The sequence below is a fragment of the Nicotiana tomentosiformis genome, chromosome 8 (genome assembly GCF_000390325.3).
Source record: "Nicotiana tomentosiformis chromosome 8, ASM39032v3, whole genome shotgun sequence".
Lineage (NCBI taxonomy): Eukaryota > Viridiplantae > Streptophyta > Magnoliopsida > Solanales > Solanaceae > Nicotiana > Nicotiana tomentosiformis.
The window spans coordinates 82,606,107-82,678,195 of NC_090819.1; the positions used below are offsets into that span (position 1 = coordinate 82,606,107).

General features: G+C 37.7%; 3 protein-coding genes across 5 annotated transcripts; 1 reads left to right on the plus strand and 2 right to left on the minus strand.

Annotated features, from left to right (window-relative positions):
• The first annotated feature begins 29,401 nt into the window (after window positions 1-29,401).
• Window positions 29,402-37,671, plus strand: LOC104099259 (pentatricopeptide repeat-containing protein At5g25630). 2 transcript variants are annotated; one of them, XM_009606193.4, is made up of 4 exons: window positions 29,402-29,614; window positions 30,925-31,037; window positions 34,040-34,933; window positions 36,449-37,671. In XM_009606193.4, the coding sequence occupies exons 1-4, from the start codon at window positions 29,590-29,592 to the stop codon at window positions 37,337-37,339; spliced, it is 1,923 nt and encodes a 640-aa protein (XP_009604488.1). In that variant the 5' UTR covers window positions 29,402-29,589; the 3' UTR covers window positions 37,340-37,671. The 2 variants fall into 2 exon arrangements, with proteins under 2 accessions (XP_009604488.1, XP_009604489.1); XM_009606194.4 differs by lacking the exon at window positions 29,402-29,614 and adding an exon at window positions 29,990-30,021.
• An 819-nt stretch (window positions 37,672-38,490) lies between these two features.
• LOC104099258 (uncharacterized) lies at window positions 38,491-40,883 on the minus strand. 2 transcript variants are annotated; one of them, XM_009606191.4, is made up of 4 exons: window positions 40,698-40,883; window positions 39,287-39,391; window positions 39,065-39,189; window positions 38,491-38,913 (listed from the first exon to the last, which is right to left on the minus strand). In XM_009606191.4, exons 2-4 carry the CDS (start codon window positions 39,369-39,371, stop codon window positions 38,680-38,682), a joined length of 444 nt encoding a protein of 147 aa, XP_009604486.1. In that variant the 5' UTR covers window positions 39,372-39,391; window positions 40,698-40,883; the 3' UTR covers window positions 38,491-38,679. The 2 variants fall into 2 exon arrangements, with proteins under 2 accessions (XP_009604486.1, XP_009604485.1); XM_009606190.4 differs by having other exon boundaries at window positions 40,673-40,831.
• Window positions 40,884-43,371: 2,488 nt separating this feature from the next.
• LOC104099257 (beta-adaptin-like protein A) lies at window positions 43,372-57,817 on the minus strand. Its single transcript, XM_009606189.4, has 11 exons — window positions 57,617-57,817; window positions 56,552-57,068; window positions 53,347-53,471; window positions 50,961-51,159; window positions 47,457-47,685; window positions 46,015-46,181; window positions 45,632-45,841; window positions 44,935-45,045; window positions 44,577-44,753; window positions 44,002-44,445; window positions 43,372-43,906 (listed from the first exon to the last, which is right to left on the minus strand). Exons 1-11 carry the CDS (start codon window positions 57,667-57,669, stop codon window positions 43,616-43,618), a joined length of 2,523 nt encoding a protein of 840 aa, XP_009604484.1. The 5' UTR covers window positions 57,670-57,817; the 3' UTR covers window positions 43,372-43,615.
• Between the last annotated feature and the right edge of the window lie 14,272 nt (window positions 57,818-72,089).

A 72,089-nucleotide genomic window follows, 5' to 3' on the forward strand; every position in this document is an offset into this window, starting at 1 on the left:
ATAAAGCCCCCCTGTGTACGAGGTTGATTTTAAAGAGGCCTCGGATACTCAGCAGTAGTATCGTTTCCGTTATATGGCTGGTATCGATCTCTGGTCGACTTTTGCTTTTTTGTAATGGTCCTAGAAGTCAACTGGTCATCTTCGACTCTTATTTTGGATTGATATCGATTGTGCACATCGGTCCAAGTAATAGCTGGGTACTCGATCAGATTTTGCTTCAGCCACCGTGAAGCCCTCGAGCCCCGCTCATTTAGACCTTGAGTGAAAGCTTGAACAACCCAATCGTCTGTGACTGGTGGCAGATCCATTTGTTCTATTTGAAAACGAGCTACAAACTCTCTTAGCATCTCGTTATCCTTTTGCATTACCTTGAGCAGGTCCGACGTTCTGGTTTCGATCTTTATGGCTACGGCATGAGCTTTTACGAAGCAATCTGCAAGCATAGCAAAAGAATCAATAGAGTTAGATGGTAAATTATGATACTGTATCATTGCCCCTTTTGACATGGTTTCACCGAATTTTTTTAATAATACAGATTCGATCTCATCATCTTCCAAATCATTGCCCTTGATGGCACATGTGTAAGAAGTGATGTACTCGTTGGGGTCGATCGTTCCGTTATATTTGGGTATTTCGGGCATACGAAATTTTTTTGGGGATTGGTTTTGGGGCTACACTCGAGGGAAAAGGCTTTTGAATGAATTTTTTCGAATCTAGCCCTTTTATCATTGGTGGAGCCCCCGGGATCTGGTCGACCCTGGAATTATATGTTTCTATTTTTTTATCGTTGGCTTAGACTCGTTTTGTGAGTTCCTCGAGCAATTTAGTAATTTTGGGAGTAGTCCCCAATTCTTGCTCATTTTGATTCTCTATGGCTGATTCCGTTCTGTGGGTGACTTCTCGAAGCGGATTGGGTTCCGGCCTGCTTTGTATCTGAGTTTGGCTCTGCAACTGAGCTATCGCTATTTGCTGGGCTTGTAACATCTCGAAGATCATCTGTAAGCTGACTTCGATCTCCTCCACGTTATGGGTGTCTCGAGCTACGAATCGAGTACCACCCTGAATGCTCCTTTCCGGTTCGGAACGCTGATTCGCCTCTAGAGCTATTTGTGAATTGACATCCAATGATACTTCGGCTCGAATTTCGGGTGCTTCGATTCGAGCCTCAGCGCCTTCATCGAGTGGCCTTCCGGCCCCGGGTGCCAAGTTGTTGGTTTCATCTTGAAGGCCGGCTTCGTGGTCGATAGGTGAAGCCATTGCTGATTTGAAGTTGCAAACTGGCGTGTACTTTAGGTTTATATCAAACGATCACTATTACCCTTAGCCCCACGGTGGGCGCCAAACTGTTTACCGGAAAAATCGGATAACGTTAGATTTGTGGATGGTTCTAAGGATATGCGATACAATTTGATATAAATCGCGTAGAGAAATGGAAATATGTGTATTGTTGACTGTAAGATCGAAAATAATAAGCAAAAAGAATGAATAAGTAAAACAAGCACAAGGGGATTACTATCAATATCTAGAGGAAGTGATCTTTTTTCTATTTTTTTCTCTCTCTAGCTTACAAGGATTCCCCCTTTTATAGAAGAGGGTCATTACCAAAAAATAATAAAATAAAATATGTAGTGGAAGACCCATAATGACTTGTCTCTTCCTTGATTCCCGCCAAGATTCTCTTTCTTGGTGTGGTTGCAACGGCTCTTGTCTGTGAGCTCGATACTAGTTCGAACTCATTACTGGGTCGGGCCCTTCGGTCTTGGATCGACTTCGACCTTCGAGATGGGCGTCACGTATTTCCGACCTCGAAGAAGTGCCTTGCGGATCGATTCGGTCACGGGCTTGATAGGATTATCGAGCCGCCTCCTCGAGCGACCTTCGGGCTCGAGGTTCGTTAGTACCGATCTCAGAGCTCACTCCCAAAATCTCATTCCGACTTCTTAACACTCGAACTCTATCGAACGTAGGAAGGCCGAAATCTATTTCGACCGTATACAGTTTGAACAATATTTGAGTTGAAATTTAAAATTAAAAAAATACTTGAAGTTGAAGCTTAAAAATATTTGTTGATGTTGAAGTACTATTTTTACATGCCACTGCTAAAAAAACTTAAATATTGAATTTATGAATGAATTAACGAATATCTCACTTGAGATAAACATTTAAATCAATATCTTAATATTTCAATTGAAGTTCAAGTATAAGATTTAGTATCTCACTTGAACTAATGCTTATGACTAAACGGGCATATATATAGCTAAAGAAACAATACATTGCTAGAATACCTAAAAGCTATGTGATTCCCTATTAAGACACATAAAAACAGCACCAAACGATAATTTAAGCAACTACTATATAAAAATTTCGCAAATAAAAATATGTTTATATATTATACATTTTTCTTTTTCTTTTACATCTATATTCGATTTTTAAATAATATATTCTTTTTACAGTTATGGAGCTTCCGCAGTATCCATATATAAACTTCTTATTTGATCACATTCTAACATGATCCTATGACTAAAAGTCTAAAATCATAAACGTTTCTCAAAAACAAAACCAAACCTAAAACAAAATGTGCATAAAAATAACTAGAAAGATCACAGGAGATAAAAGGCAAAATACATCAGCTTCAGTATAAGAACAGTATGCAATTCAAAAGACGATATTGGAAGACTATGTTAACTCTTTCTCGTAAGAAAAATAAATGCGAAATACATAAACGGTCCCTTTAAGTTGTCCTCAACGATCAGACAAACACCCCAACTGACCCCTTTACCATTTAGATAATTCAATATGCGTGAGTTATACTTGCTAATGATGTATTAAATGAACCAATTAAAGAATGACACGTGTAATTTGTGTAATTTGTGTAATTTGTAACAAATATTTGACATGTTTAAATATAATTAACAAAAATATACATTTAAACAAGAAAAAGAAAACTTTTCCAAACCAGCGTGTCACGACCCAGAAACAGTCTAGTCGTGATGGCACCTAACCAAACTCGCTAGGTAAGCCAATTAACCACTAACCAATTTTAATAACAATTAATAAAGCAATTTAAGTAAAAAAATATCTTAATCTTATACATTCCCCAAGAACCGGTAGTAATAATCATGAGCTTCTAAGAATAGAGTATACAAAGCTAGTATGAAGTAAATACATCATCTGTTTGAAAAGTACATAAATAGAGTTATATAAATCTAAGGCTACCATGAACAAGAGGCAGCTACAACCGGAATGCAGGTACATCTTCGGATCCAGCTCCCAGCGAAAATAGCAACATCAGCAGCCAACATCTGTACGCAAGGTGCAGAAGTGTAGTATGAGTACAACCGACCCCATGTACTCAATAAGTAACAAACCTAACCTTAGGTTAAAAGTAGTGACGAGCTGAAATATGATCGGGTCCAACACCAATAGCCAACAACTATTTATAACAATGTAGAGCATATAAATAAGGAAGCAATTCAAAAATAAAATGCTCATCTTTATCACAATTTCCCGAAAATAGTTTCGCTTTTCAAGAATAACTATGAAAACCCAAATCCTTTACCGAAATCTTCGAAAAGTATGAGAAGTTTGAAAAATGTAAATTTTTCCAAAAATCCTTTCCAAAATAAGTAAGATGTTTCATTTCCTTTCCACATAGCAAGTGTGAAATACCTCTCTATGCTCACATATCAATGTGTGTAAAAGTCATGAATGACGTGATACCGTACAGCATGAAGAAAATACGTCTCTATGCATGTATGTCATGTGTGCATGCCAATTCCATGTTTCTCGGAGATGACCAAACCGCTCGTATCTAACCACAATCGCCTCGATAACATCAAATAACGCTAACGGAATCAATTACAATACATAAAGATAGAATTTTTACACTTTTTTCAAAAAGTCAAAAAATGTCAACCACGGGCCCGCTTGGTCAAAACCCGATGTTCAGACCAAAATCCATTTACCCATTCATCCCCGAGCCCGATTGTATAATTAGTTTTGAAATCCAACCCCAAATTGAGGTGTAATCCCGAATTTTGCAAAACAAATCTCAATTCTTCCTAAATCCCTAGTTTTCAACCATGGAAGAACAAATATTAAGGCTAGAAATTAATGGGTGATGTTAGAAATGGAAGAAAATGAGTTAAAGTATACAAACCTATGAATTGGTGATGAGTTTCCCCTTCACAATTGCCTCTAGGCCGAGCTCTAATGGAGAGTTTATGAAAAATCGGTGAAATCCCATTTTTGAAACATTAAATCACTAGGCGTCGGGCATTCTTCGTGTTTGTGAATGGCCTGACGCGATCGCGAAGCACAGCCGCCAGAATGGCCTTCGCGTTCACGAGAAATGCGCGATGGTTCTCTCGTGTTCGTGGCCCAGGTTCTGCGTTCGCCTAGCACTCCAGCCCAGTCTCCCCCCAAGCACTCAATGCTTCGCGTTCGCGGAAGGGCTGTCGTGTTCGCGAAGGGCAAGCCCCCCCTCCACTTCGCATTCGCGACCAGGTCCCCGCGTTCGCGAAGAACAATCCCTTCCCCTATCCCAAACAACCCTTCACGATCGCGAATAAAAAGACACCAGAAACCAGCAAAAACTAAAACCAGCATTTTTCCTTAAGTTCAAAACACTTGTAGCCTATCCGAAACTCACCCGAGCCCTCGGAGTTCCAAACCAAATATGCACACAAGTTCAAAAATATTATACGAACGCGCACGATCAAAATACCAAAATAAAACCTAGAACTACGAATCGGATACCAAAATGAATAAAATTTTTAATAAAACTTAAGAACTTTCATTTTAACAACTGGACGTCCGAATCACGTCAAATCACATCCGTTTTGCACCAAATTTTGCAGACAAGTCATAAATGCAGTAATGGACCTACACCAAGTTTCGAGATCAAAATCTGGACCCGGTATCAACAAAGTCAAACTTCGATCAAACTTATAAAGTCTTTAAACCTTTAAACTTTAAAATTTCAAGAAAATGCGATAACTCAAGTTAGGGACTTCCGAATTTGATTAAGAGCATACGCCCAAGTCCCAAATCACGATACGGACTCATCGGGACCGTCAAAACACAAATCTGGGTCAGTTATCTCAAAATGTTGACCGAAGTCAACTCAAATAAATTTTTAAGGCACTAATTCACATTTTTAGTAATTTTTCACATAAGAGCCTTCCGGAAAAGACACGGACTGCGCATGCAAACCGCGGAAGGCTAAAAGTAGCTATATGAGTTTTTGAAACACAAAATTAAGGGTTAAAACTCTAGATGGCCTTTCGGGTCATCACATTCTCCACCTCTAAAATAATCGTTCGTCCTCAAACGGACATAGAAAAGTACTTGGACTGGTGAAAGGGTGTGGTTATCTACTCCGCATGTCCTACTCGAACTCCCAGGTAGCTGCCACGATCAACTGACCTCTCCACTGCACTCGAACTGAAGGATAACTTTTTGACCTCAACTGTCAAACCTGCCGGCTAGAATAGCCACAGGCTCCTCCTCATAAGTCAAATCCTTGTCCAATTGGACTGAGCTAAAATATAACACATGGGACGAATCACTGTGATACTTCTGGAGCATGGACACATGGAACACCGGATGGACTGCTGATAAGCTAGGTGGGAATGCGAGTTTGTAGGCCACCTCACCCACTCTTTGAAGAATCTTGAAGGGTCTGATATACCTAGGGTTCAATTTGCCCTTCTTCCCAAACCTTATCACACCATTCATGGGTGAAACCTGGAGCAATACCCTCTCTCCGACCATGAATGCAACATCACAAACTCTACGGTCAACATAACTCTTCTGCCTAGACTGAGCTGTGTGAAGTCAAGCCTGAAAAATCTTGACCTTGTCCAAGGCATCCTGTACCAAATCTGTACCCAACAACTGAGCCTCTCCCGGCTCGAACCATCCAACTGGCGAATGGTACCGCCTCCCGTATAATGCCACATTGGGAGCCATTTGAATGCTTGACTGGTACCTGTTGTTGTAGGAAAACTCCACAAGTGGCAATAATTGATCCCAAGAACCCCCAAAATCCATAACACAAGCGCGAAGCATGTCCTCCAATATCTGAATGGTGCGCTCGGACTATCCGTCCGTCTGGGGATGAAATGTTGTGCTCAACTCTATCTGCATGCCCAACTCACGTTGTACTGTCCTCCAGAAGTGCGAGGTGAAATGCGTTCCTCAATTAGAAATGATAGACACGGGCACACCATGAAGGCGGACGATCTCATGGATGTAAATCTCAGCCAACCGCTCTGAAGAATAGGTAACTACCACAGGAATGAAATGTGCTTACTTGGTCAGCATGTCCACAATGACCCATACCGCATCGAACTTCCTCTGAGTCTGTGGGAATCAAACAACAAAATCCATAGTGATACGCTCCCACTTCCACTCAGGAATCTCTAACTTCTGAAGCAAACCACCAGCTCTCTGATGCTCGTACTTAACTTGCTGACAATTGAGACACCGAGCTACATATGCAACTATATCCTTCTTCATCCTTCTCCACCAATAATGCTACCGCAAGTCTTGATACATCTTGGCGGCACCGGATGAATAGAATATTGGGAACTGTGGGCTTCCTCAAGAATCAACTCACGAAGCCCATCCATATTCGACACACAAATACGACCCTGCATCCTCAAAACCTTATCATCTTCAATAATAACCTACTTGGCACCACTATGCTGCACTGTGTCCCTAAGGATAAGTAAATGGGGGTCATCATACTGCCGCTCTCTGATGCACTCAAACAAGGAAGACCGAGTGACTGTACAAGTTAGAACATGAGTGGGATCTGAAATGCCTAACCTTATTAACTGATTGGCCAAAGCATGAACATCTTATGCGAGGGGTATCTCACCAAATGGAATGTACGCAAGGCTGCCCATACTCACTGCCTTCCTACTCAAGGCATCGGCCACCACATTGGCCTTCCCCGGATGATACAAAATGGTGATATCATAATTTTTAAATAGCTCCAACCACCTTCTCAGTCTCAAATTGAGATCTTTTTGCTTGAACAAATACTGTAGACTCCGATGATCCTTGAATACCTCGCACGACACGCCGTAAAGATAATGCCTCTAAATCTTCAGCGCAAGAATAATGGCTACCAACACAAAGTCATGAACAGGGTAGTTCTTCTCATGAACCTTCAACTGCCGCGACGCATATGCGATCACCCTGCCATCCTGCATCAATACTGCTCCGAGCCCAACACGAGATGCATCACAATACACCGTGTAAGATCCTGAACTTGTGAGAAACACCAGCACCAGCATCATAGTCAAAGCAGTCTTGAGCCTATGAAAGCTCAACTCACATTCATCTGACCATCTGAACAGGGCACCCTTCTGGGTTAATTTGGTCAATGGGGCTTCTATAGAGGAGAATCCCTCCACAAACAGGCAGTAATAGCCCGCCAAACCCAGGAAACTCTGGATATCTGTATCTGAAGTAGGTCTAAGCCAGTTCTGAACTGCCTCAATCTTCTTAGAATCTACCTATCTATGTTGATACGACGTTCCCCCAAGAAGGCGACCGAGTCCAACCAAAACTCGCACTTTGAAAACGTGGCATATAACTGGTTGTCTCTCAGAGTCTGAAATACAATCTGAAGATGTTGCTCGTGCTCCTCTCGACTGCGGGAGTAGATCAAGATATCATCAATAAATACAATCATGAAGGAATCCAAGTAGGCTTGAACACTCATTTCATCAAATACATAAATGTTGTTGGGGCATTAGTCAGCCCAAATGACATCACTAGAAACTCATAATGCCTATACCGAGTCCGAAAAGTTATCTTAGGGGCATCGGATGCCCTAATCTTCAATTAATGGTAGTCAGACCTCAAATCAATCTTTGAAAATACCTTGGCACCCTGAAGCTGATCAAAAATGTCATCAATCCTCGGCAATGGATATATGTTCCTGATGGTGACTTTGTTCAACTGACGATAGTCTATGCACTTCCTCATCGATCCATCTTTCTTCTTCACAAACAACACAGGCGCACCCTAGGGCGAGACACTAGGTCTAATGAATCCCTTATCAAGAAAATCTTGCAGTTGCTCCTTCAATTCTTTCATCTCTAGCGGGGCCATACGGTATTGCAAAATAGAAATGGGCTGAGTGCCCGGAGCCAAATCAATACAGAAATCAATATCCCTATCGGGCAGCATCCACGGCAGGTTTGTAGGAAATACCTCTGGAAACTCACGAACAACAGGCACTAAATCCATGGAAGGAACCTGCCATGCCCCAAACTCAGGGAGCGCGACCGGCGCTCAACCAAGTGAACCCGGTCGAGCAAGCTTGTTAGACACTTTCTACCCAACTCACCCATGATCAAGAGAAGGCATGATTTCATTAATTAGATAGTAGGAAGATCATATACATATAATACCAAAACCTTTCTATTAGTTTCTTCATCTTTAATATCACAAAATAAACACCTTTTTATAGTCTAAAGTGGAACAAGAGATCAAAACACAACATAATCTGTTTGACTTTTCTAGAACCATTGTACAACCCACATAGTGTCTACGGAGCCCCTAAGAGATACACAAGAGAATTATGATAGTGACGGCAACAAGGCCTCGGCTATAACTCAAAACGTGATAACAAAATGTACAAAAGATAGATGACCCCGGAATGAGACGGGGTTTACCAAGTCTGCTAGGAGGAAGGTGTACTGCTATCGCTGATCAACATTGCCTACTATGAAACTACCTGCATCCATTTAAAGATGCAGTACCCCGGCAAAAGGGACGTTAGTACTGTCGAATAGTACTAGTATGTATAGCTAAACACCATCTCAATAGAATGAATAATAATACAAGGGAAACAGTCAAGGATTCAATATGAGCTTCAAATAACATTAAAACATCAAGTTAAGGATCACATAGATTTTTAAGCCAACTCCCGCATTATTAGGTTGTGTGATCTTTAGTGCTGATATTCCACAATTCACAATACCTCCGTATTCTTACACAGAGTCTGATCTCGACCCGATCGGCTAGGTCGTCTTATTTGAGACATCAACCATAACCATAATTTAAATTATCATTTTCAACACAGTCACCACAGGTCGTTTCACCCAAGACATTACCCTTTTCAGCCAGTCATCTCACATCATACTTCGTTCATATTCTTTCGATTCATTGGCACTAGTGATCACGATTACAAAGTCATTCTTGGCACTTGGTTGTATTTCATAGTTCCAGTTCCCTTTTCCACATTCAAAAATCATTATCATTATCAACAACAATAGCTCTTCCCATTCAAGTCATTAAATTCACATATGAGCAATTTGGGAAACCTTAGGCACATAGATAAGTCTTAAATATCATAATGAACCTGTACCTAGCTCCGGAATCAAAATACGGACCCGGTACTAACAATGCCGAACATCAATCAATTCTTAAAAATAATTAATTTTCAAACTTTTACTTTTTCCTCAAAAATTAATAACTCGAGCTAGGGACCTCCGAATTCGATTTTGGGCATACGCCAAGGTCCCATAATTTGATACGGACCCACCGGGATCATCAAAATATGGATCCGGGCTCGTTTACCAAATATGTTGACCGAAGTCAACTAAAACTAACTTTTAAGGTAAAAATTCTTATTTTCATAAATTTTTAACACAAAAGTCTTCCGGAAATACGCCCGGACTGTGCACGCAAATCGACGAAGGTAAAGATGAGATTTTTAAGGCTTAAGAGCGTAGGATTGAGTTCAAAAATATAATATGACCTTTTGGGTCATCACAAAAATCCATATTAATCATTTTCCACTTCCACATTGGAATTTCTATGTTCTGTACCAATCTACCAGGCCGTTGATGTTCGGCCTTCACTTGCTGACAATCGGACACCTTGCCACAAAGTCCGCCTCTTTTCTTTTTATGTCATTCCACCAATAGATTTCCTTGAGGTCATGATACAACTTTGTAGAGCCTGGGTGCACGGAATACCTAGAAGTGAGAGGCTCGATCATGATTCTTTCCTGGAGACTATCTACATTTGGAACACATAGCCGCCCTTGGTAGCTTAGTGTACCATCACCCATGCCAAGTAAAAAGGCCATGGCTTTGTTTTTATGAATCCCCTCCTTCAATTGCACCAAAAATGGATCGTTGTATTGCTTCTCTTTGGCTTCCACAACAAGTGATGATTTATCCCTATTTTGCATAATTACCCCTCATTCACTAGAATCCGCAAGATGAACTCCTAAGCTTGCCAATCGATGAACGTCCTTGGCCAATAGGCTTTGATATGCCTCCAAGTGAGCCAAACTACCCATAGATTTCCGGCTAAGAGCATCCGCCATAACATTGGCTTTCCCTGGGTGATATAGAATATCGATGTCATAATCCTTGAGTAACTCAAGCCATCTTCTCTACCTCGGATTCAGCTCCTTTTATTTGAAAATATATTGAAGACTCTTGTGGTCCGTGAATACATCCACATGGACCCCATACAGATAATGACACCAAATCTTTAATACAAAAACCACCGCCGCAAGTTCTAAGTCAAGTGTTGGATAATTCTTTTCATGATTCTTGAGTTACCTGGAGGCATAAATGATCATCTTGCCCCATTGTATCATTAGTGAAATATCTATATCAGATTTCTCTTTCATATGACCTCATAGGAATTGAGTTCTACAAAAATTTCACTGATACGGTTACAATCTTATTAGTAATTGTAACTTGTTTTTCCAAATTTCTCAACAAAAGACATTACTAAGTCAGTCTTCTTATATGACCATCTATTTCAAATGAATAATATCTACTAGCTTGCACGCACACTCTGATAACATCAATCTGCATGGCATTGCCTCAAATGTGAAGTAGCATCATGCTCAGACCTTTCTTAGCCACTCTCTTTCCTCCTTATAAGTCTTATAGGATTTTAAGAAACCACTCTACTTCCCTTGTGAACATTCTCACGATCCCTATTTACTGCTAAACACTTCCCAAAATGCATATCAACACCCTTCATATATATTCAATTCATTGGCCCGAACAGGGCCTTTTCTGAAACTTGAGATCCTCCTAAATTCTTCAACAACGACTTCTTGTTTTCCTTATAAGTGTAGGACTTAGTCCACCTGATTCCATCCTCGATGAATAACTCGCCTTATTCCCAATATTGTAGTCACCAATAGTGTTTCCTGGTATTGCAGCCTAAGAGCTATCATGTTAAACATGTTTGGTTCGTAACAAGTGTTCATCATCTCTCAATCTGTTTCGAACATATGCTAGTACTATATTTCCTTTGTGACTGGAGCATTCATTCCCATCCCATTTTGCCCTTAATTCATAGTTGACATCTTTATTGTACCACACACTTGTCTGCCTCCCATGAACTCGTAGTATCATTATGCCTGGTTTGCTGAGTTTATCACACCACCACTTCATCACTAGTAGTCTCGCTTTCTAATGTAATATGTAGACATGAACTCTCTCTAAATCTTTTAGTTGATATTCAGTGTCACTCAAGTCGGTTGCATTACAGTTGATATTTTATATCTTCTATTAACACTTATGCTCTAGGCGAGTCCACCATTCTGATACGAACTATTTTGCGATAACCATGACCATCTCAATTTATAGATTTTCTTCCAATTCTTCTCGCCTCATTCTTCCTAGTTAGTGAATAGCTATGCACTCTTCCATACGGTACGTGGTCTTTTCCCTTAGTTGGGAATTCATCCTGCTCGCCTCTCGACACTTGTTGGGATATCCGTGGGAAAGCGTGTTCATCCGTGTATCACTTAACACTTCCTTGCTAGTAAGATTCTTAAGAGACTTTCCATCAAGTCCAAATACACTCTTGGGTTATTATAACATCACATTTATCTCTCCCACTCGTTCTGTCTTCCTTAAAGCCTTGGAACTTTAGCTAAATCGCAAATCCGTGATTAACTCATTCTAAGAACTTGCAAGCCTTTCACATTTGATCTGTAGTACTTTCTTGGGTTCCATTGTCCCCGACTCTCTAACAAGTATAAAACCCTTTTGCAAACCTTACTCTTAGTTTCTAGTATCGTTGACCCTGTCATGTATATTTTCACATACGAAGAACATACATTTCTTAACCTTCCACATTATTTTTGTACTAGTGGTTTATCATTTGCATATCCTTTCAGAGAATCACGTTATACCTTACCACTTTTATATAATACACATGTCTTCAACAAAATATCCAAACAGCATAGCTACATGGCCCTACTCTAGTTTTATTATACTTAAGTAGCCTCACCATGGCCTTTCCCTCCCCACTTGGGGTGAATGTTTCACATTTCGACACAAGTCTTGAATTTAGCAATTTAAGGAACACATGTTTCACATCTCTGGTCCTTTTGTATAAGATCGACTATTAGGGAGATTTAAGTCCCCATGGTATTAACCCCATAAGTTCCCTACTCTTATTCAGCCACACGGGCTTGGTATCCAAATCCCTCGTGTCAATATCCTTTTTGGAATGTAACACAACTTCGCACATCCCTGGGATTTTTTTATAACATTCATAGTGCTAGGGTCTTCTCATTGTGGGTTCTATTGACTCTCCTTTCATAACTTCTTGTCTCCCGTGAGAGACCTACACATTTATCATTACTCTCCAAGCCATGCCTTTCATATATCACGTTCCTATGTCTCATATACATAGTTCCCACACTATCCGCATGTACTAGTTAAGCTTATGTCTCATTTACCACGTCAATGCCTCTTTGGAGGTGGGTAATCACTTCCAGCACTCTTCTCACATAAAGTATGCTCATGGTACTATATACTTATCTTATATGTCCATACCATCCATTCAATCATGATACATGTTCCATCTATTTAATATTCAGGCCTTTACCCGTTTGTCATGTCATATGACAACATTACTAGGAATAAACGAAAGAGCGTTTAAACTTACCTTGAACCTCAACGCATGAGTTAGAAGACAATCTCATAGTCAAGATCTATCGCACGATCTGGAGTGTTGAAAAAGGGTAACATTCCTAAAATATCCAAGTAGCATCCAACTTATAGATGTGGTCGACAACACACCGATAAGAAGGACTCTACTAGACACGGCTCTGAGATATCCCAGGACACTTTACAACCTTAGGCTCTGATACTAAGTTTGTCATGCCCCAAACTCGGGGAGCGCGACTGGCGCTCAACCGAGTGAACTCGGTCGAGCAAGTTTGTTAGACACTTTCTACCTAACTCACCCATGATCAAGAGAAGGCATGATTTCATTAATTAGACAGTAGGAAGATCATATACATATAATACTAAAACCTTTCTATTAGTTTCTTCATCTTTAATATCTCAAAATACACACCTTTTTATAGTCTAAAGTGGAACAAGAGATCAAAACACAACATAATCTGTTTGACTTTTCTAGCACCCATGTACAACCCACATAGTGTCTACGGAGCCTCTAAGAGATACACAAGAGAATTATGATAGTGCTGGCAATAAGTCCCTGACTATACCTCAAAACGTGATAACAAAATGTACAAAAGATACATGACCCCGGAATGAGGTGGGGCTCACCAAGTCTGCTAGGAGGAAGGTGTACTGCTATCGCTGATCAACACTGCCTGCTATGGAACCACCTGCATCCATTTAAATATGCATCGCCCCAGGCAAAAGGGACGTTAGTACTATCGAATAGTACTAGTATGTATAGCTAAACACCATCTCAATAGAATGAATAATAATACAAGAGAAATAGTCAAGGATTCAATACGAGGTTCAAATAACATTAAAACATCAAGTTAAGGATCACATAGATTTTTAAGCCAACTCCCGCATTATTAGGTTGGGTGATCTTTAGTGCCGATATTCCATAATTCACAATACCTATATATTCTTACACGGAGTCCGATCTCATCCTGATCGCCTAGGTCGTCCCATTTGAGACATCAACCATAACCATAATTGCAATTATCATTTTCAACACAGTCACCACAGGCCGTTTCACCCAAGACATTACCCTTTTCAGTCAGTCATCTCAAATCATACTTCGTTCATATTATTTCGATTCATTGGCACTAGTGATTACGATTACAAAGTCATTCTTGGCACTTGGTTGTATTTCATAGTTCCAGTTCCCTTTTCCACATTCAAATATCATTATCATTATCAACAACAATAGCTCTTCCTATTCAAGTCATTAAATTCACATATGAGCAATTTGGGAAACCTTAGGCACATAGAGGCTTTTCATATAATTTGGCATAACAATCTTTATTTTGATCTTGACATGAAGCCTTAATATTTCTAACACATATTCCACATTTTGAACACATCCTCAAATGACAAGATGACATGATAAAGCATTTAGAATAAGTATTGAACATACATCCTTCAACACAACCACATTAGGAATAGCCAATTCGATAATGATCAAGGACTTACTCTAATTACATGAACACTGTGGGATTCGATTCTAAGAAGAAGGGGGTTTAGCCAACATACCTCAATTGGGCCTCCTTAAACTCTAAGACATTGCGGAATATTAGCAACTTCAATCTATTTTACCAATATAGCGAAATTGAACCCAAGATTAGGAAAACGATCATAATTCTAGCTCACTTGAGCATTCTATCAAACACTATGTGTGTATTAAGGTTTCATGGCCCTTTTTATGAAAGACTCCACCAACCCACACCCCATTATTTTCTATCTTTAACTCACAACCTCCCCACATACCTTAGGAACACATGCATGCAAGGTAAGCACTCATATCCCCATGAATTACCTTACTAATGGCCCATTCTAGTTACATTTTGAAATTAAGAGTTTAGGTGATAGAATCTTATCTCTTAGGAAGACGACCTAGGTACCTCTCTTGATAATCTTCAAGGTTTTAAGCGAGAATTGAAAAGCAATTTGATGAAGATCACTTTCTCCCTCTAGGACCCTCTTTATCACTCTAAAACTATCAGAAAATAAGTTCAAAACGGTCCAAGGTAAGTGTTTTAACGGAATAGGGTCGGGTTTAAAAATCCCAAAAATGAAGCTCTGGAACAGGTTCTGCAGTCGCATATGCGACCGCATAATGAATATGTGGTCTGCAAAATGACCGCAAAACTGGGATGCCAAAACTGGAAAGGAACTGACCAGGTCTGTGGTCACTATGCGGCCCGCAAACCTGTTCTGCGGTCGCATAATGCACCGCATAACGGTTCTGCGGTCGCATAGTGCACCGCAGAACCTCCCTCCGAAAAATCCCAAAGCGGGAGATATGACAAGAGTGCAGCCCGTGAAATGGTTATGCGGTCGCATAATGGGCAGTAAAAATGACATTAAAAATGGCCCAAAAGACTGCTCCACTTTGCGTCCATTCTACGGTCCGCAGAGTGGTTCTGCGGTCGCAAAACGGACCGCAGAAATGCCTACTTCTACCCAACATTTTCCTTCAACTCTCCAGCGCACTGTTCAATCCAAAAAGTCTGAACCGCGACTCTCTTGAATTTCCACTATTATTAACCTCTACACCTACTTCGGCAGCACGTAATCCAGTTTTTTAGGAAAATGTTTACGGGGCCTTATAGAACACCCGCACTAGAATCACGGACATAGGCCAAATAAGCTAGACACCCCTTCTCTACCATACGTCGAGCCTTTATATAAGAGATAACCCTGCTGGTAGAATGGCCAAGAGTCCCCTTCTACTCTAATCGAGGTAACCCCAGCAAGGCTAAGGTCACCATCTTGGAGTGACAATCCAATATAGCATGATAAAGTGACAGCCAATCCATACCCAAGATGATATCAAAATATACCATATCAAGAAGTATGAGATCTATATGAGTCTCCAGAATCCCAATAGTAACCACACACGAGTGATAGACACAATATACTACAATAAAATCTCCCACAGGTGTGGACACATGCACAAGAGCACTTAAAGAATCACAAGCCACAACTAGCTATGAAGCAAAGTAGGATGACATGTAGGAATAAGTAGAGCCCGGATCAAATAGAACTGAAGCATCTCTATGTCAAAATGGAACAATACTTGTGATAACAGCGTCAGATGACTCAGCCTTAGGCCTAGCTGGGAAAGCATAACATCGGGTCTGGGCCTCACCACTTTGAACCGCGTCCCTGGGATGGCCTCTAACTGGCTAGCCTTCACCTCTAACGACCTGGCCTCCATCTCTAACGGTCTGAACTCTACCTCTGGCTATCTGACCCCTGCCTCTAGCTGGCAGAGCAAGCGGTGAAGCAACCGATATCGGAACCATGGCACGAGAACCCGACTGTTGTGAGTTGCCCGGTGCCCAATGGCAAAATCTAGCAATGTGCCTCGGATCACCACAGTTATAACAAGCCCTCGGCTGATGTGACTGCTAACCCTAGAACTGACCTTGTAGACCTGAGTATCCACCCTGAAAACTCTAGAGCGGAGGTGCACTAATAGGAGCTGGTGGTGCTCTGTAGGCTAGTTGATCGGGATGAGACATATGAGGGCTGCGACCACCTGAAGCACTGTGAGATACCTGGAGCACTGAGTGAAATGTCCTAGGAGGATGGACTCTACCAAAAGTACCCCTGCCTCCAGAAGAGGCACCATTGAACCTACCAAAATGACGAGGCCTCTTAGCAGACCCCTGCCCTCTCTCTTGTGCAAGAACCATCTCAATCCGCCTAGCACCATTAGTAGCCGTCTGAAAGGAAATCTCACCCCCGATATCCTTGGCCATCTGTAGCCTGATAGGGTGAGTGAGTCCATCAATAAACCTCCTCACCCTCTCCCTCTCAGTAGTAATCAAGAATAGAGCATGACGTTGTAGATCCACAAAACGGGTCTCGTACTGAGTAACAGTCATACTGCCCTACTGGAGACACTCAAAACTGCCTGCAGTAATCCTCTTTTACTGTGATAGGGAGGAACTTCTCTAGAAATAGCTGTGAGAACTGATCCCAAGTAAGTGCAGGCGACCCAGATGGTCTGGTCAACATATAATCTCTCCACCACCTCTTGGCGGAACCCGTCATCTAAAACACAGCAAAATCGACCCCATTGGTCTCAACTATACACATGTTTCGCAGCACCTCATGGCAGCGGTCAAGATAATCATGTGGGTCCTCAGAAGGTGCACCACTAAACTGAACTGGAAAGAGATTAGTAAACTTGTCCAATCTCAATAAAGCCTCAGAAGACATGGCGGGTCCATCACCGGCTTGTGTCGCAACCACCACCTAAACTACCCCAGCTGGCAAGGTTGTTAGAGTCTGATATTGGGGAGCCATCTCCTCTGGAGTATGAGTAATGGGAGTCTGTGCTCCTCCCCTAGCCCGAGATACGGCTTGTGCCACCGGGAAGGTACCGATCTGGGCCACACTTTCCATAAGGCCCACCAAATGGACTAGAGCGTCCTGAAGCACTTGAGTGGCTATGCACCCCTCCGGGACCTAAGCTGATCCAATAGGTACAGTCTGAGCTGGAACCTCATCATCCAAATCTACCTGAGGCTCCACTGCTGGTGATGCTGCTCAAGCTCTAGGCTGAGCCCTGCCTCTGCCTCGTCCTCTGGCGGGACCTTGGCCTCGACCTCTGCCCCTAGTAGGAGCTGCCATTAGGGGCTCCAACTGTTGCCCAGCTGAAGATGCAGTACGTGTTATGGCCATCTGCGAGAGAACAAGAATAGAAGAGTTCAATCATTAATGATAGAATAAAATTGCACGACAAAGAAGAATAAAAGTGAAATTGTTCCTAAACTTCATAGCCTCTAGAAGATAAGTATAAACATTTCCGTACCGATCCTCCAGACTCTACTAAGCCTGCTCGTGACTCTTGAGACCTAGGCAACCTAGTGCTCTGATACCAATTTGTCATGACCCGGAATTCCCACCTTCGGGATCGTGATGGCGCCTAACATTTTACTTGCTAAGCCAACGTTAGAGAAATTCTTAAGCCAGTTTTTAAACAACTGAAATAGTTAAACCAATTGAACTTAAATGAAACTAAAACGAAGTGTGAAGTGGCATAATACCCAAAAATATCTAAGTATAACTCGAATATGGAGTCATAAGTGAACGAGCTTCTAGAAGTGCTACAAATAAAGTCTGAAATAAGTACAACTGTCTCGAATGAAATGAACAGTAAATAAGGAAAGAGAAAGGGGACTTCAAGGTCTGCGGACTCCAGCAGATCTACCTCGAGTCTCCAAATATGCCAATCCGAGCTGATGCACCTCACGTACAGCTGAGACCAGTCCCAAAATCTGCATAAGAAGTGGAGAGTGTAGTATGAGTACAACCGACCCAATGTACTCTATAAGTGTAGCCTAACCTCGACGAGTTAGAGACGAGGCTATGACAGGACACTCACATAATTAAACATGTGCAAACGAAAATATACGTACAACATAACAACAATAAAGATTAAACATGTACTATTGGAGGGGGTATGCGAAGGGGAACATGATACGATAGCTATAACAGAAATAACAACATAAAATCGTCAAGTAAATCACCAACAAATGGAAACGGATAACATAATGAATAAAGATTGCATGGAATCACTCATCGTGCTTTTACTCTCAACCTCGCCATGGAACAACAATAATGGCACGGCATCACCCTTCGTGCTTTTAGTCTCAATCTCCCCATAAAGTGATAAATACGGCACGGCATCACCCTTCGTGCTTTTACTCTCAATTTCATCATGAAACGATAAATACGACACGGCATCACTCTTCGTGCTTTAACTCTCTTCCTCACTATGTATTAATCAATAATTGAAACAATAATCGGCACAGCATCACCCGTCGTGCTTTAACACTCTTCCTTACTGTGTGGCAATAAATACATACCATTTGGGGAGATAGAATAAGCAAGAATAAACCCTACATTAACAATTGTTCCACAATACCAAACCTCAACTTCCAAAAATACTCAATTATCACAAATAGTTCATAAATGCGGAAAGAGCGATCAATTAAGTAATAAACTAGTCTAAGCATAGATACCATAATCAAAGAAGGATGTAAATTACAAGAAACAAGTCCCGCCTGCATGCTATAACCCAACAACAACGCATAAGTACTCATCACCTCACATATACGTTGTACCCAAATATTTAAACATATAGCAAATAGGCAAACAAGTCTTAATCCCTCAAGTCAAGGTTAACCACGACACTTACTTCACTCCACAATAAATTTAGAGCTCCACCGAGGCCTTTCCTCTAGAATCCGCCACCAAACCACTTGTATCTAACCACAATCGACTCGATAACATCAAATAATGCTAATGGAATCAATTACAACACATAAAGATAACATTTTTACACTTTTCCCAAAAAGTCAACCCTGAGCTCACTTGGTCAAAATCCGAAGTTCGGATCAAAATTCATTTACTCATTCACCTCCGAGCCCGATTATATAATTAGTTTTGAAATCCGACCCCAAATTGATATGTAATCCCGAATTTTGCACAAAAAAAACCCCAATTCTTCATAAATTCCTAGTTTTCTACCATGGAAGAACAAAGATTAAGGCTAGAAATTAATGGGTGATGTTAGAAATGGAAGAAAATGAGTTAAAGTGTACAAACCTATGAATTGGTGATGAGTTTCCCCTTCAAAATCTCCTCTAGGACGAGCTCTAATGGAGAGTTTATGAAAAATGGATGAAATCCTGTTTTTGAAATATATAAATCACTCTGCGTCAAGCCTTCTTCGCGTTTGCGAAGGGCCTGACGCGATCGCGAAGCAAAGCGGCCATAATGGCCATCGTGTTCGCGAGAAATGCTCTACGGTTACGATGGTTCTTCCCCCCTGACCATCGCGTTCGCGGTCCAGGGTCCGCGTTCGCGTAACACTCCAGCCCAGTCTCCCCCCAAGCCCTCAGTGCTTCGCGTTCGCGGAAGGGTTATCGCGTTTGCGAACGCAAGCACCCCTCCACTTCGCGTTCGCGAAGAACAATCCCTTCCCCTATCCCAAACAACCCTTCGCGATTGCGAAGAAGAAGACACCAGCTAAAACCAGCATTTTTCCTTAAGTTCAAAACACTCGTAGCCTATTCGAAACTCACCCGAGCCCTCGGGGTTCCAAACCAAATATGCACATAAGTCCAAAAATATTATACGAACTCGCACGATCAAAACACCAAAATAACACCTAGAACTACGAATCAGACACCAAAACGAATGAAATTTTCAATAAAACTTAAGAACTTTCATTTTAATAACTGGACGTCCGAATCACGTCAAATCACTTCCGTTTTGCACCAAATATTGCAGACAAGTCGTAAATATAGTAATGGACATATACTAAGTTCCGGGATCAAAATTCGGACCCGGTATCAATAAAGTGAAACTTCGATCAAACTTATAAAGTCTTTAAACTTTTAAACTTCAAATTTTAGACAAAATGTGATAACTCGAGTTAGGGACTTCCGAATTCGATTCAGGGCATACGCCCAAGTCCCAAATTACGATACTGACCCATCGGAACCGTCAAAATATGGATTCGATTACGTTAGCTCAAAATATTGACCGAAGTCAACTCAAATAAATTTTTAAGGTACGAATTCATATTTTAAGCAATTTTCGCATAAGAGCCTTCCAGAAAAGACACAAACTGTGCACGCAAACCGAAGAAGGCTAAAAGGAGATATTTGAGGTTTCGAAACACAAGGGTTAAAATTCTAGATGACCTATCGGGTCATCACATTATGTAATATAATAAGGTGATTAATTAATTAAGATATAATGGTAATATAATTATAATTATGCTAATATACTAAAATTAATTTTACTAATATAATAATAAGTAAATTATTAAGACTAATATTTATTAATTCCTTAAAAACATGCAACGATATCAGAAATGCGATAAATATTTTGAATAATTATTTAAAAATAAGTAAAATATATTTTAGTTAACTATTATTGACTAGAAAGTATAAAGAAATTAATTTATAAAAAGAAGGGCCAAATTGGCCGTCAACATGCTTTTCAAGATGATTAAAACTCTAATTTGTTATTTCCTTTGTTCCAATTGATGTGGCACTTACCCAAAAAGAATCTCATATTTTCTTGTTTAAAAATATTTATCTTTAGAATTTCTACTTTAACCTTAATCAACTGATTAATTTACGGCCGCACAAATATCTATAGTTTATTTTAAATAACCAACTTCAAAAGTGTTTTTTTCTTTTTTAAACTTCGTTTCAATCAAACATCACCACATAAATTGAGACATAGGAAAGTATATTATTCCCGTTAACCTAATGATATCAAATTTTAACCAAATCAATATCCATGCCACACTAAAAACACTTCAAAGAAATGAAAAAAAGTAGGGGACAACGAGACCATCAATGATTGCCAAATAGATCTTTCCTAGCTAGTTCCATAACTATCGAATTAAAGAAAACCAATAAAATCTCGATTTCTACTATCTATAAGAGGGAGTTAGCAGCTGGACAACATGTCTGCCTGGCAATTCTAAGGCATTATGGTCATTTCATGAAAAACAGAGTAATTTCATTGGTCCAAGAGGAATTTTACGGTAGTTGCTAAATTAAATTTTAAGTGTCCCGAATAAAAATGCCCGTCTCACTTTGTTACTCTAAAGTCAAGACAAACACTATTGCTTCTGCTTTCGCTATTTCAATCTGAAAGTGTGGGCCCAGTATTAAGATGAAGGTACTTCCCCTCCTTTTGGGCTTCTTCGTTGATACAGTAGTTGTTTTTTGGTTAATTCTTCTTTCACGTATGCGAAAAATTTGATTTTTTTTATTGATAGATTGTGTTGGTTTCATATGTTAACAAAGCTAATTTTATTATTCAAATGTTACTTTGTTATACTAGAGGTTCAAAATTTTAATTAATTAGTATGCTTATTTACGAGTTAACTTAAATTTAGTATCATCATAAAAATAAACATAACTAATCAATGTCTTACTTAGTTTAGCAAACAATTTGGTTAATAATTACCAATTAAAGTTTTTTTTAACTCAAAAGTTTTAGCATAATACAAATTGGACTAAAAAGATTCCAGTTAAAGTAAGAAAAGGGAGAAAATTGTCATTTCATAACATGCATTTTAAAGGACAAGAAAAGTTTATCGCAACAATAACAATAACAAATATTATACCTCAGTCCCAAATAAGTTGGGGTCGACGATATAAATCCCCATTCCTTTCGTTAAGCTCAACTCATTAATTTATATATATAATAATAAATTATGTTTGTTAAAATTTTCAATATATTTTGTACGATCTTATTTTGAAAGAAAGCTTACAAGCATTTCGATATTAGAATCTGATTTTTAGATTGTCGAGGTTATGTTTACATTTAATTAAGTTCATTACTTATTTATTTATTAATGCAAAAAAACTTGTAGCTTATTATACTTTTGAAGTTTCTTGAATATCGAATATTTTTTGTGAAGAAAGGCATAAGCAAGATTTGATTAGTCTAGAAAGGGAAGTTCAATCAATGTACATTTTAATTTGGATTTGAAGAATTTTTCGGATGATATATTGAAACTCCAATTAAATAAAAGAGCAAAAGAAACTTTCTTCATACATTTTTTTTGTTCAATAAGCTCTATATGGGTTTCAAAATTTATCGTAATATATATTTAGTTAGAAAAGTTTCAGTTAAACGAAGCAAACTGGTAATTTGTAACTTCCATTTTTTCAAAATATTTAAGTGTAAAGTGAAAAAAGTATTTCCCACTATATTTATGTTAAGTTGTTAAATGAGAGGGTCCTAGGAAAAGAAAAGGGAGATGTTAAAAAGAATGGAGAGGAAAAAAAAAAGTAAACTCCAAAAAAAAACAGCAAAACCTAAAAATAAATTAGGGAGGAACAACCAAGGAAAAAAATCTACTTCCATGATTATTCTTATTGCTCTAGGACAAAACTACTGAAATTTAATTTCCTATTAAGTGCATTCAGCATAAACAATTGCTCGAAATTGGAAGAAATAAAACAAGCTCTTTAAAACAAATACAATAGCAAAATGTACTACTATTAGGAATTAAGGAATGCACCAATATCCAACATACAAACGAATTATATCAAAACTAAAATTGTTGGGCCCGTAAAACACGGGCAAAACTTATCTAGTTATAATATAAGCAAGTGATGTTTTCCCACTTAATAGATTCATTCTTTCGTTAAACTTGAATAAGAGTCCGTTTGAATAGGCTTACTTTAAGTGACTTTTAAGCCAAAATAGCTTTTAAGCCATAAATTAAAAAATTTAGCTTTTGGCTTTTGGCTTGTTTTTTTCATTTTAGTTTAAAAGCAAGTGCTTAAAAGCATTTTTTTACTATATCCAAACACTACAAAATTACTTAAAAATTATTTTGACTTAAAAACACTTAAAATAAGCTAATTCTAACGGCTCTAACTAAAAAATCACGATCGCAAATCTTAACTGCAACCTCAAGTGATCGGATTTGAATTCCTGATAAACCTAATTGAAAGATTTTATGAGAGGTGATTGAGTTTCAATTTTATAGAAGGTTGGAGTGAAGTTAAATATGGATATTCGGTAAACTTTTTTAGTTTTATCTGAATGTATCAAGAAAGAGTAAATATGGGTTACGGGGTTGGATTGGGGGTGAGATGGATGGGGTGGGGTGGGAGTGTATTGGTGGGGTTAACGGGGATGGAGACTAGGGTAGAGAAGATTGAAAAAGAGTTTTGGAAAAGGCGAAATAGGTGCACGGTCCCTTAAACTTGATTCCAGTTTCTATTTTGACACCTTAACTTAGTATTTTTCCTATTGAACACTTTAACTTTATTTTGGTCTATACCATTTAAACACAACGCATGACCGTGCTATAAAAACTTAAGCGCGTATTTTTAAACACTTCCCACGTGGAATAACATACCAATAATAGTCTGACACGTGTTTATTTATCCAGGTCGGATAAAAAACCCTTTTTTTACCTTACTCACATTTTATCTCGCCTCAGTTAATCGATCTTCCACCTAAAATCCCTTTTCTTTAGCCTAATAAACCCTAATGAACTACATTGAGACCGATTCTCGGTGGAATCTTTATCGATTTTGAGTTAGATTCAGCTGTCCGTTAACATCTTGGTCGGTTATATTACTAATACGGGTAATCGTTTGCTTCTTTCGACCGTGGTGGTGAGTGGAGTTGGTCGTAACTGGAGCTAGTCGTGACTGGAGTTGGTCGTGACTGAAGTTTCGTTGTTTATGCTATTTCAATCGAAGTTTTCCTTTGTGGTAAGCTTTTATTTACTGAAAAGATAGTTGTTTTTGGTTGTTGTAATTTAGTTTGATTGGAGTTTGTGAAAATTAGGGTTTTTTATAATTTTGGGTTGGGGAATCTACTAACATCCTCTGTTTCGCTTTTTGGTTTTTCAATACAGTGGTAAATCTAGACATGTCTGCAGACAAATATATTATTGTCGATTTTTACCATGGTGGACATATTGTCAAGGATCCTGACCTGAGATATGTAGGAGAGAGGGGTAATGATGGTCACATGATAGACAAGGACCACTTTTCTCTTTTTGAGCTTCTGTTCTACAGAAAGGATGTCATGACCCAAAATTCCCCCCTTCGGACCGTGATGGCGCCTAACATTTTACTTGCTAGGCAAGCCAACGTTAGAATAATATTATCCATTTTTAAAATAATTTTTAAATTTGTTTATCCATTGGTGTCACAAGTGCACGAGCTTCTAGAATAATACAAATAAGGGTCTGAATAAGATAAAGCTGTCTGAAAATAAACACACAGCTAAAGTAAAGTAGATGGGGACTTCAGAAACTGCGGACGCCGTGCAGTTATACCTCAAGTCTCCTCTAGTAGCTGAAATCCGAGCAAGTCTATGGTACGCTGCTGGGACCAACTCCGAAATCTATACAAGAAGTGAAGAGTGTAGTATCAGTACAACCGACCCCATGTACTGGTAAGTGCTGAGCCTAACCTCGACGAAGTAGTGACGAGGCTAAGACTGATCACTTACATTACCTGTACGCAATATTAGTAACAACAACAATAATAGAAATAAATCAGGTAACTCATTTATAATAATTGGAGCCAACTCAGCAGTCATAACTAATTATCATTTCCATCAATTCTGTTGCAGCGTGCAACCCGCTCTCACAATATATTCACATTCAATTCTGTTACAGCGTGCAACCCGCTCTCACAATATATTCACATTCAGTTCTATTGCGGTGTGCAACGCGCTCCTCCAATATATTCATTTTAATCAAGTCTGTTATATATTTATTTCAATCAAGTATATATAGACTTTTAAATAAATCTATTGCGGCGTGCAACCCGATCCCCCAATATTGACTTTTAAATAAGTCTGTTGCGGCGTGCAACCCAATCCTCTAATATATTTATTATAATTAATTTTGTTGCGGCGTGCAACCTGATCCTCCAATATATTTATTATAATCAATTCTGTTGCGGCGTGCAACCCGCTCCTTCAACATATTCATTTACCAATTCTTATAGAAGAAATTTCTCCAATAAATGCAATAATTAATATAAAATTATAAGACAATAAGCATACAATAATTATGATTTAATTATGAAACAAACAAAGGCAAATAGCAAATTATTATGAAAATCAGAGAGAAAATATGCAGTTTAATATTTAATATGTTAGATGTCAAATAACAATTAAGGCACATAATTCAAATAACATGTAACAATTAATGCAGGAATTCAAGAATTAATATTTGACAAAGAATAGGAGAGAAACAATTATTATAATAATTAAATCATGAATTTTTAAGTAAGCAGGCAAATAATTAATTTGACGACGTATAGACACTCGTCACCTCGCCTATACATTGTTCACATGTATTTCACATAACAAATAATTTAAGGGTTCTATTTCCTCAAGTCAAGGTTAACCACGACACTTACCTCACTTTGTAAATTCCAATCAATTACTCAACCACAACTTTTCCTTTTAAATTTGTCTCCAAAAGCTTCAAATCTATTCACAAACAATTCGATATTCAATACTAATCATAGGAATTAATTCCATATGAATTTACTAATTTTCCAGATAAAAATCCGATATTCATGGACGGCTCGCTTCTGCGACCTTACACCTGCGGTCAAAAATCCGCAGGTGCGATTACACCAGAAGGCCGAATTTCAGATTGTTGCTTAAGTCCAATTCTTATTTCGATTTCGATTCGAATCACACTCGGGGTATTCGGGACCCCGTCCAAATATACAAACAAGTCCAGAAATATAATACGGACTTACTCGGAGTTTCAATTCACGCCAAACAACATCAAAATTACAATCCACAGCTCGATTCGAACTTTTAAGTTTTAAACTTTTTAATTTGCAAATCTTGTGCCAAAACATATTAAATAAATCCGGAATGACTTCAAATTTGGCACACAAGTCATAAATGACATAACAAAACTATTCAAATTTCCAGAATTAGATTCCGACTCCGATATAAAAAAGTCAACCCCGTGGTCAAACTTGGAAGTTTTTAGCCTTTAAATTGCTAGTTCCGTTAAATGGTCATAACTTGAGTTTGGGACCTCCAAATTAAATTTCAGGTATACGCCCAAGTCCCAAATCACGATACGAAGTTACAGGAATTGTCAAAATACTAATCCGGGTCTGTTTGCTAAAAATATTGACCAAAGTCAACTCAATTGAGTTTTAAAGCTCTATTTCACATTTTAATCCATTTTTCACATGAAAACTTTCCGAAAAATTTTACGGATTATGCACGCAAATCGAGAAATGATAAATAGTACTTTTTGAGGTCTTAGAACACATAATTACTTATTAAATTTAAAAATAATATTTTGGGTCATCACAAAGGATATGGGTATGCTAAGGTAGAGGGTTTCTATTTAATTAATCCGAAATCTAATGACTTTGTCTTGATTGATAATATAGTTTGTCACCTTAATCATCTTGATCATTTAGATTTGTTTATTAAGCATGTAGTTAACGAGCCTTTGTTGGTTGATGAGACTGTCGCATGTGGCCTTTTATGTGGGCCAGAAGTTGTTGAACCAAGTGAAAATACATTAAATAAAGAGGCTGGGGGTAACATCTAATGTTCCAGAGGATATAAATGTCCAAGAAAGTACTGCAGATAACACATTTGTGGCTGAAGAAACAACAAACATAGATGTTGGTTTGGCAGTTTTGTGGGATGAAATTATTCTGTTTTAACTAATTCATTGTATTTTACAGGTTGGTATATCATCTGAGAGAGTCATATCAGCTGGGACATTCAAGGATACATTTGTAACTAACATAGACATTGGATTTAAGCCTCCTGGATTGAAGTTTAAAGCAAGAAATGCAGTGACAAGGTCACAACTTCAGCAGATGAGTGCAGCAAGGAAAAAAGGCCCTTCAAGTCAAACAAGTTCAGTTGCATCTACACTGTGAAGCAAACCAGCTTTTGTTTATATTATCTAAGATGTCACTGCTAGTTTTTTGTTTGGGCAGTTATGCTCTATTTGATACATTATGCTTTGTTATAGGTTACTAGTTTGGACAGTTATTTGTTTGGAAAACAATGCTATGTTTTTGTAATTTGTAGACCAAAATAATGCTCTATTTTTTAGCTTCGGTGTAATGCTAGTTCATCACATTATGCGATTGAATGTTTGGGCAGTTATGTTTTTAATTCATGAATATGTTTGGGCAGTTATGTTTTCAGTTCATGAATATGAATTCGCATTTCATTCATAACACAATATGGGAGTGCAGCTGAACTTCAATTTGCATAAAAAATTGGTCATTGCCATTTCATTCATAACAAGATAGTGTACATTAACAAAAGGCTAAATTCCTAGTACCCACTTCCAACATACTATATTGTTCTTGAACTAATAGCAACAACTACAATACCATTATCACCAACATATCATAAAAATACTACATTGTTCTTCAAACCACCAGCATCAGCAAAGCCAAATCCATAGAAACAGCACTACCACCACAATAAATAACCACTCCAACCGCGCAACTGTTTTCTCAATTCTTTCGACTCTCTTCAACAGAGCCCGTATAACCCTCTTAGCTTGGTCGGGCATTTCATCATCATGCCATCTGAAGTATTTGCATCCACCTCGACCTTACAAAATTAAAAAAGAAATGTGGCCAAAAATATTAAAAACGGATTTCTTTTTTAAGAAATTCAAGGGTCTAAGCAATACAATCGACTTACCAATTTACAACCATAAAATCGACGACATGGGTTTGCAGGTGACCATGATATAGTCAGTGGCGCATTCAATCCACATTGGCAAATATCCATTCCATTGCGTGAAGTTGTTGATTTTTGTGACATGGAACTGATAAACGAGAAAGATGAAGAAATCAGATAAAGATTTAAGCTTGGGCACCTAAGCTTCAGTTGAAGGGAAAAATGGCGACTTTGAAAGGGGAAGAAGACGAAAGAGGAATTAGGGCTTTTTGAGAGAAATAATGGGAAAATCGGGTGTTTTGAAGTGGGTCTAACGGGTGAGTTTTTTTTACCGTTAGAATATCCACCTAAGCAAATATTAATAACATTCACGTGCTTACCATGTGTGGACATAACGCTCCTTTGACCGATCATGTGTTGTGTTTAAATGGTATAGACTAAAATAGAGTTAAAGTGTTCAATAGGAAAGGTACTAAGTTAAGGTGTCAAAATAGAAACTGGAACCAAATTTAAGGGGCCGTCTATATATTTGTCTTGCTTCTTTTGATAGTAAAAATATTTTTCTCTAATTGAATTCTGGAAAAAATGTTTATCAGAACGTTTAACTCAACCCATGAGAAAATTAAAATACATTTTCCGAAAAATATTTTCTTTCCTACAAAACACACCCGAAATTAGTTAGCATCAAGGATTAAGATTTCGTCCATCCTATTATCAAATAACCCTTGTTTTCAACATTTAGGATGGCGTTGTGCCATCTGGTTAGATTACAGCTTCCAAAGCAGTAAGTACACTATCTTTAACTTTCCACCGATAATTGGCCACATTCATAATTCTTTCACTTTCAATTTTCAAATATACATAATACACTTTATAATAATTTATTTTCTTTCTAAAAAAAGATTATAACAATAGACTACATACTACATTCCTGAAGATAGTTAGTCATCTCAATAAGCCTGCTATTAGGTTTACTATAATTCTGTTTAATCTTTTTGACTTAATAAATATCGCTTTTTAGCAAATTGATTAAATGAACAAATAAATAACCTACTATTGAGAAAAGATATTTATATTTCAAAAAATGTTATACACACACAAGCAAGTTTTTTTTTTCTTTTGTCTTTTTTCGCAAGGAAAAGAAAAAAGGCCAATGTAGAGAAAAGAAGAAAGAGGATTTCATCCAAATTGTCTCTTTCATATTTTCCAACCTTTCTTCTCTTCTCTCCATTCCTTATCCTTTGGAACTTGGAAGGACTATATTTTCCTATGCAATCCAAAATTATATATCTGTGGATAAGATTTTCAATATAACAAATTGTCTCAACTCATTTATTCTCTGATAGTATAAGAAACCAACAAGTTGCAGTAGTACCGCATGCAAATAAATCTCTCGGATAAAGGTACTCCATTTTCCTTTATTTTTCTTCAAGAAGTCAGTCAAGCTAAATTTGGTTTTTTGCTTAGTGATTCTTGAATATTTTTTATTGGGTTGATAGTTAATGTTTCTGCTGGGATGATTTTGTTACCTTTTGCCTTGTTTTCCCAGTTCTTTGTGTTGTGTTTCTTGGTCTGACTTTTTCTTTTTGGGGAGAAATGGTTTTTTTTTGTAGAGTGAGTAATGCTTGTTTGGTTGATTGCAGAAATGGGTTTATTTGGATTTCAAAAATCTCTTGTCTAAACTCTTTGCTGTGTCTTCTTTAACTTTGGGTGGGTTGGGGGGGGGGGGGGGGTCATTTTTTCTTTCTAGAGTCCTTTTCTTGTGTAACACTAGTATTGACTGATTGATCTTCAAATTAATTGATTTTGGGTAATTTCCGTAAACTTTGATTATCCTATTGTTGTTGATTAAATGTGTAGAATTCTACTATGTCTAGCAAATCAGTACTTCCTTCCTGAAACCTGCTTCCAGAATTTTCACTATTTTGAGTTGATATTTTTTAATTAACTCTATAGCTGCTTTGGGCAGACTTACTTTCTATTAATTGCATCAGCCATAAAGGTAGTGTCAGCTTCAGTTTCTAGAACTAGCCAACACTTGGAAAGGTGATGTTTATCTCATGTAGAATTGGTCTACAAAGAGCAGCTCGTTCAAGTAGTAATGATAAAATATCCAACAAAGAAGTCATGCTCCCTCTGCCTTGATATATTGAGTTTGTGAATCACGCTTAACACGAAAGCTACTAGAAAGGAAATTGTTAAGATCATCATAGTCCTACTCATCTGATTTATTTTGGTCAGTGGACGTGATTCTTTGTAAGAATCTGTTTGTCTTTGTTTTTGGCGTGAAAGAGGAATATGCATGAATCCCCAAATTTAGGTGGAAATTTGGTTACTTGCTTCACAGTTGAAATTTTCTTTTTTGCAGTCGTTATCTACTTCAATTCTTAATTGCTTGTATGCTTGCTGAGTGTAAATCTTTTGTCACTAGTAGGCCCTGCTCTAGGTCAGCTTCAGTGAATTACCCAGTGAAAAAACGTCTATAATGATATTGTGTTTAAATTCCTGTACTGATGCCCTCAAATATACTTTCTCGTGAAATTTCCTGCAGTCTGTTAGCTTCACATTTTTGTTACTGTTGTCCCTTCAGGGTCATCTGATAATGTTTCTAGTTAATTTGTTTGTGGAGCTTCCAAAGTAAGCATGTTTACATATTTTCTAAAGCCAATTGAGGACACCAATACTCACTTGGCAAACATTTTCACATTTTCAGGAAATTACATGGATGATTTTGGAAAAGAAAAGCGAAACTGTGAAACATATCACAAGAAGTCGGGCATGAGGACCCTTATCAGAAAAGAGTGGCTGCATACATCACCAATCAAGGTACATTTAATGTGATAACATGTTACTCAACCTCTTCCAATTTATATGACACCCTTCCAATTTTGGAACATTCCAAAATGTTTGAAATCATACTATTTTTATGCGACTCTCACAACTTTCAAGAATTCAAATCCATTAATTTGACCTTAAATGTTGATCTGATGTTTTCCCTATCGATCTAATAGTTCATTTACCTTCATTATCACTAATATAACATACAAATTAACATCTTAAACTTTGTGCCCAATCAAATGCCGACATACAAGGTAAAATGAAACATTGGAGAATCATATTATGCTGTAGATTCTCTACTTTTTGGCATACTGCTTGTATATGGGAGAGTTTTCCATTCTTAATAAAATTATTTTACATTTAAAAAGATCTAAAAGCTTCAGTCTACCAGAGGGCTACCTGTTCGTTTGCGGAAGTTTTTCTTTCTTTTTATAGTTTACGATTGTGGTAGGGCATCTCTGTCTGTGTCTGTCCTACGCATGCGGCATGCCGCACACTATCTAATCTCTAGGTTTCTATCATCAGTCCACATTAACTGACTAGTTAACACTCTACCATTTTTTAGTCCTCAATCTACGCCACCTAACATGTCAAAGTTAGCAGTCTATGTCAGTTGACTTGTCAAATCAACAGGCGATATTCAGCTCACCAGTAGTCCGTGTCAGTTGACATCAAGGTATTGACCCACTTTTAGCTGGCGAGAGCCATTCCATTGCAGTCTGAGCCACATCATTGAAAATCATCACCTAGTCAATAGTTTGGAACCAGCTTGCAGCATACTTGTTTTTTTCAGCAATTTGATCAAGCTGGCAGCATAAATGCCTTTGACTTCTGTTATGTTATACTGGTTCACAATAGCGCTGTGGCCAAGTCAGTCTCATGATAGTGCCAAAATCAATTTTATTTTCAGCAACACTTTCCGGTTTGAGTTGCAAATACAAGTTGCTTTACGTTTAAGGGTAGGGGTGTCAATGGTTCGGTTCGGACGGTTATTTTCTAAAATTTGTACCATACCAATTTTTCGGTTATTCTATTATGCATAACCAAAATTAGACTTTTCGAAACAGTCTCAATCATGTCGGTTTCTCTTCGGTATCGGTACGGTTCGGTTAATTTTCGGTATCTTTTTAAAATGTCATGTAAAAGTCACTAGTAGAGGTAGAATGCAATAACATACATACTTTTATAGGACTTAGCAAACTCTCTAGATATTTTTACTCTTTAAATGGTGATGAACTAAGAAAATATTAAAGATGGCCAGAGTATAGATCCATCAACTATTCTACAGCAGCGTAAAAGAAACTAAACAAAGATATTAACCGAGTAAAAGATATTAACCAAGCTGGAACTCAAGAATAAAGTCTATAGAAGATTAAATATTCAAAAAATTAAATCTAAATCATATGAAAGGAAACATATTCAATACATTGTAGTTTGCTACTAATCGCTAGAATAGCTTGTGTCTTGCTAGTGAATATATTGGAAATAATTTAGTTTCAATAGGAGTAGCATTATAGGTTTGGAATTAAGATTTTGAGTTTAATTACTTGTTTGCTTGTAACAGTTTTCACAATTCCAAGGCCCAAGGAAAATTTTAATACATTATTATTCTTAAACTTAATATATAAATATATTTTTCACATGTAAATTTATTCGGTACAGTTTAGTATTTTTTCGGTTTATTTTTATAAAATAAAAAACCTACCCTAATTATCGGTACGGTTATAGATTTATAATAAAACCTACGGTTTTATTAAAAGAAACATAGAAATCGGTTCGGTACGGTTTAGTCGGTTTTTAAATATCCATTGACACTCCTAGTTAAGGGGGCATCTTAAAAATCAAGAAAATCTTTTAGAGTATTTTGTAGAATATTCTTAATGATTATGTCATTATTGAAAATCAAGAGAATCATTAAGAACTTTGTGAAAATAATTCCTAATGATTATGTCATAATAATCAGAAATCCCAAGAATTAGGTTACTTCCCTCTATCATGTAACTCAACTCCTATAAAAGGAGCCCTCTTATATCTTATTAACCACCAATTTCAACATAATAGTTTTTTCTCCTTTTCTCCCCCACATTGTGCATATATATAGTGGGATGCGTTAGTCACTTAGTACACGGTCTACCCATTTTGGGTAAACATATGAAGGGGATTATTGCAGAATGTTTTGAGTTGGGAGAAGACGGACACTTCCACCGGCATATGTTGGTATCTTTCTAGCCTATCTCCTGTTAAAAGTCCTTGGATTTGCTAAGAAGAAGGCATCATTTGGTTCTATTCAAACAAAATTTGAGGTCCACGTCGAGACGAGGACATATAACTGTGCCTTCTATGCCACTAGCAAGCCTTTTAGAATGTAGAATAGTTTTTCCATTTTTTTTAGTTTTGTTCTTTTCCTTCAAGTCTTCCTTTGGTAATTTATTTCTGTACATTCTTTCCCTTGTCCCGAAAAGAATGATGGTTTTCATTATATAGAAAACTGACTCCAAAAGAAATTGTCTTTAGTGTAAATATAATGATATGTTTGTATGATTGCCTGCAGTGTTAATAAGGTTGAAGGATGTTTTTTTTTTTGGGAGAAGCACTACAGAAATAAATGAAATCGCTAAATTATATTGCTTTGAACAACAAATTTTTTGTCATGGGTATTGAATTAGGGAGTAATAAAATGTAGGACTGGGGCTTAACCAGATAGTAAGTCCTAACACAGGGTTGATGTTTCTTTCATTGATTCTAAATGTGGGGTTCCTTTTTCATTTTTCTCTTATAGTCCTCTTACATAGAGTATTAGTTTCAGTACCACATGAAGTTGAAACATTAAAATCTGAAGCTAATTTATTAGATTTCATTCTTTACAGGTAACTTTTACGGTTATCTTTGATTTAAAAACAATTTTTTTTTTTTTAAAAGGATAACTGCTCTGCTGTTGTGGTTCAAGATCAGTGGTTGTTGCTAAAATTTAAAAGCCTTTATGACTGCAGGAAAAAGATCTAGACGATAAGATGCCACTGCGACCAACACCTGAATCTGTCCTCTGCACCTTTTGTGTGAATGGTAATAGCTGTAGAACTGTTCGCTCAAGAACAAAACTGATGAACACTGTTTTAGAAAGAGGGAGGCCCAAAGAAGCCGAGCTGATCTTTGATAGTTTGATTAAAGGAGGGCATAAACCATCTCTAATTACATACACTACCCTCTTAGCGGCCTTGACAGCCCAGAAGCGTTTCAATCACATCCATTCCATTATATCTGAAGTGCAAGAAAATGGTATGAATCCAGATCCAGTTTTCTTCAATGCTGTTGTTAATGCTTTTTCTGAATCTGGAAACATGGAGGAAGCAATGAAAGCCTTCTTACAGATGATGGAGAGTGGGATAAAGCCTGCAATCAGCACTTTTAACACTTTGATCAAAGGGTATGGAATTGCTGGAAAGCCTGAAGAATCTATAAAGATAATGGAGTTAATGTCGCAGGAAGTTAATGTGAAACCAAATCTGAGGACATACAATGTACTTGTTAAAGCATGGTGTAACAAAAAGAATTTTGCTGATGCATGGAATACGGTGGATAAGATGATAGCTTGTGGTTTACGACCGGATGTTATCACTTACAATACGATAGCTGCAGCTTATAGTCAAAATCATCAAACTGAAAAGGCGGAAAGAGTGATTTTAGAAATGCAAAGGAACAATGTGCACCCTAACGAAAGGACTTGTGGCATCATTATATCTGGATACTGTAAAGAAGGTAAAATAAAGGACGCCTTGAGGTTTGTGTACAAGATGAAGGATCTTGGAATACATCCTAACCTTGTCATTTTCAATTCACTGATCAAAGGCTTCCTTGACATGTCAGACGGAGACAGCGTTGATGAGGTTCGTATTGGTATATCTTTTGATTAATAACTATTAACCTTCTATTGTATTTTAAAAAAAATCTAATGATTGGTGGCAGATTAGATGCCACTGTTCTTCGCTTTGCAATAAAAGAATAAGCAGGGGGGACCAAAGTAATTTCCTCTTTCTTTGATGTTTAACATTGCATTTTAACTCATAAGAGTGAAAGATTGATATTATGACTTTGAGGGAAAAAAAGGTAGAGAAATTGTATGCGTAAAAGTTGGAAATGTCAAAGTGAATGTATAGAAACCCAAATATGAGGCACTTTCAACTCCTTCCCTTTTTTTTTTGGAGTGAAGCAGTGAACACAAAAACAAAACTACAATTTCGGACTGCAAATCAGATGAAATTATATCAAACTAACCTAATGAGAAGACACCCGGTTTAATGAACAAGGTGAATACAACAAGCTTACCTAGCGTTTGGAGATTAGAGCCACTGACCTCAATGATCCTTGCACCTCAGCCTTATCACTTTAGCAGGGCCTCAGTGGCAAATTCTGTACCCCTATATTGGGACTCATATAAGGCCCCATTTTAACAAGTCATGTTTAAACAGAATACCGGAAAATCAGGTTATGAATTGTTCCTTCTTGAATGATAATAACTTTTAGACTAGCCAGAATGAAAAGCCAACTTCAAATTGAAACCATGGGGTAGGGGTTTCAGAAGAGGTATTTTTCTTTTTCTGTCTTCTCATTTCACATTGTAATAGAAAGTGAAAACGCCCTCTGCATCGACTGACTGACAAGGAACTGAAAGAAGGGGAAAAGGGAGTGAAACCATTCGACGGAGTTGGAAAGGACAGCTAGTAAACTAGAAAAAAGAAAAGAAAAAAAGAGTGGAAAAGCATACTGAAAGGGAAATCAAAGATTCAATAGAGTTTGAATGACTAAAGCATTGTAAGCCATGAAGAGAAATAAAAAGCTGAGAGAATAGAAAGTCAAAGGTTCAAGCTGAGTTTGAACAACTGAAGCCCTCTCCCTATGCAGTCTGAAACATCAAGTAACATCTTTAACTAACTGAAAAATGCTATAAAATGATTCAAATGATGCAAACACAAGTATTATTCTTGTTGTACAAGGCTGTCAATTTTCATTCCCCAAATGATATCTGTATTGATTTACTTAAAAATGCTGTTTGAAGTCTTATATATATATATATATATATATGTGTGTGTGTGTGTGTGTGTGTGTGTGTGTTAAGAACCACTTCACAAGTACATTTTCCACTTGAAATGTTAAGCATAGATCAATACAGTGTAGGAGACAGGACACTAGTTAGAGCCACGTGCATGTAAACATGATTTCGAATTTGCCTGCGTCATTCATTAGCCAATTCATTCATAGAATGCTTGCATTGAATGGTTGAATTTTACAGTGATATGCTTCTTTAGGAATGTAGAACTTCTGCATCTTTTTCTGTTACTCTTCACATGCTTGCCAAATTCAAAAAAATTATGTCCACTAAAAGGCTCCATCAATTTGATCAGGTTCTTACATTAATGGAAGAGTTCTGCGTCAAACCTGATGTCATTACTTTCAGCACCATCATGAATGCCTGGGGTGCTGCAGGATATATGGCTAAGTGCAGGGAGGTCTTCGATGACATGGTCGAAGCTGGCATTCAGCCTGATGTCCACGCGTATAGCATTTTGGCCAAGGGTTACGTTCGTGCAATGGAACCAGAAAAAGCAGAAGAAGTCCTGAATACCATGGTTAAATCTGGGAACCTTCCAAATGTTGTGATTTTCACTACTGTAATTAGTGGATGGTGCACTGCTGGTAGAATGGATTGTGCAATGAGGATCTTCGAGAGGATGTGTGAGTGTGGGATATCTCCTAATCTGAAAGCTTTTGAAACTCTGATATGGGGTTATGCAGAAAATAAAAAGCCTCGGGAAGCGCAAGAGGTAATCCAAATCATGGAAAAATTCAACATTCAACCAGAGGAAAGCACTTATATGCTTGTTGCAGAAGCCTGTCGTGGTGTCGGATTAGCTGAGGCAGCAAATGGAGTGGCTAACTCAGTTGAAAAGCAAAACTTGACTAGTAAATTTGATATGGAAGGCGAGACAGAAGTGGAGAACTTGGAAAAAGTCTACCAGAAGGATGCTCTCCATCACTTTTATCCCAAATTGTTGCAGATTCCCAATGAACTAATTAATGAACCAAAGGGATCAGTAAGTGCAGCCAAAAGAAGTCGTATGGTGCTAAGGGAAGCTGAATTTTCATCTGATACTTTGTCTGCTGCGACAAGATCATTGCATATTAGCTGTAAACTTGGAATGCGGGCTCCTGTTGTTTGCCAGAGACAATTTCAAGTGCAGCTTTGTGCATCTGGTCAGGTTGGACACTCATCTACAGTTGTTTTCTTGAACTGAAGAGAAAAAAGTGGTTGTGATTAGTGCACCTGAATGCAGCTGGATGTGAAAGTAATGTGATTAGAGTCTTGTACATATAAAGAGTGACTTCAAATTGCTGCTCTCTCCAACTACATCTGTATCCGCAGGTTGTGTAAAGCTTTACTGATCATTTAAATCAAATTTCTCCTTCATTGTATCTGCATACTGTGCAGCTTCAGTTGGGTATATGCAAAGCCCACTTTGTAAATGCACTGGTCTGATCCTCAGTACTTTTACCTCTATGAATGATTCAATGTAACTGGCAACTTTATGTAGTTTGAAGCTTTGCTGAAAAATATGGCTTTAATTTTCGTTCTTGGTTTTGATGAGAGAGGAGGTAGCAATACTATACACAATCCATTGCAGCATACAGAGACCAGTGGCATTTTCCTTTTGACTTGAGTTTTTGGATAGAAATTCTCTTATTTGTAAAATTTAAAGAGTAGATCATTTTTCAGATTTCACTTCGTAAAAACATAATCGAAGTCTGCTCTTATTGCAAGACCGCATAAAGAATGATAGTTAAAATAAAATAAATTGTTATCTCTTCGTTTTATAATGCTCTTTGGTCACAAGTGAATATGACACACACACACACACATCAAAAAAGTTTATGAGATACACAGACAGCAAAAAAGAAAAGAAAAAATAACAGCATGTCGTTTTGGGGGTCCTAAATGATACAACCAGCAAAATTGTCAAGTTAATCAGCAGATATCACCAGCTTAAGGTTCACATAATTGGCAAATATCAACAGCCCAAGGTGTGAGTATCCCTGCAGCCTAATATCTAACTAGCAGCTCTACAAAGCAAAATAAAAGCCTAATTGTAGATTGTAGTGTCAGAAAATAACCTCCTTTCAAAAGGCTTATTGGCAATATTATAATTTACCCCAAACGCCATATTCACGTTGGCAGCTTCACTCCCACCTTGATATTTTCTTAGCTTCATAAAACTGCCTTGACCAAACAATGAGCTCTTACCTGCTTACCTTTATCAAAGATATTTTCAGGTAGAGGCATCGACAATGTGTTTGTGGTCTCATCACTTGAATCCATGTCAATGTTTCAGCAAGTTTATGATGCTCAGAATGGAAAACCCAAAAGCTATTAAGCGCATCCATACAAAGCTTCCACCAACACAATATATTTTATCAAAAAATTGAGCCAGAACATCATTTCACGGACTACGCTTCAAATTATTTGCTTTAAATCTAGAGACCTAAAGAAGATACAAAACTAGACAGCCTTTTTAGTGGCTTATCATTTGTTAGATCTATAATCCATGAATCACTCAAACAGTTGACAAATAAGAGAAATTTAAGTAGCTGTCTTCAGCTCAGCAGTGGTAGTGCTTGAGTAAACCGGGTGAAGCACATGACCATCCTTAGGCTCAACATGCACCCATTTGCGCCCACTCAGCTTGTGGTGCTCAAACTTAACACACCCTTCTTTCAAAGCATAAAGTGTGTGATCCTTCCCAATTCCAACATAGTTTCCAGGATGAAATCGGGTTCCCCTTTGACGAACAATAATATTTCCAGGTATCACTCTCTGCATGTAAAAAACTGTGTTACAAAAAGAATACTGATGTTGGTAAGAATTGGTCTGAAAGTATGCTCTATATGCAACATTGGAACAGAAAAGTTTCTCCTAAACTGATTAATGCTTCATCCCATTTTTCCACAAGCAGAGATTTTTTTACCTCTCCACCAAATTTCTTCACGCCTAGATTCTTCGGTTTTGAATCACGGCCATTCTTTGTAGACCCTGCTGTCTTTTTGGTAGCCCACCTCCTAAACATCAAGCTCAATCCATCTCCGGAAATATCTTAAATTTGCACAAAGGAAACATATGTCAGAGTTTCTAAACATTTCATCTATTTCCAAAGCATATGCTTTAGCAAAGAGTGCAACAAGATACGCACCACTAACGGTATTGTAAGCAGGTGTTCCTGTTACCAGCTCTCTGATATTTAACCTCCTAAACAATGATGCTGCAGCATTCATCATGTAATTCACCAAAACCAAATCTGGGGTTGAAGAAACGGATTAGAAGTTACGTTAACTACAACATTACTTCATCAATGCAATGGCATGAGCATTTGCAACTAATCAACTATTTGATTAAGCCCATATAGAACAAAAATTTCTGAACAGATCCACCGTATCATGTACAGTTTAAAACTAGGAGGGAAAGGAAAGCTGAGTCAAATTGACACCTCGCCCTCCAGAGTCCTGCCATTGATTCTGGGGATCTGGAAAGTGAAAGTTCCAATTATTTGGATTTTCCTGTGGTTTTGCTTTCTGCACCTTCTCTCAAACCCCATTGGGAATTTCTGATCTCTACTTAATACTTACTTTAAAACCATCCACCCACCATTTATTTCCCTAATACTCCACTCCGTAATCTATCCAGCCACAGAGCAGCAGAGACAGAAAGCATTTTTTATTGATTCCACTTTCTACTAACTAGTAGTTCGGGGCAAGTTGATTTGTCTCTCTACTAACCAATAATCACATTCTAAATTGTTAGAGAATTTAACTATCAATTCTCAACCATATTAACCTAGCTCAGAGATTGGTTTAGATGAACTACTTTAATTGTATGGAAATTTAAAATTAATTCAGGGCTCATTTGGATGGAGGAATCCCTAATCCTTTGACCCTGTCATAATATACCTAAGAAAATTTGGATTTGAAGCACAAAGTCTAATCGAAATTTTTGGGTTTGTAATACAAACTCAATCCCAGTTATTTCAGCCTGTTTTTGATTTTTTTTTTTTTTTTTTCAAATGACAATTGGATAACATTTGATCTTTTATTTTTTAAATCTAGATATTTGCATCCAAACGGATCTATGTCAAATACTACCATTTGGGATTGTTAGACAGCAGGAATTGTGTTGGCTGAATAATAAGAAAGATTTGGTAAATGACTTTACATTTTTAACTTGCACCCCAACTGGTAAACGCTCAATATAACGTTAACATCTAAGTTTTAAAATGATCAAATTACTAATACTCACAAAAGCAGATTAGTAAAGCAACAACTTTGGAACTATTTAGTGCAAAATATCTCATGCTCCAAAGCGAGCCTCAACGTGTCAGTGTAGGTATTCATTATACAGCAGAATTCATACTCTATAATACAAGTCATCAGACAACTGATTAATAATGCTTAAAAGGAGTGATTAGTACTAACAACCTCATTACTGATAGAAACAATTATCATATAGGAAGCAAACAAGAATTCTGTGCACATAATAATTTGTAGAAATCGCCTTTAAAAAGATAATGGGCAAAGGGGCTTACGAGATAGAGAGAGAAGAGAGCTTACAAGTCGGATATCGCAGGAGAAGGGAAGAAGAGCTAATTTGCAGCAAAGGGGAAATTGGTGTGGACTCCGACTTGGCCGGAGAAGATTGCCGTAATTGAAATTGGGCCCCAAAGAATTGGGCCCAGTTGAGTTTGACTTAACCCAAACTAACCTGACAGTTGTGTGACTTCACAAAAAGACCAGTATAAAGATCTGTAGAAATGACACTAGGTAGCCACTCTAAAAGGCTGCTATTTAGGAATTAGCCAGTGCCTCCTGAATTTCAGTTTTTTGGTTCAATTTTTAAGGACAAAAGTGTCTTGAATTATCCTGAAGTTAAGATTTTTAGTTTAAAATTTTAGGACAAAATAAATACTGGCTAATCTCTAAATAATATTCCTGAGTGGCTATTTGCGCACTTGCCCCCGGAGATCTTCAAACAAAATGGGGATGTATGATTTGTTTTAGGAATTTTACATTGTATTGTTCCTTTTTTAAGAATTACAACAACAACAACAACGACGCAATAAAATTTTACAAGTGGGGTCTGGGGAGTGTTGTGTGTACGCAGACCTTACCTCTACCCTGAGGGGGTAGAGTGGTTATTTCCGATAGACCCTCGGCTCAGGAAGACGAAAAGAGACAATATATCAGTACCAGCAAAAAAAATCATAGAAATAATAACATCACAAGAACTAGTAAATAGATGGAAAGCAAAGATAATAACCAGTAAATAAGGCACGGCGCTATAAAAACGGAAGAGTAGTGTGAACACAACATTGACCACTAGCAGTCTAAGATAAAATTCTATCAGTCTAGTCTCACACTAGTACGACTGAGAAATATGCTCAACTACCTCCTAACCTACAACCTTAATGTTCGACCTCCACAGCTTCCTATCGAGGGCCATGTCCTCAGAGATCTGAAACATCTCTATATCCTGCCTGATCACCTCTCCCCATACTTCTTAGGCCTCCCTCTTCCTCTCCTCGTACCCACCAACGCCAACCGCTCGTACCTTCTTACCGGGGCATATGGGCTTCTCCTCTGTACGTGCCCGAACCATCTGAGCCTCGCTTCCCGCATCTTGTCATCCATGGAAGCTACGCCCACCTTCTCTCGAATATATTTATTCCTAATCTTATCCATCCTAGTGTGCCCGCACATCTACCTCAACATCCTCATACTTTCATCTTCTGGATATGTGAGTTCTTAACTGGCCAACACTCAGCCCCATAAAATGGACGGTCTAACCACCGCTCTATAAAACTTACTTTTGAGTAGCGGTGGCATTTTCTTATCACACAAGACTCCAGATGCTAACCTCCATTTCATCCACCCCACCCCTATACGGCGTGTGACATCCCCGTCGATCTCCCCATCCCTGGATAATCGACCCAAGGTATTTGACTGCCTCTCTTGGGAATGACCTGCGATCCTGTTGACAAGAGTGGGTTGCTCTAGTGGTAAGCACCCTCCACTTCCAACCAAGAGGTTGTGAGTTCGAGTCACCCCAAGAGCAAGGTGGGGAGTTCTTGGAGGGAGGGAGCCGACGGTCTATCGGAAACAGCCTCTCTACCCTAGGGTAGGGGTAAGGTCTGCGTACACACTACCCTCCCCAGACCCCACTAGTGAGATTATACTGGGTTGTTGTTGTTGTTGTTGTTACTCAATTAAAATAACTTTCGAAATATTTCAAAAGTAGGATTTTAAATGCTACTATAATATTTATAGCATGTAAGATTGAAAATGGGTATAATTATTTTCTCCGGCATGACCAGTATGGTGCGTTTACCTCTGATTTTAATAATGACTCCATTTCCCAGTCTCACCTTGGAAATGATGATATAAACACTATTCCCTCCGTTTTATTTAATGTGTCTTTAGTTTAGTTGGATTCGCGGTTTAGAAAGTAGGAAGACTTTCAAATTTGGTCTTAAACTAAAGATGTGTATAATATGTCATAATGTTCTTGAATCCTGTGACTTTAAATATGCTATGTGAAAAATTGAAGTTAAATAATTACTAAATATAAAAAAAAATATTCTTTTTTAAACAGACTAAAAAGTAAGTAAGACACATAAATTAAAATGGGGTATACGTTGCCACAGATTACTCTTCTTTTGAGTATCGGATTAGCAAGCTTAGAAACGTTCCCTTCTTTTTCTTCCTTGTTTCCAAAGATAGTTTATTTCTTCAGTTATGTCATGAACATAGTAATTATTTTTTCCTACAGCACTAATCAAAATTTTCCAACAGCTTGTTGCTCAAAATTCTCATCGCCATAATTTCGAAATCTCATTTCACCACCCTGCGCCTAGCAAGGAAAGAAGGAATGCCTAATTAACCGGAACACATTTGGTCTTGAAAAATACCAGCCAGTTGATTATGTTATAGGGACACAGGAATCTATTCATAGAAAGGATCACAACAGTATTTTGTGGTTTAAAGTGCGGACAAACAATAAATAGAGACATGATCTAAAACCATCTAAGAATTTTACAAACACTACAGTCATACATGTGAAGTTATGAAAAAATTGTAGTTAATTACCATTACTATTTAGGAAATTGTTACTAGCTGATATTTGGATTGACTCCTTTTGATATCTTCTGATGAAAACATTTCCCACTGGTTGTATGCAGTTTTTGACCACACAAAATAGGAAAGTTTGATGGGGTAATCGAACCAAAACTGGAAAAAGAAACCTCCTATAATTGGCCACAGAAAAATGTTACAGTCCACAAAAAGTAGTTTTTGCCTCAGGATCACAGGGCATGAAACACTCATCTTAGCTCATGTTGTACAGAATAAAGTAAAGTCACGTTTCATGGTTTGTTTTCTGACTCTTATTAAACTAGTACAAAATAAAATTACAAAGAAATGTGAATCCACTAATACATCTAAGGAGCATTACAACAAGAGGGACATCCGAATGACTATGAAAAACCGAATTTGGACAAGGCTGACTGGAACAAGTCTGAGAAGGCCTGAGATGTACTCTGATCATCAGCTTTGATCTTTAACTGTACTTTACACGATGATGAATTAACTATACATTCTACAAGATAGGTATACGGTTCCTCTGCTTTTTGTGCATAGAAGAAGAACTTGAAGTTTGGAGCTTGACCACCGGAAGCTATGCAGTGGATTGAATGGCCTTGCATGTGACGGATAAGCGCTTGAGGAGTTGTCATTGCTGCCACGCCTTGTGGACTAATAGAGGTTTCCTGATAAAGAAGAAAAGGCAAAGTATTATGAAAATGTAGGAGAATTAACTGACAATGAGGGATGTCGTAATAGTAATGTTTCGATATATGTGCACCTGTGATATTGATATTGGCAGTTGACGCCATTTCTGCTGGAAAGTGTTGGGATCTAAAACAGCTTTAGTATTGAGCTTCAAAACAGGAGGCGGAGGAGGAGAGCTAGCTGCAGCAGGCAAACCAAGACCAAGTAAATCATCGATTGCCGAAGTAGTTGATGCCGCACTTGGAGTAGATTTGTAATCCAAGGAAACAAGATCAGTTTGAGATGGTGCAGCCAAAGAACCATCATATCCAGGAGCACTATATGCAGAACCATTGTGACTAGAACCTTTACTTTCTTCTTTATCTGAAGTACTCAAAAGTAAATCCTTGTCATTTGCCTCGATTCTCTGCGCTGGGACTACATTATCAGTCGGTTCTGCCCCAATAGATAAATTTCCAATTTCCTCAGAGAAGGCAAACGGCCCTCTATGTTCCTTATCGGTGAACATGTAAGAAGGCTGCAAAAATAATTAAGCATGAGAAACATGTTTTATCTTTTCACTAATGTGCAGTAGCATTGAAATTACACTTCTGACAAAGATCCCCAAATTATTATACAATTGATATGAGCGAAGAACATCTTGCATACCTTTTGATAAACAACAGAGAGGCTGTTAAACTCATCAAAGATGCGATCTTTAATTTCATTACTTTGTGTATCAGCAAAGACAGAAACAGCTTGCTTTGGAGGATTCACCACACGCTCTGCTACGGAGACATTGTACTGTAGAAGTCTATAGTATAATAATGCCCTGTCATGGACATCCTGCAACAATACTTGCACATCATTAGAGGCACACAAAACACTTCATACTAATATTTGCCAATCAACCACGCCTCATTCACAATTAAGTTCATTCTGTTCTATTCGGGCCTACTTCATTCCAAACTAAATATATTGTCTTTTTATATCAGTAATTTTTCAAAATACAAAAAAGAAGTGATACCTGATGAAAATCATTAACACCAGCAGCTAATGCAGCTCCCAAGGCTTTCTGAGTCTCTGGTGGTCTTCTGAAAAAGCACTTCACTACTGCTGTAAGAAGATGTAAACGAACCTGCATAATGCATAGAAAGCTAAGTCTAATAAGCTTATGCATCTATCTTTGTTTTATGTATATATTTTTAACTCTATGAGAACTACATTTACAAATGCCTTTCAATCCATCCGAACCTTCCTACTGTTAAGAGGAGCCCACACAAGAAATTCACAATTTTAGTTCATTCATTATCAATCCCACAAGAAAGCTTTGTTTTTTCCATCACTCGAAAGAGGAAAACTGATGAACAGGGGGGCCGCCTTTTGCAATTTTGACATCATCACCTTTGTACTAAGCAAGTAATGTATTGACTTGCATTAACAAACCACAAGGTAACTGACAAAAGTTAGCGAAGAAATGTTTACTCCAAAGCACAAATCATTTTTAAGATTCAGAGCCTTACAAAATGAGACAACTGATTACATTCAGGTATTATGACACTCTTGGCCATGCTCAATAATTAGAAAGATCTTCTAAAGAATAGCATAAAAGAGCACACAAAAACCATTCAATAAAAAAGGAATTTTAAAAAGAGACACAAAAACTTGCATAGGAAAAGAAAAAACAAACACTAAAAAAGAAAAGAAAAATGCAGCTTGATTACCTCTGCAGAATGCTCCTCTTCCCAATTCTCAACAAGACTCTCCAATACGTATGGAGCATCTTGCATGTCTTGAGCATATTCCCCTAACATCCAAATAAGAGCTGCCTTGGCTTTGGGTTCCTGGACATTTTTGCTACTAATATTCCCTACTACTGCTATACAATCATGACTCCATTGAGGATATTTCCTAAGGAGATCTTTCACAAGTACCTATATGAGCAAATTTCATGGTAAGACCAAACAAAAATAGCAAGACATGAGGTCTCAGATACTTTTAAAAATTTAAGGCACTATTCCTCCAAAAAATAAAAAAATAAAAAAATAAAAAAAACTCAGAAAAGGAAAGATCCAAAAAGGAAAACGGAAAACCAATGACAATATACCAGAGTTTCTGCAGTCACATGGTCTTTCTCCATTTCCAAAAACTGGAGCAGCCTATCTACAATAGCATTAACATCATACTGTTGTAATGCTATTTTGCCAACAGCCCTGATCGACTCTCTCGCCATGGGAATGTCAACATTAGCAGCATATTCACATAGCTCCGTCACTGAAGTCAATCCACAAAGATATCAACCAGATTGGCTAATCTAAAGATGGACAATAGAAGTCCTTAATAATACTCAGGTAACCTACACATCACCACACCAAAAAAGGGTTTATGGGTTTGGTATAAAAGAAAATAGGCTCCTTATGAAACTCTACATTTATTATTCAGGGATTTGGTTGCATTTTGCTTTCGCCTAGATAATACCTGCATAGCCTATGTGTAATCTCTGGCATTTGGGACGTAGCTGTTTGCTTTAATGATAGATATGATAATAATACCAATACAAGATTGGATACAATTTTAACATAGGTGAAGGGCACTACTGAAATAAATCTTAATCTAATTTATACACACATGTTTTACATTATATATTGTATATCCAGATTTAATACGACAAACTACACAATCAATAAGTCTAGTAATGCAATGATTTTTAATCACTGTATATTCTAATCCCTACATGATAATTCATAACTTGCCCATATTATCCGTCAATTAACCCTAATTCTAGAAAGCAAATGGAATCAACACATCCTTAAGTCCAATTAAAAATGATAAAATAACAAGTGAAATTTGAACTTCTTATCACAACTAAAACAAAAGCATCTTTTAAAATGAAGAAAATGACTATTACAAAAAAGAAAACAAAGAAAAGGAGGAGAGAGATAGATGAGTTAACTTTTTATTGGAGGATCGATGGAGAAAGAAAAGACAGGAATGGGTGCCATTTCACCTAAACCCCTTGATAACAATTTTACTTTGTTCATAAGCCTAAGGTCCTTTTGGCATTATGAGAAAACACTTAGGTCATCTAATCCCATTTGACTAAGTCTACGTTACCCGGTACTAGAGCTGGTTGGAGGAAGCATATATTGGTGTTAGATAAGGGAAATGAGAACCTGCATCTATTTTTGGTAACAAAGTGTAATTTAAAAGTTTGATTTGAGAATTATGAGTCGGAAGTGTATGGAACTTACAAGATATTTAGCACTTCAGTTTATATTTACTAATCATTCTAAACATCCAAAACCAACAGAACGTGCTTTCCATAGCTTTATTAACAGTTTAACTGATTACTGCGCAAATTCACTCTTTCTTACCTCTTCTCAGAAAGAAATACTCTTTCTTACCTTTATGCCCTTAATTATTATTCTATTTTTTGGCTGGTGCAACACCAATAATCCCTTTGACCATGATCCAACATCAGGAAATGAGGTACACACAAAGACGTTTAGGTTGAAAACTTCAAATTAGTTGACTGATACAGATACTCACCAATTTCATATGTATTGCTCTCATTTGCCACAGCAGTCAGCATCTCAAGTTTTAGCTTTTTGACATAAAACGGCTCATTGTATTGGCAGTAGAAGTGCTTGTAGTCTGCTGAAAAAATATATGGTGCACGCATCACCAGCAAATGTAGATGGCTTAACACAGCATAGGATTGCTCTGGACCTCCTGAGCTAACTAATGTAAGGAGAGGTGCTTTTATACGCTCATACACCTAAACAGAAGAATGAGTAAACGAAAATTAGAACTCAGTGTTGGTTAAGTATAGGATGTTTCAATGATGGAAATTCTGCACAGATTAAATTCAAAAACGGTAACATCATTTTGCATTTTTATGCAACCATTAGGTAACAAAGCTGTCAGAGCAACATAATGATTAACTTGAGGCGGTTAGATAGCTAAGTGTGAGTACTTATACTTGATGTAATATAGTATTAATGGCCCCCGTCGAGTAAATATAGCTATGAACATTGTAATGTGTGCCTATAAAAGGAATCAGATGTGAAACATTAGTTTTCATGCATTCTCTCAATATCTCCTCCTTGCTTATCTTAAAGCTCACAGAGAGTTAATCTGATGAAACATTTGGACGAATAGAATACGGGGATCCCATTTGTCTAAAAAATATACACTTGTACCAAAGGTTTGTTCCGAGAGTGGCATTGTCACCAGCATGATCTCCAAGACTAAACATTTTTTGTTATCTTTGTTTTAGGTTATATACTTGGCTTCATCTGTACGTGTGAAAAGCTAAATCTCAAACTGTATTGACTTTTCAAGCTTCTTTTTATATGCACTGAAAGATTATTGACTTTTTAAGGTATATAATTTTATTGATATTGAAAAAATCCCTGTATGCAAGCTGTATACCAGTAAGTATAGAGCCCAATCATCTATACAAACCGAGATTGGGTGCACCATAATGGAACTATAGACCAGGTTATTCCTCAAATATAAAAAGTCATACCCAAACACCCTTTTATTTCATCTTTTTCATATAACCCACATGAGGGCTAAGAGTGACATCTCATGCCATGGATCTTCTCTTCTTCTAAAAGCCCAACTGAACAGTGCCCTCCCTTTAATGTACTCAGCATCAGCAACTGTATTTCGAATCAATTCAAGACCACACACGGCAGGCCCGCTGCAATTTAACCTTGCAACCGGAAGCGGTTCCACATCTTCTCCTGAGCATCTATACATATAGCACCTGCTTATATGTATGATCCTCCTCTTCCTCAAAATTTCGGCTGTTAGTATGTCACCTGCTGTTAACGACGCAAAGGAGCACATGTTACTAGGCGCCCTTGGAAACCAAAAGATGCGAGAAATCACCTCATCCTTCACCATCAGTATTTTACAGAGAACATGACGTCTCTCCTCTTTCCCTAACTCCCCAAGTCCTGCATGGTATCTAATACGCTCTATTTGTAAAGTAACTCAACAAAATTTTGGAATTCGCCAATCTCCCAATCTAATAGGTTTTTCTTAAACCTAAAGTCCAAATGAACTCCTCCATCTTGTTCTTTTCGCAACTGTTGCACAGTCACGTCTGTTTGGCTCGAGACTTGTACATGTTAGTAAAGGCTATCCTCAACACGTTCTCTCCAGCCCGAGGTACATATGGCCGGCTCTTTGAGTGGTAATACAAACAAAAAAAAAAGACAATGGTTTTTAACATTCCCTTGATGCTAAACCTGCTCTCATCACTTGCACTAAAAGTAATGTGACCACTAAAGTCTTCCGTCCCTTCATAATGCTCCTCCACAATCCATACCAAGATGGCAATGTAATAATCCTAGTCCTTCATCTCCCATCAATGGTACCAATATTTTTCTGCTATGACCTCCCTCCAGAAAGCCTGCACCTCAATCCCAAATCTCTATAGCCACTTTCTAAGCAGGGCGTCATTAAAAATTCTCACATCTTTTACTCCTAAGTCCTTCCCATTTTCTTGGAACCATGATGGTCTCCCAACTCACTATTTGGTAGTTCCTGATTACATCTACGGCATCCGAAAGGAAATTTCTCTGTAGTCTTTTCAACGTTTTTTGTCACTCTAACCAATGTCTGCATTGATGAGATGTATGTGAAACTACTTGACAACATGCTCATGATTAGTACAATACTTCCTTCCCTCTTTCGATAAAGACTTCTCTTGCCACCCTACTAACCTCTCCTCAACTCTCTCAATGACCGGATTCCACACTTTTAGGTCCTTGTTCAAACCGCCCAACGGCAAGCCAAGGTAAGTAGTAAGGAGAGCTCCAACCTTACAGCTAAATACTTGTGCTAGATGTTCAATGTTGTTCACCTCGCCCATTGATAAGATCTGACATTTTCTGGAGTTGATTCTGAGACCTGCCACAACCTAAAATCATATAAGTACCTATTGCAGGTATGTCGACTGAGGCACTCTACATTATTAAGAAAAACCAAAAGTATCATTCGCAAATAAAAGATGTGTGACTCTTACGTTGCACTGTCCATTTCTTGATCAATACAATAAAGCCCCTCAGGAGACCTCTCGATATAGCACAAGTCATCATCTAACTCGCCGTTTTTATTACCAAAATGAATAACATGGGAGATAACAAATCCCCCTGCCTCGAACCCATGAGCTGTCGAAGAATCCACACGGACTCCCATTCAGTCATTCACTAGGACAAAAAATTGACCGAGTCTATGCAGAATCTATTCTGTACTCCTCCACTTGTCCTTGACTCTCATCCTCATCATGATGAAGTCCAAGAAGTTCCAATTTACGTGGTCATAGGCTTTCTAGAGGTCCAGACATATCTCCCTTTTTCTTCTAGCATCAACCACTTTATTTACCACCACATCTGAAATTTCACTTCCTTTCCACAAACACATTCATCTTTAGTCTATTGAAAAGCACCTTAAAAATTATCGTATAGATGCTTTCCACCAGACTAATAAGCATGTAGCCCTTAATGCTTGTCACCCCCTCCTTTTTTCGAATACCCCTGAAAGATGCTGATAAGAAATGGAGGGACCTAATCCAATCCTAAAAGCTAGCACATGAGATAAGGATTTCCCAAGACCATATAAAGAGACAACAACCCATTTCAGCCACCAATATGGGACACTTAACCCCCCACCCTCCCCGGGCATGCTTAGAGTTGGACAACTGGAGTGTGGACAACATAACAAGGAGGGCCAACATTGGGTACACCAAGAATAGGAATGAACCTTAAACAACGGTTATCATAAACGTACTTGATTTTATATCATCTCCTAAACAAGGCAATTTGGACCAAAAAGATATAAAGATAAGTAAAAAATTAAAAAGAAAAGAGCTACCCAGAGCATAGTCAAAAGAATAGTAGAAAAATAAAGACAGCAAACTTAGTCGACTATTTGGTGAGTAGAAACTTTAGCTGATGACAAGTAAAAAGAGATGGCCGAGTAACCATATACATCATCATCTACTAGGGAAACATTTTAGCTGAATACTAGGATGGGAACCTGTTGATGAATGTCAGCCATAGAGAGTGTCAGTTGTAAAAATAACTTGATTGTTGCCAAGACAACAGCACCATTAGCATGTTGAAGCCTATCTTCAAGAAGATTCATCATGTCAAATATCTCATTATTGTCAGCAGGCACATACTTTGAAACCAAATCAAGAACAGCACATTGAGCCCATTCACTGAATTCCTTGAACCTGCAGAATCATGTCTGAAAGATAAGGCAATCTCTCGCTAGAAAGTCCAAACAATGCAACGACAGGGAAAGGGAAGCATTAATTCTACTTTTTTCATGGGATTTGATGAAAAAGATACTAAACATGCCACACTGAAATTTTATTATCCGTGTAGTATAACTGTCTCCGCAGATTAAAGAATTAACAGGCTCCCAGGAGTCTTACATTATTGCATGATCTTAAGCAGCTAGAGAAAATATTAAACACGGCAACAACAAACCCAGTGTATTCCCACAAGTGCGGTAAGGGTAGTGTGTACGCACCCCTTACCTCTACCTAGTGAAGGTAGAGAAGCTATATTAAACACGGCAACAAAATGATCAAATATAGAAAGGAGAGCGGGAAGTATAACTACTCTCTCAAGTGTCAGCAAAAGATATTTATCCAAAAAGTTTCAGCAAAGAGATATCTTCACCAAGCAGTTTGAGCTAGTTTAGGGCCTGCCTCCTGCCCAAGTCCAAGTACATTAGGCTTTTAGACAATAAACCTTTGTTTCTTTGAGAGAATTGCAGTCTATCTTTCTGCGAAAGAATCAGGACTTTAAAGAGCATTGAAACATTACATTCCCTCCAAAAACACGTACTCCCTTTGTCCCAATTTATGTGAGCTAGACCTACCCATGTTGTTTTGTTTCTCTATGTTGCTCGAATTTGGATGTGAGCAACCGATATGGGTGCGGATCTAGAAGTTGGATTTGTCATCACCTTAATCTAAGGATTTGGGGATACATATAGAAGTAAGGGTACGGGTGTTAAGATATAGCTAATAATTGTATATTACAACATATATATAAGTATATCTTTTGACAATTAATTGAAGTTATCAAATTAAAGCTAGATTAATTAAATTCTTTGTAAACAATTAATACTTTATTGATATGGTATCTCGTATAATAGCTAAGCGTTCTATTACTTAATCTTTCTCTCTCTCTCTCTCTCTCTCTCTCTCTCTCTCTCTCTCTCTCTCTCTCTCTCTCTCTCTCTCTCTCTCTCTCTCTTTATATATATATATATATATAAAACATCAAACTAAATAGCCAATCAACCTATATTTCTTGGCATAGTTGTAGCCAAAGCACCAATTTTAGGTTGATGAAATCCACTGTGGATCCACACACACACCCCAATTGGATCGAGATCCACGTCCACACCCTGTCCAATCAAGACGAGTGCGGCAAGCATTTTGAAGGGTTGAGCAAGATAGGTGTCTCCCAATTGTTGGACTATCAATGTTATAGTATTCACAATCTAGTTGTCCAGATCTAGGATGCGAGAGGGTATTAGAATGTCCCACGTTGGTTGAAGGAAGAGGTTGTCTTCTTATATGGTTTTGGACAATCCTCACATCATAAGATAGCATATCAAAACTAGAAATGATGCAAAAAAGCTAGATGCAACATTCTGTTTTGGAACATTGTAGTATCGTGATCCGTGTCCAAATACACCACACAACTGCAAGCACAGTACTTTCACAAAGATTACCTTTTGCGATGACCCAAAAATCAAATATGAAGGCACTCACACAGACTTTAAGTAGTCACACATCCTTCTCGTATGACTGCAAATAATATACTATGTAGTCCCTCCAGGAAAGACGAGGCATAAACAAGTGCATATAACATTACTTTTTGCAATCAACAAGATTCTTTATTTATATCTTTATCCAAAAAATTCTACATAATAATAGAGTCCCTGAAGAGGACAAAGATTTTCATGCTAATGCTCATTCTAACCTGAACAAAACAAAATATCAAAATATCCACAACATATCAGTAAATCTTTTTCTTTATAAGTAATCACGACATATCAGTAAATTAAAAGCATTTTAGCCTTTACGAATGCAGATTTACTCGCAACACTTCTGTTCTATAGCATTCAAACAAGACCTGCCTAATGATGAACACCAATAAAAATACTGTAAGACAAGAACCAGTATTGCATCGAGTAATATGTAAGTTATATATTAACTTAATTCAGACATAACTGCAGAAAAGTACACCATAAACTGTTTTTTTCCTTTTTGATGAATACACAGAGTTTATTATTCCATACACAGACATGATTGCCAAAAGTACAAAATATAGTGGAGATTATTCAATCACATGGTTTTGATAAGGTATTCAATCACATGGTTATGACAGCAATTTACCTATTCAAAAGGTAATAAATAAGTGGCTTGCTTAATAGTGTTTCTCTTTCTGTTGAAGCTTCCTCAGATTTTGTTGCTTCCAAACCCCAGATTTCCTGTAGGGAACACAAGCAGTTGGCTACAACCTGAAGACAGAAAAAAGATAAATATGAGTAAATGATAGGGCTAGAGATCATGAAACGACTGCTTCTTTTACACATGAAATTAGAGTTGTTAAATGCTTTCTGGTGATAAATAAAGAGCTTTGAGATTTGTTGAAAACTGAAAAGCATTCCATGTTGATGCACGTATATGGAAATAAACCATGAGCGGAAAAGCTTAAATGTATTGGAGACTGGCGCAATACATTATGGTTGTCTGGTGCAAATGATGGAAGACTAAAAGGAAAGAAATGTCAATCTAGTGGTAATCAATATACACATACATTGTTAAATGAGACTCAATTCTCAATGCTATAACATCGAAAGTAGCATATGCTATAGGATGGCCAAAACAAGAACTTCAGCGCCATTTAAATTCAATTGAACAAAAGAATCACAGAGAAACATCAATCACAACCTGAATTTAGTGGTGACGCACCTAGGGGAACACAGAAATATACTTAACCTTTTGAAAAACATGTCCCTGTGGACATCAATAAACAGAAAAAGGGTTCTCTTTTCCATTGAAAGTAAAGATTAGCTTCCAAAATTTGCAAAACAAAATGAAACTTTTCAAAATATTAAGACTTTTATCTGGTACCAATAGACCCCAAAGGTTGTAAGGGACTCAAACCTAGCAAAACACCCACGGATCATGGATCTCATGGATTCCTTGCATGCCTGAACTCCACTTACTTTAATAAGAGATTAGTACCAACTTGGAGGTATTTTAATTAAAAGTACTTTTTTCTCAAAGAAAAAGAAAACATCCACGGATTGTGGCCTTAAAAAACTTAGAAAGAGTTTGGGAATTCCCCCTAAAGTAAGAGGATCAAAACAAGAAAAAAGAAAGAGCGAATTGCAGCTTTTAACCTTTGACAAAGCAAAGTTGGTGTACTTTATTTTTTATAAGTTGGTTTAGATGACTAAAAAACTATCACTGCCTGAGGTGTGCCTAGCAGTCGAATAGTGGGAGTGACCCAGGTTCGGTTCCAAGGCGACACTATGTGAATTCTTTTATCTGCCCAAGTCTTGATGATTAGAGTTATCAGGTGAAGAGGTGACTCTGCCAGTGTTATCAAAGGCGAAAAGCGCAAAAAAGCTCTAACATCCATTGGGCTTTAAGCGCAAAGCACAAATAAAGCGTAGGGCTTTAACGAAGAAAGGTGCAAATGGAGAAAGAATACAAATATATGTGTGTAGTCTAAGACTAATAATTATAAGCATGAATAACAAAAATATGAAAAAAGAAATTTTAAAAAATTATGGTAAAGTGAAATATCAATTGTTTAGTGTCGCCTCTTGTGGATTACGCTCATTGTCAAAGAAAAGTATGCCTTAGAGCTTTGATGACGACACTGAAGCGCCTGCCAAGCGAGGCAAAGCGCTCAACATGTTTTGAGCCTTGCTTCAAGGCTTAAGCATGCTTTAAGCGCCTCTGTTAGTGGGAGGTAGCAAGTACCAACATATCTGTCCAGGTAGGTGCAAGCAGACCTAAATGCTACCCTTATCCAAAGAAAACAAAAAACAAAAACAAAAAGAAAGATGAATAAAAAATTGTTTGGAGCACGTTGTTCTTCCTGTTCAACAAAAATGTGCAACTTACATCTCTATCCTAATGGGTTAATTCTAGCTAAAAACTAGCTATACAATACAGCTATACGGCTATTCCCCAAGCACGTGACTTAGCCGGTGATTAACCCAATTTTAACTTAAGTCTAGTCATTTGAGAATTATTGTTTCTCTTGGTTCTCTAGTGACTAGGTCCCACCATCTTAAGTGTCCATCTTTTGTTAAAAATATAACAATTACAGATCAAGTGCTAAAAGGCTCGCACCCAGAAGATAATCTCGAAGGAAGACGAATGTACACAACTTTACCTCCTCATGGGAGAGGATGATTTCAAGATTTGAACCATGGTCACCCATATTAACACAACACTCTCCGTTGATCCAAAGCCCGCTTTCTAATAGCATAATTACTAATCCAAAAAATCAAGATAAGCATACTCAATTATCTCATCACTATTCAATTCTTAAAAAATGAAATTCCTAGAAAACTTCACCTCATGGTAAAGAAACACTATCACCTTCCGTTATGTCTTCCTCACAAATAAACCTTTATTTTTTTCATTCCTTCCTTTTTAGCATATCATTTTTGTTCTCAGTTCATTTACTTAAATTCACACTATAATACATTTCTTTTATAAAGTAATAATTTTATTAAAAAAAGTTTGGGCACAAGAACGCCAGTATACAAGAAGTATACCAAAAATAAAAAACCTAAAAAAGATATGGTTTCCTACGAACGACATGCAAAGAACTTAACATCTATCCTAATCAGACCTCCAATCCCCAAAGCGAAAAAGATTTGTCTAATATCACCCAATTTTCCAATGTTGTAACCTTTTCCTAATCCCATCCACAACATCCCAACATATGAACTCCTTCCACCACCATACTATGTTCTTAAATGGACATACATCTAATTAACATTGATACTACAAATGAGATATGAATTTTGGCAATAGAAATCACATGTACAACTCAAATACCAAGTTGATTTATCTCCAACCGAGTTAAATCAAATAAACAGCAGCAAAAGCCTGGCAAAAACATAAGAAAGATCCATTTGTTAAGCAAACTAGTCATGTCTATTTCCCATTGCAGTAGTCTACGTTCTACATGACTTTTGCCATGAGCCGCAAGGAACTAATTATAGTTTCTAGAATATTGATTTATTTCTCTCAACTTTATCAAAAAAATAACATTATGAAATTATGCCAAAGTATGCTGCAAATTGTTGAAACAATTATCCAATATGGGTGGAATCCACACCATCTATGCTGAAATGCTATCCGATGTCATGGGGGGGGGGGGTGAAACCATGAAAAATGGAAAATCTATGGTTATATCAAAAAGTGTCTGCAACAGTGCAACTACTTTGTTGTTAATGTAAATCACATAGCAACCAAACAGTAGGTAATAATTGCTTCGAAAAACTCAAGCATAAGAAGTAGCCAAAAAAAAAAGAGAATAGATATCATGTCAATCAAATTGCCAAACCTGAGCATCTCGATCATTAAGCATCAAATGCTTAAGCGTGACAGGAAAATCCGCATCCATGCAAGTTGATGCTGAGATATGGTACAACTTCAAAACACCAATGGCTGCAACTGTCCTGACATAGCTATTTGAATCCTTCAACCCTAAACCCAAGGGGCCGACCAAATACTCGACCAAATTTGTGACCCGCAGAGAACACAAGCTCCTTAGAGCCAAACCGCGAATCATGGGATCCTCATCTTTGCAGTCCTTCTGAAGAAAGTTAATGGTCAAAAGCGCGAGTTCTGGGTTGTTTTTAGCATAGTTCCCAACATAAAGGTAGCACATCTTTTTTAGAACAATATCTGAGGTTGCTGAGCACATAACCATTTCGCTGAAAACTGAAGAAACGTCAATCCCAATTGTCATACACGAGATCACCTTCTTGAACAGCTCCCTCTTTGCATCATCAGTCCCGGGAGCTCGGCTACCTGCCAGCTGCCTAAGCTGCATCTTCAAATCTGAAACTTCCCCTTTTCTGCACCAATGAAAACTAACATCAGCAATTGTATATCCTTTAAACTGTACATAAAATTTCAATTTTTGCCATTCCAAAAGCCCTAATCTTTATTTACCGTAATTCCATAGAAGCAAGCAAAGCTCATTTTTTAAAAAGGACATTGCCTTATGCAATTATAATAAAATAGAATGTATCATACAGCCATTAAATATAAACCATCGAGTTATTAATACAGTATAATTATGCAAAAAAAAGTAGTGATTCGAATTGGTGAACTTTTAGGTCAATGTGGGAAATAGCAACATCATGATCGAAGCTAAAAATCCAATCTTGATCGTTTATTGAGTAGTTAAGTACAAGTATTTTCGACTTCGGAATTTCAGAATTCAACTATAAACAACTCAATTCATCACTTTTTTCAACAGGATCAGAAAAAAAAATAAGTAAAAGACAATGAAAAATAGGAAAAGTTCGTAATTGGTGTGGATTTTTTAATTCTCCGTTCAAAAGGGTATGTGAAAAAAACTTGCAAAAAAAAAAAAAAAAGAAGAAGAAGATTTGTTTACCCGGAAGGTTGAGAAGGTGAAGGAGATCGATGAGTTTGAGCTGGAGGAGCCATTGATTGATGCACAATGGATCTTGATTCGCTTGTCGCTAAAAGGAATGGATCTCTGTTTTTGGTAATGTAATGAGTACAGCGCGGGGAGTTGAAGAGTTTTTGCTGGTGCTCTGAGGCTTTCTCTGCTACTGTGATGTGGCAGGGGTGTGGAAATACCAATATCTACTTTTGTAGCCCTCCAATTTGGTGAATTAACCCATTGCAATCTCTATTAACAGCAAGTTTAATAAAGGGAAAATACATAAAGATGCACCATGTAAGTAGTCATGAAAAAATGAGCTTCCTGTTCAACCTTTAGCCATATTTCAATACTACCCTATACTTGTTATGATTGATTTTTTCTGCACTCTTTTAAGCTATCTCCCATTAATTATATATTGTGTAGCATAAATGTGCCTTCCGGTAATGTCACGTAGTTAAATGAAGACTTAAGAGAGAATTATTATTGTTAATATAATTAATCACGTTAATCAATTTTAACCAAGTTTTACTTTTAAAAACGACATCGTTTTTAACCAAATATTTACCCAACCTATTTTCCTTTTCAGTTTATTTCACCCACCCCATAAAAAATTCTCAATTCGACGAAAAAGCCATAATCCCAAATCGTCTAAAATTCATGCTTCCCGACTAAAATTGAAAGGACAAGATGAATGTTTCTTTGATTAAACCTCGTTAGAAGCGCAATTTGTCGTTGTATTTAGGGTTTTGACGAATTGTTGGATTTGTTCGAGTTGCAAGGAAAGGGGTTCAGTCGTTGTTACCATTCGTCGATGCTACTATCTTTCTTCGATTTGGATTTTGGACGAAAATATACTTTTTAAAGGTTAGCGTGTTCGTCGTCTTTATGTTGTTTCAAGCTCTAGGTTATTTTTTTTCATTGGTGCTACAGTAATAATACTGAATATATTGTTGCATGTGCTTTGATTTGGTAGATATTGGTCTGATATAGTCATATATCTGCTTTGCGTTAGTTTTAAATCTTTTGAACTAGTCACAGTAAGATTCTTCCTTAAAGGAAAAATTTTCCATGAATAAGCTAAACTCATTTACAGATGAGGATTATATAGGTGAAGTTATTACTTATACACTTGATGTTGATGTAGATAAGTTCTCCTACTTTGAGTTTTTAGGTTATGTTAAAGAGTTTGGCTACAATCCTTCTTCTACTCGTATTTATATAAGATCGCCTAACTGTCCTGATTTGGTAGAAGTTAAAGTGAATAGGGACATTATGGGTATTTGTCAAGTATTAAAAAATGGAGATATTTTGGATGTATTTGTGGAGCACATAATTGATGAACTAGTAGTGGTCCCCCTCTCTCTCTTAGAATTTGGTCAAAACTTAGGGGGTGTGTGAGGGTTTAAGTACATATGAAGAGGCATCTAATGCACTATCCCCTAGTGCCCATGTTGCACCAAGTGCTCCTTTTGATACTACTGCCCCTTGATCCTACTGCCCCCTCCTCCGAATCTACTGCCCCCTCCTGAACATGTTGCCCCCTCTGAACATGTTGCCTCTGCTGAATCTAAAGATGGCTTCAGCACTAACAATAGTTCTGATTCAGATCATGTAGAGTTATTTGAAGAAGGAGAAGAGGATTATGGTAGTGAAATACATATGGACTATATGTCCTATAGGGAGGAAAGAAGAACCGAGTAGAGAAAAAAAAGTTAGAGTTCCTGCAATTGAGGGTATTAAGTTGGGTAAAAAAATAGTAGATGTGGGGTATGATGAGTATGAAGCTAGAAAAGAGTCGGGCCAAAAAATCCTTTGGAGGGTAAAATAGGAGGTGATGAGCCATATTATTCTTTTGATGAGGCTGCTAGCTTTGAAACTGATAATGATAATGATGATGATGATGTTGTTGAAAAATATGTTAATCAACCAATAAAGGTGAGGTGTAAGTGCAAGGATGGTTGTCCCTGATGTCTGTTTTCTAGCTATGACTCTAGGACTACAAATTTTGTAGTGAAGAAGTACATTCCAATACACACATGTGAACCTACTAACAAGAACAAACAATGAACACACCAAATACTTGGCTGAGAAATTCAAAGACAAAATAAGATAGCAACCTAACATCCGAATTTTCAAATTCCAAGAGCTTGTGAGAAAAGAATTAGGTTTGTATGTTGGGAGGTCAATTTGTAGGAAATCAAGGGACATGGTTTTGAATGGCATAATAGGTGACCATGTGCCGGAGTTTAGTAAAATTTTGGACTATAGAGATGAAATACTTAGGTCTAATCCCGGTATTACATATGTTGTTAAACTAAGTGAAGAGACTTTTGAAGGTGGCAAGAAAATGTTTGTTTGCTTCTAAATCTATTTTGATGCATTGAACAAGGCCTTCAAGGCTGCGCGTAGGCCTTGTATTCGATTGGATGGCCGGTTCTTAAAGGGTGTTTGCAAGAGACAGTTGCTTGTTTCTATGTGTAAGGATGATAACAACCATATGTTGCCACTTGTATAACGACTCAACTGGTTGTTTTACCTTCTAGAATCCCGTTCCCCTAAATAAGACTCATCATATGTGATTTTACTATTTTATGACTTGTGGGGATGGTTAGTTCGGAATTTGAAAGGGTTCGAGTTGAAATCGGAACACTTGGTTCCTTAGTTTGGCTTTAAAAGGCCAAGTTTGACTTCGATCAATATTTTGAGTAAATGACCTCGTAATCAGGATTTGGCGGTTCCAATAGGCTCGTATGATAATTTTGGACTTGGACGTATGTTCGGATCGGGTTTTGAGCAAACCGGGAGCATTTCGGCGCTTAATAGTGAAAGTTGACTATTTGAAGGTTTTAAAGTTATTTAAATTTAGTTTGGAGTATGTTTTGGAGTAATCAAGGTCCGTTTGAAATTTCGAGTCTGGAAATAGTTCCGTATGGTGATTTAAGACTTGCACGCAAAATTTGGTATCATTCCGAGTAGTCTAGGTATGATTCGACGCATTCAGAGAAATTTGGAAACTTGAAGTTCATATTCTGATTCAATTCGGTTTTTGGGTGCGATTCTTGATTTCATTGTTGATTTACGTATTTCGAGAGTTTGAGCAAGTCCGTATTATGTTTACATACTTGTTGGGGGTATTTAGACGGAGTCCCAAGTGGCTCGGGTGAGTTTCGAACCACCCGGAGCTAAGTTGGAAAACCCATATTTTTCAGTTCTGGTTTCCTTCTTCGCGAACGCGGAAGGACTCTCGCATTCGCGATGAAGGATTTGGGGGAGATGAAAAATGTTCTTCACGTTCGCAGGTAAGGAGTCGCGTTCGCGAAGCATGGGATCCTAGGCCTACGCGTTCGCGAAGAAGGACGGGCCTGGGAGGGGGTCAGTACACTTTACCCTTCACGTTCGCGAGAGATGCACGCGTTCGCGATGGGAAGGCCAAGTAAGACCCATGTCGCGTTCGCGAAGGGCATTTTTAAGGCCTGTGGAAATTTGCCTTCGCGAACGCGAGGTACCTATCGCATTGGCGAAGAAGGGGTCAGTAGAGCTGGGCAGAATGCCTTAAAAATGGGGCTCAGCCATTTTTGAGCCTATTTCTTCCATTCTTGGGCGATTTTGGAGCTTCTTGAGAGGGGTATTCAACTAGCAACTTGAAGGTAAGTTAATTCTACCCATTGTGAGCTAAATACATAGATTATGAGTATATTATAACATGTAAATTGTGGAAATCAAATGTTTAGATGAAAAATCTAGATTTTGACAAAAATAAAATGATATTTTAACCACGAAAATGGTTATGGAATGAGATGAAAATTGTATATTTGAGTTCTTGAGATTATGAGAAACTATTTCCTCTAAAAAAATTCGGAATTCGGCCACGTGGGCCCAGGGTGAATTTTAGGAATTTTACCAATTTGGTTGGGAACTTAATCTAATAATCTAATTTCGAATTGTTGAGCATGTATTAAGTAAATTATATAACAGTTGGCTAGTTTCGGATTTTCCGGCACCAAATTGAGGCTTTAGCGCGAAGTTGTGATCAGGAAATAAACTTTGAGACGAGGTAAGTCTCTTGTCTAACCTTGTGAGAGGGAATTTACCCCATAGGTATTTCAAATAAATAATTATCTCTAATTATGGGAGCTACGTACGTACAAGGTGACAAGAGTCTGTGCGTAGATACTATTATTCTATTGTCCGGGTAGTGTTTAGGACCCAATTCATGAGTTATTTGGAATTATTGCATCATACTTGTTAATTTAAAAATGTCTAAATCATATTAGTAATTGTTGGAAAATTTGTGAAAGTTTGCTTATGAAATTAGTATTATTGTTGTATAAAAACCTCTATAATATCCAAGTCAAATGCTTATAAAGCATTCTTCTCTTCTTGTGGAGCGGGCCGAATGCCTCGGCAGTAGATAGATGCATCTATGGCTCTTGCCGCTTGACCCTCGGCAGTATACACATTATTCTGGATCGGGTCGTACGACCTCGGCAGAAATCATGCTTAATAATAAAAATTATTCGATGCTTTGATATTTATTTTATTACAGCTTGTGAAGGTAAATGATTATTTGGAAATTTGTCAAATTGTAAAGAATTATTTGTTTTTGCCTGATAAGGAGAATTTATTATTGATCACATAAATTGTGTTTATTCAAATATTTCTATCGTAATACTATTGACTCATAGTGAGTGTCAAAGTCGACCTCTCGTCACTACTTTTTCGAGATTAGACTTGATACTTACTCGGTGCACGTTGTTTACGTACTCATGCTACGCTTGCTGTACTTTTTGTGCATGATCTGAGACAGGTACATAAGGCGGTCCCATCGATGTGCATCCCCATTATCCCAAGGCCTAGTAGTGAGCTGCTTTTTCCTGAGCCGTTCCGCAGCACCTAGTGTCTCCCTTTGTATTTGTATTCTGTCTATTTTATGTTCAGACAATATTTTGAATTTTGTATAATCTACTAGATACTCATACACTTGTGACACCAGATCTTGGCACGCACTTTAATAGAATTATGGGTGGAAAATTATTATTTTGATTTTATTTAGACTTTCTGTTTTTCTTAAATCTTGCAATTAAGGAAAAATTTATTACTTGGAAATTTATTAAAAGAGAAAATAGATGTTTAATCCACTAGTTGGCTTATCTAACGGTGATTTTAAGCGTCATCACGACCTATTGGTGAAATTGGGTCATGACAACATGATATCGGAGCACTAGGTTCATGTAGGTCTCATAAGTTATGAGCATGGGCTAATAGAGTCTTGCAGATTGGTACAGAGACGTATGTACTTATTTTTGAGAGGCTATAGGGTGTTAGGAAACTACCTTTCTTCATTTTCTATCGTGCAATTGATGTAATACTAGGTATTTTCCCCTTACTCTCTCACAGATAGTGAGAACGCTCTCTACGGAGGATCCAGACCAGGGAAGAGCTGCTCCCCCTGTTGTTAGAGGCCGAGGGAAGGCTCCAGCCCGTGGTAGGGGACGAGGACGACCCAGAGTTGTTCCAGTTATGCCATTAGTGGATCCAGTAGAGGATCCTATCATCGAGGAGCAGGGCGAGGTGCCTGCAGCAGAGCCAGCTCTGGTGGATTTCACGTTTGTACCAAGATTCCAGGAGGTCATGGACCGTATGCAGCGGTTCATGGATACTATGACTCTAGCCGGTTTATTTCCGGCAGACCCAGCCACATCTTAGGTGGAAGGGGGAGCACAGACCCCTACCGCGCATGCTCATGGGCAGGCAGCTGTTGTATACCAGACCCAGGTTGCATTACCCGTGGGCGGAGCTCAGCCAGTTACAGAAGCTACATCGGAGTCCATACCAGATGTGGTAGGTTATCCGCACACGCTATTGGACAGATGGATTAGGCTTCATCTTCCTGCTTTCGGAGGTGAGCGACATGAGGACCCCCAGAATTTTATTGATCGGTGCAGAGACAGACTTCACAACATGAGAATACTAGAGTCCCATGGAGTGGACTTCACTACTTTTCAGCTGGAGGGCAGGGCCCGTAGGTGGTGGCAGTCACATCTTCCCGACAGACCAACAGGTTCACCTTCCATGACTTGGTGTTACACCCCGTGCGTTCCAAGGTGACATAATGAATATGAGACTTGTTAATCATAATTTAAATGATTTTAAAGTCATAATATGTCTATATATGATGTTTGTATAGAAAATATAAAGTTTGGAAAAAAATGGATTAAAGTTGCGGAAACACCGACTAAGGATTTGCCCTGTAATAGAGCTTTTTGAGAAATATATTTCGTGGGCTATATGAGGTATTTTGGGACATATAATATACCAAATTGAAGGTCTTATAATGTAGTTTCCAATGCTATTAACCGTTTGTTTATACGATATCCGAATAAAAAGATATAAGCGACAGAAGATGGGCAAATCAAAGGGTGCCAAGCTAGCACCTTTTGACTTTTCAAAAATTGATATATATTTTTTTAACTCGTCTCTCTCTCTCTCTCTCTCTCTCTCTCTCTCTCTCTCTCTCTCTCTCTCTCTCTTTATTTTTACATAGAATTTGACCATAGAACTCCATAAAAACGGTGATTGATCTCTCTAATAGTGCTTCAAACAAGACTATCATTTCGGACACGAAATCAAGAAGTGATAATATTAAAACGATCCCTACAACGTAAGTATCGCTATATCGCCTCTTTTTTTTTTTTTTTGTAGTTTGAGTTTTGGAATGTATTTAATAGTTAATAAAAATTCCTAATTTCTATATTTAAGCTTTAAAATATCAAGAAAAGTTCATAAATTCATTTCCTATTGTTAGAACTCACGGGACGGTGATCGAAAGCCGTGAGTTCGAGTTATTTGACTTGTAGTGGACTGTTTTATGGGTTGTTTTGTGTTTCCTTTGGGTTGTCTATTTTTCTACTATTTAATGGAGTTTTGGAGGACAAATAGTGTGGAGAAACACCATATAATGATAGAATGGTGGGCTGGTCGTTCGTCGTTATATTGTTTTAAGTTGTTTGACACTACTTTGGTTGTCGTTTATGTATGAAGTGATTATGGTGTGTGGGCTATTTTATGGTATATTGTGATGGAGATAAGGTTGGAAAATGATTCTTACATGTTGTTATTGTTATGTTCTTGTTGTTGTTGGTATATGATATTGGAGGAGGAGGGCCTAGTTACAGGGGAAATGCTGCCCAAATTTACGTAAACGAGCTGCTAGTTTAAGTTGAGGACTTAGCCTTTACTCAACACTCATTTTGAATCTCCTTATGATGTGGTAGATTGGATTGAGTTATTTGAAGAATTTCTTGGAAGGTATTAAGGACTCAACGGAGTTAAGGTATGTTAAGGCTATCCCTCTTTTTCTTTTGGCATGATCCGTACGATACAAACGAAACGAGCAAATACGCAACTTTCATAAATGACTCTATTCATAGAAATACTAGGGATGTCTATATTCTTGATTCCCCATGTGAATTATTATTATATCATCTGTTCATGGGTCTAAAAAAAATACGTATTTGATAAAGTTTGTCCGAAAGGCATATTAATTTTATGATATTCGAGAAATCTTATTAACGCATTTCTTATGCATTTCATGCATTTATACATGTATATTAACCCATGACCAGAAGGTATTATATACGTGTATATTATATGTATATGGGATATGGGAAGAGGTTATGGCGTTATATACGCATCACCACCTGATCAGCTAGTATACGTTGATGATTTTGCCCACAGTGGTTGAGATGATATGATAGGATGCCCTCAGAGGCTTGATGATGTTATGTACACATATACCTATGCATGGTATGGTATTTATACGCATATGCATGACATTATAAATTTTCATGATTCACAGAGCTATTCAGAATTTCAGGTTGAGTTCTTTACTCCATGTTTCTTTCATGTCTTTTATATACTAATGTCATGCCTTACATACTCGGTACTTATATTTGTACTAACATCCCTTTTGCCTGGGGACGTTGCGTTTTATGCCCGCAGGTCCCGATAGACAGGTGGAGAGTCCTCCAAATAGGCTATCAGCTCAGCGGAAGGTGTTGGTGCGCTTCATTTGCTTCGAAGTTGCTTGTTTGGTCAGTATGATTTAGACGTGTATTGTTTGGTATGGCGGGGCTCTGTCCCGACCTTTATGATATTTATATACTCTTAGAGGCTTGTAGACATATGTCATATATACGGATACTGGTATGGCCTTATAGGCCAGTACGTTATATGTATAAGTTGGTATTTCACGCTGTATTTTACTTATCTCACGACAACCTCTCCGACTCAGTTATCTATGATAGTATGATATGAAAAGATACATCATGTTGGTACTCGGTTGAGTAAGGTACCGGGTGCCCATCGCAGCCCATCGGTTTGGGTCGTGATAGAAGTGGTATCAGAGCAGTTCTATCCTAGGGAATCTACAATATGTGTCTAGTAGAGTCTTGTTTATGGGTGTGTTGTGCACCACACTTATAAGTAGGAGGTTACAGGGCATTTAGGACTGTCACTCTTTCTTCTTACTCTATATCGTGTGGTAGAACTCAGTTGTAAGAAATTCAAATTCCTAAATTCTATTTTATTCGTTTTACAACATCTACATCCAGAAAGACAGTTGGTAAGATATTGAATATGGCTGTGAAAGAGTTGAGTCAGAGAAACTCGATTTTGCGTCATGCTTATGATGAGTAAATGTAAGGCATTCAATAGATATGTGTGTACTACGACATGTGAGCCTCTTGATAAGGAGCCATAAGGCATGAATATCTATCTTCCTTTATAGTAAATAGCAACGAGAGAATCAGAAGGTAGATACAAGTTTCAACAAGTAAAAGAAGCTAGGTGAAGAAGGATACGAGGTACCCAGTTAGTGAAGATTATCTGTATTTACAATTTAGGCACAGAAATGTAAGCCTTCTGGGTTACTTTCAACAATAACAAAGATATATTCACTTGACAACACCCATTTCAGTTATGCCCGTGGGAGCTAACAAATATAATTTAAGAGAAGGATGGGATATCAACATCCAGCTAGGGTTAGAGTAACCCAAAATTATGGACAGATTATTATTATTAGCTCACATTTCCGAGGGTATTGCAAACGTGGTAATGGTTCTCCTTGTGAGACAACCATATGCTGCACTCTAGAATAGTACAATCAGATATGAATACTAGAATGTTCAGAAATTTCAGAAGATTGGCATTGGAATCCTAGAAGGGATAAATATTTACCTTTGTATGGCTCTCGTCCCTAGTAAAGAGAAAGTGTTAGGCGACCCGAAGAGCCGATGAGTTGAATCAAGGGGGGCTAAAAGTGAAAGAATGTTTTGAAGAAGTTTTCATAATAAGGTGATAGACAGAAATATTAGCATGAGAATAAGAAGAGAGTAAATGAAGCATCACGAGTAAGATGTGATATATGGGTGATAACGGTAAATCAAAATATGACAGGACTACAGATTCTATAGTCGAGTGAAGGAAAAGACAAGAAGTTACAAGCCTTGAGATAATAAAAGAGTATAAGCCATAAAGTCATGTCCCAATTTCGAGAAATGAGTTAGTGACTCATACATGATTACCAGAAGGAAAAGTTAGATCCTGGAGTAATAGAAATTAGTATGGGCTAGTGAATACGATAAACTGAACATGAATTATCGAAGGATTTGATAATAGTTGACATCGTGAGAATTTCAGAGGTCGCATTGCGACGATAATTGAATGGACAATAGAAGAATAACCTTTAAAGGGCATTCAGGAAGACGCTTCCCTAAAACAAGTGCTGTGAGCAGAGTTAAGCTAAGGGACTAAGTGTGACAGTTACACTAGGTGTCACCTTTGTGTGTAAGAAATTAAATTATCCCTGATACAGAAGGATTACCGCAAGGCAAGTAAGAGTCTGTGAAGATGTGAAAAGATGCCAAATATGAAGAGCTGAAACATTTTTAGGTAAATCTTCATAGAAATAAATGTTAGTACTCCCCTAAAGGGGGGAAATGGTATGATATGGTATTAAGTCAGAGTTATGTGGTTAAGGTAACTATGGAATAGTAAAGAAATAAGGTGGTAGAAAGGCGAAAGGAATGAGATTGCATTTATTCAGATCCTATGGATATGATATGACTCCAGAACATTATGCAAGCATGACGACAGAGAGAGACAGTAAGGATTTCATCACTAGATTTTATTGATAAATAAGTGCAAATGAACACTGGATACATAAGGAGACAGTGTGTGGGATAAGTTAAGAAAAAATATATAACCCACGAGAGATTACACAGAATATAGATATGATAATGGACTAACGTGTAGTTAGTAGTTGATTCAGGAAGAGCCTAGCCATGGCTAAACAAGAGGATACAGACAAATCAGCAGGTTATGCAAGATAAACATAGCGAAACCCAACATAGGGAATTAAGTCTCGCAAATATAATGACATCGTAATCATTGAGAAATATTCAGATAGGATTTGGGATTGTTAAAGGTACCGTATAAGTGTTACGAAAAAAAATTCGGTGCCACTGAGAAGACAGTCAAAAAAATTTCAGTTCAGAATCAACCTTACGAGCACAAGGGCGTGTAGGTAAGTAATTAAGGATAATTATAGGTGAGTAAGAACGTCAAAAATTCTTTCGGGTATACGATGTAATAAGATTGCAGCTTTACAGGAGTCAAAGGGTTCCCCCTAAGTCTACAAAGAAAGACTAGCTGGGGAAATAAGGAATAAGGCTTCAACTTAAGCATAGTGACATAAAGAAGAAATGATCTTGTAACAACAGTCTCACAACAACATTGTATGCATTCCATAAGAAAATGACACCTATCGTGGCTAATGAACGAAATTTTTTTATCAAAAGATGATATTTGAGATCATATGAGTTACAGGAAATTCCAGTAATTATGGCAATGAGATAAGCCATGTATTCATGCAACAAGTGGCAGAACGACCATGAAAAGTAATCGCTTATGTTTAAAGACAACTAAGAAAGCACAGGAAGAATTATCCGACCCACGATTTAGAGTTAGCGGTGATTTGTGCACTAAAGATGTGGACGCACTATTTGTATGTCATTCATGTTGATATCTACACGGATTATAAGAGACTTAGATATATCTTCAATCAAAAGGAATTGAATTTACGCCAAAGGAGATGGTTGGAGCAACTGAAAGACTATGGCATTGATATTTTATACCATCCAGGAAAGGCGAATATAGTAGCCGACGCCCTCAACCGTAGATCTATGGGTATCCTGTCATATTTATAGCCAAAGAAGTGTAGGATAGCCTATGAGATTCATCAGCTAGCTAGTCTTGGAGTTCGATTACTGGACTCAGGTGATACAAGAGTTACTATTCAGGACACGGCAACATCCTCTTTAGTAACTGAAGTGAAGGAACGCCAGTATGAGTATCGTGTGCTAGCTCATTACAAAGATACATCCTCTCAAAAGGAGAATACACCATTTGAAATTATAGGAGATGGAGTCCTCAGATATCGAGGTCAATTATGTGTTCTAATGTGGCAGGGTTGCTGCGCCATCAGGTTATGGGAGAAGCTCATTATTCTCATTATTCTATTTATCTAGGAGCTACGAAGATGTATCATGATATCAGGGGAATATACTGGTGGGACGAAATGAAGAAGGATATAGTAGAGTTTGTTGCCCAGTGCCCAAATTATCAATAGGTTAAGATTGAGCATCAGAAACCCAGTGGATTATTATAGGCTATAGAGATTCCAACTTGGAAATGGGAAGTGAATAATATGGATTTCATCATAGGCTTGCCTCGTACCCAACGTAAGTTCGATGCTATATGGGATTGTCGTAGACTTACAAAAGCAGCCCATTTTCTGCCCGTCATGACTACTTATTCAGCAGAGGATTATGAAAGGCTTTACATTAGGGAGATAATACGACTTTATGGTGTCCATATATCTATTATCTCAGATAAAGGTGCTCAATTTACAGCTAATTTCTGGAGGTCCTTCAAAAAAAGGATTGGGGACTTAGATAAGTTTTAGTACAGCATTTCATCCCCAGACAGATGGTCAGGTTGAACGTACTATTCAGACACTGGAGGATATACTACGAGCATGTGTGATGGACTTTAGGGGTAGCTGGGATGATCATCTTCCACTTATTGAGTTCGCATATAATAATAGCTATCATTCAAGCATCCAAATAGCTCCATATGAGGCACTTTATGGATGGAAGTGTAGGTCACCTATCAGATGGTTCGAGGTTGGGAAAACCAAGTTAGTATGACCAGAGTTGGTACAACAGGCAGTTGAGAATATTAAGCTTATACGGGAAAGGCTATTAGCAGCTCAGAGTCGTCAGAAGTCCTATGCATATAATCGATGACGAGACTTGGAGTTTCAGGAAGATGACTGGGTATTCCTAAATGTATCACCGATGAAAGGCGTTATGAGATTTGGTAAGAAAGTAAAGCTTAGCCCTCGGTACATTGAACCTTATAAGATTATACGTAGAGTAGGCCAAGTAGCATATGAGTTAGACTTGCCTTCCAAATTGGAGTATGTACATCCAGCATTTCATGTGTCTATGCTCCGTAGGTATATTGGAGATCCCTCTAAAGTCATTCCAGTTGACGATGTTCAGTTTACAGAGCAGCTATCATATGATGAAGCTCCCATTGCTATACTAGATAGACAAGTCCGGAGATTAAGAACTAATGATGTAGATTTGCTTAAAGTACTTTGGATTGACAATAATATGGAGGAGATGACTTGGGAAGCTGAAGAAGAAATGAAGACTAGGTATCCTCACTTGTTTTCACTTCCGGAGGAGGATCAGACTGAGACATCACAACCTTTAGGTATGTATATGGTACTTGATTCTTATGTTAGTTACTGTTATTGGTCGTGTGAGGCCATTGGTGTTATTGATGATTGTCGCCCTATGTGGCTTTGTATTGTTGGGTTTGCTATGTGGCAAGTTGATAATAGTACCATTACAGAGGAGACTCTGCCAAAATTTCTATAGATTTCTGAGAGTTTAACATTCGAGGGCGAATGTTTCTAAGAAGGGAAGATTGTTACACCCATGCGTCCCAAGGTGACATAATAAATATGAGACTTGTTAATCATGATTTAAATGATTTTAAAGTCATAATATGGATATATATGATGTTTGGATATAAAATATGAAGTTTGGGAAAAATTGGATTAAAGTTGCGGAAACACCGACTAAGGATTTGCCCTGTAACAGAGTTTTTTGAGAAATATATTTCGTGTGTTATATGAGGTCTTTTGGGACATATTATATACCAAATTGAAGGTCTTGGAATGTAATATCCAACACTATTAACCGTTCATTCATACTATATCCAGATAAAATGATATAAGCGTCGGAAGATGGGCGAATCAGAGGGTGCCAAGCTAGCACCTTTTGACTTTTCAAAAGTTGATATATATTTTGTTAACTCGTCTCTCTCTCTTCATTTTTACATAGCATCTGACCAGAGAACTCCATAAAAACGGTGCTTGAGATCTCTAATAGTGCTTCAAACAAGACTGTCATCTCGGACACGAAATCAAGAAGCGATAACATTAAAACGATCCCTACAACATAAGTATTGCTATATCGCCTCTCTTTTTCTTTGTAGTTTGAGTTTTGGAATGTATTTAATAGTTAATAAAAATTCCTAATTTCTGTATTTAAGATTTAAAATATCAAGAAAAGTTCATAAATTCATTTCCTATTGTTAGAACTCACGGGACGGTGATCGAAAGCCGTGAGTTCGAGTTATTTGACTTGTAGTGGACTGTTTTATGGGCTGTTTCGTGTTTCCTTTGGGCTGTCTATTTTTCTACTATTTAATGGAGTTTTGGAGGATAAATAGTGTGGAGAAACACCATATAATGATGGAATGGTGGGGTGGTCATTCGTCGTTACATTTTTTAAAGTTGTTTGACACTACTTTGGTTGTCGTTTTATGTATGAAGTGATTATGGTGTGTGGGATATTTTATGGTATATTGTGATGGAGATAAGGTTGGAAAATGATTCTTACATGTTGTTATTGTTATGTTCTTGTTGTTGTTGGTATATGGTATTGAAGGAGGAGGGCCTAGTTACAGGGAAAATGCTGCCCAAATTTACGTAAACGAGCTACTATTTTAAGTTGAGGACTTAGCCTTTACTCAACACTCATTTTGAATCTCCTTATGATGTGGTAGATTGGATTGAGTTATTTGAAGAATTTCTTGGAAGGTATTAAGGACTCAACGGAGTTAAGGTATGTTAAGGCTATCCCTCTTTTCCTTTTGGCATGATCCGTACGATACAAACGAAATGAGCAAATACGCAACTTTCATAAATAACTCTATTCATAGAAATACTAGGGATGTCTATATTTTTGATTCCCCATGTGAATTATTATTATATCCTCTATTCATGGGTCTCAGAAAAATACGTATTTGATAAAGTTTG

Bases quoted from the DNA above. Each gene is read 5' to 3' on its own strand.
- LOC104099259 (XM_009606193.4), top strand. From the start codon at position 29,590: ATGCAAATAAATCTCTCGGATAAAG. The intron at 31,038-34,039 runs GTACATTTAATG...TTATGACTGCAG, and splicing joins TGCATACATCACCAATCAAG to GAAAAAGATCTAGACGATAA. The intron at 34,934-36,448 runs GTTCGTATTGGT...CAATTTGATCAG, and splicing joins ACGGAGACAGCGTTGATGAG to GTTCTTACATTAATGGAAGA.
- LOC104099258 (XM_009606191.4), bottom strand. From the start codon at position 39,371: ATGATGAATGCTGCAGCATCATTGTTTAGGAGGTTAAATATCAGAGAG. The intron at 39,190-39,286 runs GTGCGTATCTTG...TGCAAATTTAAG, and splicing joins TGCTTACAATACCGTTAGTG to ATATTTCCGGAGATGGATTG. The intron at 38,914-39,064 runs GTAAAAAAATCT...TTTTACATGCAG, and splicing joins TGAAGAAATTTGGTGGAGAG to AGAGTGATACCTGGAAATAT.
- LOC104099257 (XM_009606189.4), bottom strand. From the start codon at position 57,669: ATGGCTCCTCCAGCTCAAACTCATCGATCTCCTTCACCTTCTCAACCT. The intron at 51,160-53,346 runs GTAAATTGCTGT...ATGATTCTGCAG, and splicing joins ATTTATTACCTTTTGAATAG to GTTCAAGGAATTCAGTGAAT. The intron at 44,754-44,934 runs GTATCACTTCTT...GTATTGTTGCAG, and splicing joins GTGTTAATGATTTTCATCAG to GATGTCCATGACAGGGCATT.